General features: G+C 37.6%; 1 protein-coding gene, 2 long non-coding RNA genes and 1 pseudogene across 3 annotated transcripts; 1 reads left to right on the forward strand and 3 right to left on the reverse strand.

The window, feature by feature from the left end:
• Nucleotides 1–7,398: 7,398 nt before the first annotated feature.
• On the reverse strand, nt 7,399–9,570 carry LOC145799248 (uncharacterized). The gene is made up of 4 exons (XM_082888790.1): nt 9,037–9,570; nt 8,544–8,595; nt 7,789–8,444; nt 7,399–7,746 (listed from the first exon to the last, which is right to left on the reverse strand). The coding sequence occupies exons 1-4, from the start codon at nt 9,568–9,570 to the stop codon at nt 7,399–7,401; spliced, it is 1,590 nt and encodes a 529-aa protein (XP_082744916.1).
• Nucleotides 9,571–16,362: 6,792 nt separating this feature from the next.
• LOC114286701 (uncharacterized) lies at nt 16,363–28,318 on the reverse strand (annotated as a pseudogene).
• Nucleotides 28,319–28,763: 445 nt separating this feature from the next.
• Nucleotides 28,764–34,114, reverse strand: LOC145799036 (uncharacterized). The gene is made up of 2 exons (XR_014341027.1): nt 33,753–34,114; nt 28,764–29,544 (listed from the first exon to the last, which is right to left on the reverse strand). It is a non-coding gene; the product is annotated as an uncharacterized LOC145799036 (long non-coding RNA).
• Nucleotides 34,115–52,070: 17,956 nt separating this feature from the next.
• On the forward strand, nt 52,071–52,837 carry LOC114286641 (uncharacterized). The gene is made up of 3 exons (XR_003637613.2): nt 52,071–52,101; nt 52,191–52,261; nt 52,346–52,837. It is a non-coding gene; the product is annotated as an uncharacterized LOC114286641 (long non-coding RNA).
• Nucleotides 52,838–72,089: the final 19,252 nt, after the last annotated feature.

The following is a 72,089-nucleotide window of genomic DNA, read 5'->3' on the forward strand; positions in this document are numbered from 1 at the left end:
TGAGCTCGAGCTTGGCTTGTTTACTTATCAAGCTCGTTTATTGAGCTTGAGCTCGACTCAATAAGGAACTAGGCTCGAGTTCGGCTCGGCTCGGCTTGTTAATTTTAATGAAATTCAAGCTTAGCTCGGCTCGATAATTTTTTTAAATATTATTTATATTATTTAAATATAAATATTTAAATAAAAAATATTATTTATATTATTTAATATATAAAAAATTTATTTATATTATTATTTATATATATTTATATATTTTTAATATATGAATAATATATTTATTATATAATTTAAATAAAGATAAACGAGTCGAGCTTAAAGAGCCGAGCTTATACGAGCTCGAGCACGGCTCGTTTACTAAACGAGCCTAATATTCGAGTTCGAGCTTGACTCGTTTACTAAATGAGCCGAGCCAAGCCGAACCCTTAATTAGCCGTGCCGAGCTTGTCTATGAACATGTCGGTTCATTTACAGCCCTATGTGTAGTGTAGTCGAAATAAAAAGTCAGATCAATACTAGAGGTACAAATAAAGCCAGGCCAATTATTTTTAGGTCTCAAGAGAAGTACAAAACAGAAGCCTTTGTATGTTAACAATTAATTAAAATAACTATGTTTTTATTTTAAAAATAATTATTAATTAGAATTTTACAAAGTTGATAATATTTTTAACCCACTTATTTTTTATAATTAATTTTAAAGAGAAGAAATGTTATAATGTTGAAAGATATTAAATTTATAGCACACTTGTGTCAAATAAATAAAAAAAGGCAGCCATTTTATCTAGAACATTCTAATACATGTGTTATTTATTTATTTGATACAGTAAAAATATTAAAAAAATTCTAACATATGTGCTTTTTATTTATTCGATCCAATATAAATATGAAAGAAAATTAATTTATTTTTCTTCTTTTTTTAAAAAATAAATTAATGTTGTAAGCATCTGAGCCTTTTTTAACGTCACTTTAGGTAGGGTTGGCAATGGCCTGCCCAACCCAGCCCAGCTCAATCCAATATTTTTAGGGCTCGAAAAAAGATCCAAGGGTCGGTTGGGAGGAAATTTTGAATCTATTTAATTTTTGGGTTAGGCTCGAGATAAATGGTATTAGCCCAGCTCATCCAAGCATTCCCATTTATTAAATATTAATTTTAATTTTAATTTTATATTGTTTAGTTACAAAATAAATTAGAAAATAATAAAAGTTGAGAAAATTATATATATACTTTTTAGGATTTAAATTAAAACATTTTTTAAATGATCATATTTATTTGACAATTGAAATTTTTTTAATATTTCAAATTAAAATATTTATTAAAAGAGTATAAATAACTTAATTGCCCTTCAAGAAAGAAAAAAATTAATAGTCCAACTCTATTGGGTTAAGTGTGCATATTTAGAATTTAAAAGTCATTTTAATGCCTATTTTGAGATAGCTAGATTAGATATGATATCATATTTGATTGGCTTAAAATAACAAATATATCCTTACTAAATAGTGGAACCCTGGCCCAATCCGACCTACATATACCCAGTTGACATTGTTTTTTGGACGTCTGACCCAAAGGTTCAAGCCCAACATATCATACCCCATTTAGACCCAAAACAAATTTAATACTCCATTAAGTCCACAAATTAACAATAAGACGAAAATACCCACAATATATCATCCAATTTACACGCGCGCAACCATCTCCCACGTCCCCATCATCTCAGTCCGATCAGTATACTGTCACGTCTCCGCCGCTCGAAATCAACTCCTCAGTCCTCCATCTCTCTTCCGTTCAACTCCATCCCCTCTGAAACCCTAACCCTAACCAGAAAACGTAACCATTCATCTTCATCACCCACAATCATCTCAGTCTGATCAGTACACTGTTACATCTCCGCCGCCCGAAATTGCATTCTCAATCCTCCATCTCTCCTCCGTTCGACTCCATTCCCTCTGAAATCCTACCCTAACCACAAAAACCAAACCGTTCATCTTCAACACAACACCAAGCCGTTCATATTCTCCAATCGACGACTCTCAACAACACGAAGAACCATCACCACTCTAAAGAGATTTCATAGTTCCTGACTTCCGATTCACAAAAATGGGGAAAAAAAGTAACATCTCTCTTCACCTATTCATTATTTTTCATTCACATGTGTACATCATTCTTTCATATTTCGTATATACACATTTTACATACTTCCAAATGTATAAACCCTCTTTTATATATAGTCCCCTGTTTTTCAACATTCTAAACACTGTTTTTACACATAAATCCATGTTTTTACATATTCAACACCTTATTCTTATTCTTGTTGTTCAATATTGGCTTCTCTTATTCTTATTTTTGAATTTTTAATCTTCTTGTTGTTATTGTTGCTTTTTACAAAATACAATGGGCTGTTCCTATTGTTCATACTGTTTCCTTATAAAAACTGCAACATCATAGTGTTTCATTTCATCACTATACAAGTAACATATCTAAATTTATTCAAACTGCAAATGAAACTGCAAAATTACGCAATTTAACCACTACTCAAAACAAATAGCTAACTTATTATAAAGTGCAAATCAAACTGTCAAATTATACAGTTTCGTAACTGTTACCAACAAAATACATATAACTTCATATTAAACTGCATATAAAACTTCAAAATTATACAGTTTTGTCACTATATTACTCATACCCTGCTGTCACTTTCATTTTTTCAAAAATAGCTGTTGGAAGATATTGGAAGAAACAAACCCATATGCCCACAAATCCAATCAGGGATTTAACCATCTCCCTTTTTTGAAAGTCCATCTCCTGTATCCACTAAAATGCCACCACCATCTCCCCATCCACAAAAAACCAAACCACCACACCCAAAAACAACCAATCCCAACAGACCCCACCAAAAAACCCACAAAACAACCACACCACCTACAAGAAAAAGCCCAAGAACTACACCACAGACCTCACCCACCCAACAAACACCAACCACACCTCCAACCACAACAAAAACAAACAAAAGAAAGCCAACAAAAAACCAAGAAGCTCCTCCAACCAAAAAAAGAAAGCTCCAAGAAAGCCAATCAACTCCGGAAACAAAAACCAAGGCATCAAAAGAAAAAAAAGCAGCAGTCCCTGCAAAGAGAGTCCAACAATTTAATTATCGTTCCAACATCGGAACGGTAATCAAACTGTTGAAGGGGGTCAAATTCACAAAAGCCCAACAGACAGAGATGCAAAAAACCCCTTTTTGGCCCCTTATAAATGCTCTCTCCTCAACACAACTGAAGGCCTCTTGGTGCAGATGCTACAATTCCATTGTAGCAGAAATGACAACACTCTACAACAAAAGAAAAAGATCATTTGTACTTGGCAAAAAGGAAATGAAACTCAGAAACAGTGATGTCAAGCTCATTTTTGGTATCGACTGTGGAGAAGACAGCATCACCACCAAATCCTATGCAAGACCAAAGGATTTTGAGCTTCCATTTTACAAACGAAGATGCAAATCAGTCAAGAGATTGGATGGCAAGTCTTTGACCAAAATATTTCAACAAACAAAAAAAGGAAAATCAACCAATGATCGTCAAGATCTTGCAAGGGTAATCACCCTTTACTTGTGCTTGAAACTTTTCATGCCCACAACAGGCCATACACTCAGTTGGAGTTTCCTCAACTATGTTGACAATCTCAACAACATCAAGAAGTACAATTGGGTTGAGGTAATAAAAGACACACTGATGAATTCAATGGTAAATGCAAACAACAACCCAAGGCATGTCACTGGATGCGTCATGTTACTCTTGGTAAACACATTACTCAACTACTTCCCACAAAAATATCAAACATCCACCTATTTCTAACTATCTAACATATTTCAACTTTTTTTTTTTTTTTTTATAGTACTGGTACTGTGAGCACAGTAAACTCCTCCGACCATCCAACAAAGAAGGCTTCCCAAGGTTTATGAAATGGAACCTTGGCAAAATGTACTCCAAGTGGAAACACATCAGCCTTGCTCACTTTGAAAAGGTATTCAAACTCTTCTATACTATCATAGCACAAATCCATTCAACACTCCTTTCATATTCATTGTAGTACAAATCATACTATGAAACTGTGAAAATTTTCAGTTTCAAAGCACACACTTCTTTAACATCACTCATGTTATGAAACTGTAACATTTTTCAGTTTCAAAAAACATATTTCGACACTTAACCCACATTACTCACAGTACAACTCATCTTATGAAACTGACCAAATTTACAGTATTACTGATATATGCCACATTGTTCCAATGCAGGTTAACCAAAGTGCTTTAACCCCAACTGAACAAGAAATACAGTTATTGCATATCAATCAAAGCACATCAACAGACTCTTCAACAAAGAAACAAGACCACAAAAAGGACAATAAGCAAAAAAAGAAAACAAAAGCAACAAAAAAAAGAAGACTTCTAGACAGTGATGAGGATGACTTTCTCGAAGAAGAACATCATTCAGAATCAGAATCACAATCAGAACAAGAAGAACAACAAAAAAAAAAAAGAAAAGAAAGCAAAAACCACAAGAAGAACCAGAAAGTGATGAACAAGAAGAAAAGAGTGATGATGAAAAAAAATCAAGTGACTGGTGAAGAAAAAACTGATGAAGAAGAAACTGAAGAAGAAGAAGAAACTGAAACTGAAGAAGAAGAAGAAGAAGAAGAAGAAGAAGAAGAACAACAACAACAACAACAAGAAAAAGAAGAAGAACCTGATGAACAACAAGACAATGACAAAGCAGAAGAAAGACAACAAACAAAAGGTGATCAACAAGAAGACCTTGATGAAGAAGAAGACCAACAACAAGAACAAGAAGAACAACAAACAAACCAACAAGAATAAGTCAATGAACAAGAATTGACAAACCAACAAGAAGAACTGCAAGAGAAATCTGACATATTTCATGCACAAGGTAAACTATTGTCTAATACTAAAGCATATTGCAAAATTTCATTAAACTAACCAAAACACAATCCAACATTTTTATAGGTCATGACCAACCACAAACACCAACCAAAGAGGACGACAAGGACAAGCTCATATCAGCCATGAGAGCACAAATACAAGAAATGGAACAAAAATTCATGGCTGAATTGCGTAAAAAAGAAGATCAGTTGAAGGAAATGTCCACCAAAAAAACTGGCAGTCCCCAACAAAGATCCATGGTCAAGAGAATCAAACAAAAATCAAGAAAATAAGCACATGACCCAGATTTTGAATACCAACCAATGACCAAACCCAAAGAAGATGCAAGAAATAAGACACCAACTGCTGCTGATGTACCCAAACCAACACAGGGTACCGATGAAGAAAAAGAGAAGAAGAATGACAACAAAAAAGAGGGTGCTCATGAAGCAAAACAACAGCAGAAAGAAAAAATGCATGAACATATTGGCCAAGAGAAAGCAGTTGCTGCTGAAACAAACCCAAAAGAGCATGCCAATCAAAAGAAGACAAAACTTCAAGTATTGGAAAGTGATGGTGATTTCCAGGAAGAATCAATCCCAAACAAGCCACTCGCCATTTCATGCTGTAAAACAAACAAGGTTTGGCATAGTCTATCCAAAAAAGACCAAGACCAAATTCAACTCATCAACAACACACAATCAAGTGCTTGTGTCTGGTCTGGCAGCGAAGATGAAAACTGCGTATACTTTTCAGATATATGCAGATTGACCAACAGGGAACCCTTATATGGGAATGTAGGTCTCCAACTGCACAATTTTACAGTTTCTGTACATATTCAATAACCTATTCCACAAACCTAACACATTCTCATATATAACATGTTTCAGGTCATTGATGCCTTCTCAAAAAAGCAATTGGCACTCCAACCAACCATTTGCAAGCAATCCATATGCAGGAAGATCTTACGTTTTCTCAACACTCATCAATGTAAGCAAAACTTAACATACCTTACAACTGCAAAATTTTCTACTTTCTCAACATGTATTACTACAGAGTTTTATAACATATTTCAAACATATATATAACTTACAGACTCCACTACAAAACCAAGATCAAGCACTGAGAGAAAAACTGATGGACAGCCATTTTCCAGAAGCAATGAAAAACAGATATATCCATTTCCCAATCAACCACGACAACCATTGGACAATTGTGGTCTTTGACAATGCTGATGGAATATGGAGACACTATGACTCTTTGAGGCCAGCAAAAGATTGTCATAACAAGCACTTTGAAATTGCAAAGCAAATTGTAAGTTAAAATAAAATTTCATACTTAGTTCCATTCCTTTACAAACATCTCAACTCATCACTATAACTAACAAAAACACCCACTAACTATTTTGTAGCAACAACATCAACTGAGATGGAATAAAGCATTACTCAGCAAACAGGGAAACATGTTATCATCTCAAGAGTGCGAGACAGAAATTGCATCAATTGAGGAATGCCCACAACAAACCCCACACTCGTAAGATACAAAATCCATAAACTAATCTTCCAATATGCTAAATTTTGCAGTTTCACCTAACTAATTAACTTCATCTCAAACATTGCAGGAATGATTTTGTAATCGCCGTCTGCAATGTTATCAACCAATATCTCAACTGGCAACCTGTGCAGAAAAAACTTCGTCCAACTGAGTGGGTCAAATTTCGAGCACAAATCATCAATCAATTTCTCAATGATGAGAACCGATCCTGGAAACTCGAGCACTACCAAATGTTGACAAAACATACCAAACCATAAAAACAATGAACAAACTTCTTGACAATACAAATATTCAAGGGAACATATCTTTGTACCTTTTTTTATTTTTTTTTATTTTTCTTTTTTAACATGTGACAAGTACTTTATATACTTTTGGGAATGATCTTTTTCTGGTTATTATGGTTATGGTGAAAATGATTGATGTTGTTGTTGCTCTTCTTCTTGTTATTATTGTTGTGGTTCTTCTTTTGATTGTTTGTCTACTTGTTTGTGGTTGCATATATTTTCATACAGTAAAGGTTGTTTCTAATAATTCTTCAAACTGCAAAATTTTACAATTTCATCAGCTTGTTTCTAATAATTTTTAAAACTGCAAAATTATGCGGTTTCATCAGGTTGTTTCTAATAATTCTTAAAACTGCAAAATTATACAGTTTTCTCGCTATGAAATATGAACTGCATTTCCATATTATACTGTTTCAATAAGAAATTTTCAACAACCTTCTCTGCATTCCATAAAAATAAAAAACAAAACCAGACTGTTACAAAACAACTTCAATAAGTAAAGAACACATCAACAAACAAAAAACAATTCAACCAACTTTATTCATTACTTCCATAATACCAAGTATCACATTTTTTATTATCATAATTCCTCAAATTCAAATACAAATCCAAAAGAATAGATTGTGGCCTCAAATAGCAGCCTTGCACGTCTTCTTATTGTGATTCCCATATTTCAAGCACCTCCCACACTTGATTTGCTTCACATTCTCACCCCTAGAAGGTATCTTCTTCTTCTTGTTCCGCCCGGGTTGCTTCTTCGTTATAGGAGGTTTGATAACCGAACTACTGGCACCATCAAAGTCAAATCTCTCAGTTGAAGGCACTGGATAAACAGATTCCTTGTATGACTCTCTAAAACAATCTACATGAAAAAAAGGATCAATGAAACCATACACATCTCTACCACTACTACGCAAAGCATGCACAGCATGACAACAAGGAAAACCATTCAATTGCCATTCATGGCAAGAACAAGTCTGTCTACCAATATCAACATAAAAAGAAATAGAAGAATGAACCTCAAGCACAGTATCACTAGCAACAATCACATCCCCAGACTTAGCTAGCTCCAAAGAGTCCACCAACTTCTTTTCCATAACTGGACATAATTTCGTAGTCCATCTTCTAGATTCAGCTCTTCTATCCGACAATTGAGTCATGATTTGAACCCTAATCATATCAACCATACAAGTAATAGGCAACTCACGGGCCCCACCAATCCAATTATTGTAAAACTCGGCAGCATTAGATGACATCTCACCATATCGTTTCCCTCTAAAAAATGCATTGGTCCACTTATCATTTTGCAAACCATCCAACATACTATCAACTCTACCATTCCTAACAATACGCCTCAATTTCTCCATATAATGTTGGAAAGAAGCAACCGTTGGCGCATAAGCATATTTAACTAATATTTTCACCAAACACAACTTATAGTTAGTACAAAGTCCCACCAATTTGTCAATCAAATTTCTCTTCAAATGATTCAAGCAATAAGCATGATGTGCATTGGGGAAAACCACTGAAAGAGCGTCTAGCAATCCATGTTGACGGTCCAACACAAAAGTCAATCTCCGGCCTGAACCAACAGCCTTCAACAACTGACTTAAGAACCACATCCAATTATCTTGATTTTCAGCGTCAACAATCGCAAAAGCCAAAGGAAACAAACCTGCAAACAAAACCACATGAAACTGCAAAAATTAGCAGACTCACAATACAATAACACACTGACAAACTAAACCAATACTAACTGCAAATAAATACATACCTTGATTACCATCCTTTGATGTTGCTGCAAGCAAATGCCCCTTGTAATGCCCCTTCAAAAATGTACCATCAACAAACAAACAACCTCCGAAAACACCCACTACTTTCATCCACATCTAATTCAAACACACTTCCCGGATTTGTTCTCGTAGCCGTCTCAAGGTACCATCGAAGCTGGTCAAAAGAAGTTGCAAAGTCACCAAACAACCCACCTCTCATGCAACCCGATAAGAAACATCTATACCATATTGCTTCTTCAACTTTTTTTTAACTTCAATAGGACGAGTCAACGGATTATCACTAATATCATTTTGCACAATATCAGACACAAGTCTAGAACCAACCATTTTGCTACAAGATCTACGAGCAACAACCCCACAAGTATGCACATTATCCAACTTCATTATAAAAAAAACTCCAGAATCCATCAACACCCTTCCATGCACAAACCATTTACAACCCGCAGATGACTTCATCATACATTCAGCGGTTACTCTTGTTGCATCGTTCTTCAAATAATTCACTGCAAAATCACACTCAACTGCATACTTAGCCAATGCAATGCGGAACCCCGGCACTCCACCTTCAAATTCTTGACCAACACTATGTATAATCCCCTTCCAACTAGCAGACAACAAAACTCTCTCTGGTTCTGGATAAAAACTACGCAACAAACCACCAACATCATCACAATCATTCACAAAAGAACTCTCACAAGTTACAGAATCAATCCTACAAGAATTACCATCATCAACCTCCACAACTCTCTTATCCCCCATAATAACATCAACAACATGACAACCACTACCACCTACCATTGACAGCATATTCCCCAAATCGTCATCACATTCAACAATACAATTAGAATGTCCAGGAACAGAGAAAAACAAACAAAAGTTACCAACACTCAACTCCTTGAACTTCTCACATATTTTCTCAACAACTTCATCATAATTACATCCCTCACTAATCTTAATAGCAGCACAACAATTACTATATTTGCACATTAACATGAAACACCGCTCCATACTATAAAATCACAAACCAACAAACAATTGTTAACAGATTCCAAACTACAAAATTATATAGTTACAACATATCAATACCAATAGTGCACAATTTACAATTCCAAATTGCAAAATTATACACTTACAACATATCAGTATCAAAACACCAGAATTCACAATTCCAAAATACAACTTCAAAACACATTACACTATACGACAAACAAAATCAACAAAATCAAAATCAAACAAACAAAATTTGCCAAACACAAACCGCATATCACGCAAATTTGCTTATCTATATATACATACATATATATCGACAAATACAAACCACATACACGCACAGACATATATATATATATACATATATATGTATATCTATGTATCGATAGATACATACATACACATACATATATCTATCACCAGAGAGAGAGAGAGAGAGAGAGACAACGTACGCAGATATCGCCTGTACACAGAGATTCAAATCGCACAACCAGATCCACCTCACAGCACAATGAGATCGACCACACAGCACAATGAGATCGCCACAACGAAGAGAAATCGAGATCGCGGAGACGAAAATTTGATTTCCTTTTTTTAAACGGAGCAAAAATTTGATTTTTCACGTATATATAGATCTCAAAACAAAGGGTAATACAGTCATTTAAAAATACGAAAATAAAAAATGGGACCTCTGGGTATAAAACTTAAAAAACTGTGGACCTATTGATCTATTAAAAATAAATTGGGATTAGAAGGGAAATAGATCCCCTACATAGGACTACATGGTAATTTTCCCTTGTTTTTTTTATCGAGGGCAAACTGCTTTCACCACTTGATGAGCCCTTGAAGTGTGATCATGCCCAAAAAAAAAAAAAAAAAAAAAAAACCCTTGGTTTTTAGTATTTTGATTTGTACGAGTTTCAAATTTGAGTTGAACTAATATTTGATCTTTCTAAGACTTCATTTTTCATCTTGAAAATAAAGACATCAAGCCTTAAATATGAATAAAAAAAATTTATTTTATTTTTTTAACTCAATCATATATTAAAATAGAACACGATGCTATTTGAAATTTCAAAAATCATATCTACGATTGACTTTTATTGTAAGGTTAGAGTTAAATTTTATTGTAATTTCTTTTTCCAATGTACAAAATTGATTAAGAGTTTGAGGCAAATAATTTCAATAACAAGTAAGTTTCTTTTGCATGACTGTGTGTCAAACAATTATCATATAAGATAATGTTAGGGATATTAAATTTTCTACCAAATGAATGACCAAATGTCTCATATGGATGTGAGGTCTATAATTTCGTGGACTTCACACCTATGTGAGACATTTAATCATTCATTTGGTAGAAAATTTGGAGCCTATAACATTTTTCTATCATATATAGATGAGTATTGATAGTTTATATGAGTGCTAGTATCCATTAAATCAATAAAATAATGACATATTAGGTGGTATACAAAATGTAATAATATGACATGATTATCATAGTACTATCGGTCCACGAAAATAAGATGAAAAGATGTAAGGGTGTAATTTTGGTCGGCCCAGCCCACTTGGGCTCGGGCCAGGACGGGCCTATGTCGGGCCTTGTGGGCTCCTGCCAAAAAAATTGGGCCGGGCCGGGCCGGTCCATGGGCCAGAAAACTAGGCCTAGGCCCAAGGGTATTCGGGCTTTTGGATGGGCTAGTGGGCCGGGCCTCGGGACGGGCCCATGGGTTTGGGCCTGGGGCTCGGCTTTGGGCAGGCCTAAACAATTTTTTTTAATTTTTCTCACCAAAATTTTATTATTTTCTATTAAAAAAAATGGGCATCGGGTGGGCCGGGCTTTTTGGGCGGGCCTTGAGCAGGCTAATAGGTCGGGCCACGTGCCGAGCCCATGGGCCGGGTCGGGTTTCAAAATGATGGCACAGGCCCTAGCCCAAGGTATCGGGCTGGGCTTGGGCTCGGGCCGCCCGCTGGCCACGGGCCAAAATTACACCCCTAAAAAGATGCTAGAATAAATTACAGTTTTCATCTCTATAGTTTGATTTAAATTTTACTTTGACTTCGATGATTACAATTTGAACAATTTAGTCCATACATTTTAAGTCTAGTTTTTATTAGGTCATTTCGTTCAAATGTTCTTTAAGTATGCTTGTTTATCATAAGAGACTAACAAATATCTCAAAAACATTAAATTTGACCTCTAACTCGAGCAAAATGATCAAATTGAAATTAGAATTAAAGTGTAATTATTTAATTTCAAATAATAGAGACTAAAATGAATTTGAGTCAAACAACAAGGATTAAAAGTGTAATTTCACCTCTATTTTATTTAAAAATGAGGGGCATGGCACCCTATTAGTACCGTCACTGTTAATAAAGAGATGGCTAATAGGTTAATTGGCAAAGTAAAATTTATGTCTCTACATACGCACGCAACTAAAAACTTATTTATCAATGAATTGTCTCTACATCATTCATATATGTTGGTTACATCATTCATGTATCTTAGTGTTTTTTATTTGATTGGCAAAGTAAAATTTATGTCTTGGTAAATAAATAACTTAAATATTAGAAATATTTAGACATGGTTGGTTTGATTTTCATAAACTTGTTTTAAATTTTAAAAAAACTAAAAATTAGATTCTTGAAAAAAATAAAAATAAAAATTGAAAGCACTTATCATTTTTATATAATTTTATCTTTGTGGAGGGAAAAAATAAGTTTTAAAAATATATTTTTGATATTATTTTTGTCAAATTAATTTTTATTTAAAAAAAATCATAAAAAAATTTCAGAGAATGAAACCAAACATGGCCTCAAAGATTTTCAAAAAAAATTGAGCATTGAAGGGCAGGTCAACTCACAAAATCCCAACTATATTGGCACATATCAAAATCAGTCATGATCCAATAGCTACCAAAAATAAAAACACAATGGAGTACTATTTGAAAATATTAGCTTGCTTGAACAAGAAAGATAACCTAAAGTTTTAATAGTTTTAAGTTTTTACATTTTTTATTTTACATTGAAATGATCAAATTGAAGGTCAAGGTTGAATTCCACTTTATTATTTATATATTTTCTATTATCTTGAGACTTTTGCCTACATTATTTTACATTATTTTACCTTATTTTACATTGTCTTGAGGCTTTGACCCTCCACTCCAGGGGGCATAATGACATGGTGAAAATAATTTGATTTTGTTATTATTTATTTATTTTTTTGTTAGCTTAGTCCCTTTCCTAAATTTTAAATTATGGGTTCATTGAAGTCACCCTTTCTTTTTTTTTTGGTAAGCAAGCATGCTTATAGGTTATAATAACCTTCATGAAGAGTTTCACCAGCTTTTATGAATTTCTAATAATGAATTGGGCTCCTTCTACTGATTTTTATTTTGTTGTAAACATTGCCTGCCAAATTTCAAATTTGCAAGCAAGCAAGCACTAATTTATAATTACCGATGTCACACTTTTCTTATTCTTATATAAATTGGGTTAGATAAATCCATATAATAACACACATTATTAAGATCTCGTTTGCTAGTGTTTTTTTTTTTTTTGTTTTCAATTATTTTTATTTTCATTTGTAAAACAGAAAACAATGGACATAAATTGACTCCATATTTGCTTAACAAGTAAATTTAACAAAGTGTTTCCTTTTATTATGTGTATTTTATTGGCTCTTTTTATTATTATTATTTTTTTAATTCTCACTACTTGAGAATTTTATGGATTTAAATGATAGATGGTTCTTATTGTAGAATTTAATAAAATTTAGTAATTAATTTTTTTACCAAATCAAATTAAACATAGTCTGGTGTCTCAAATAGACACAACTCAATAATTTATCTTAATATTTTTCCTTCAGTTAAAATTCTCACTTTTGAATAATATATTAACAATATTAGGTTTAATTTATCTTAATAATTTTCTTTCAATCAAAATTCTCTCTTTTCAACGGCATATTGATAATATAAAGCTTAGAGATATACTTAGCAAGTTCACATGTGTTAACCTAATTGAGATATGTTTTTTCTAGCCATAATACACTTTGCATCTCAATCCTTTTATTTCGATGTTGTCAATCTTGTACATCAGTTGTTCTTGTTTGATTATATCAACAAATCCCTCATTTTTAACCAAAAAAAAAAAAAAAAGAAGTGTAGGAGGGTTCTAGATGACCCCATACTATTAATTCTTGCAGCTGATACCTGGGAAGGTATCATAGAGGATTTGAATATGACTTGCACGTAATTGCCTGCAAGTTAAAAAATTTCAAATAAATATCAGTGTGTTTGGTTTCAGTTTTTTAAATTCAATTTTTTGAAAATTGAGTTTTTTTTTTCATTTTTCTTTTTTTGTTTTTAGTGAATATTTTTAAAATTTTAAGCACTTTTTAAAACTTTTTTAGATACACCTTACTAAGATGTATCTAAAAAGTAAAATATTTGTCAAAAAATCTTTAAAAAATTCACTAAATATTAAAAATACAAAAAAAAATATTTAGTGAATTTTTTAAAGATTTTTTTCACTAAAATTATATTTTTTAAGTGTATTTATGTTAGGTGTGTTTAAAAATTAAAAAAAATGCTTAAAATATTTTTAAAAATTTAGTAAAAACAAAAAAATACGAAAAACAAGAAAATAAAATTTTCTGAAAAGTCTTTTCAAAAAATTGGAAACAAACATAATGAATGGTTTGTGAAACTTATTTTTACAAGGGGGAAGGCTATTTTATTGTACAATTAACTACACGAACTTTTTTTTTTAGTAATTATAGAAAATTTTGAAATCATATTGATCCACTTTATTTTACTATACAATATACAATTCTCTCATGTCGATAAAAAATTAACTTGGGTTTAATTACTAACATAATAAGTATTATATTAAACTGATTACTAGCCTAACAATAACTGGAAAGTCAATATTACCAAGCCCAACAATCACCACAGGCCCAAACTTGGAATGACGTAAACAACTATTACATACAACCCATATTATGCAAGAGAAATAAACACCATAATTATCAAACTCATTTCTATAAAAATTGATCTACAATCTCACATCACAAAGTGGTGCTACACAACCACTTTGTATATTTGCGAGTAGCAGTAATAAGAATATTCTGGATTGTCCAAATATCTCTTGATGTGTTGCATCTTCATGTACCTTTAATTTCATGCTTTTAGTGAAAATTTCATTTTGCTAATAAAAAAATAAAATAGTGCTAAACAATCACTAGATTAAAGACCTGATAAGACTTGATTGCTTCCTTGGTGAGTTCAGTACTCTCGACTTGAATTTTTCCACATCTAGTGATTAATAGTTGCTTGTATGCCTCTGTTTCCTTGTGGAATGTTGTAGGTAGAGAGATGCTAAAATCTAACTTAAGAGGATTAGCCTATATGTAACTAGAAATTTCTGTTTGCACTCGAAAATGTTCATTTTCTTGTAATCATAGAAATAAGTGAAGTTAAAACAAGACAAATTTATCAATCAATAAGAAGACAAATCATCGATTTTCTTATTTCACAAAACATTTGGCACAACACAACTAAAAAACTATTAACAAATTTTTAAAAGCAAGTTGTTTAAGGATACCGATCCCATTGTTTTGTAACTAAAATTTCAAATGTAAATTTTCTTACTTTATGAAGTCATTTGGATAAAATTTATTTGCAAGCTTACAAATATTTTTAATTTTGAAAGACCTAGAACAATTTATATATACCCATTCTTAGAATCTAAAACAAAACTAGGAACATACAACTCCCTCAAAATCTTCTTAAATCGGTTATTTAATTCTTGTAAGGCCTCGTTTGGGAACATGCTATCACTACAAGAAATGTCACTTTTGGCAACCAAAATATTGGTTGCCAAAAGTCAAAAATTTGGTCGCGGAAACGATTTAGCGACTAAAAGGTTTTGTCACCAAGTTCGTCGCCTATACCCTGTCGGCGATAGTATTGGCGACTAAACTTTATTTGGTCGCCGAAAGTGTAACATTTGCCTACTAAACTTCTTTTGGTCGGCAAATGTTAGCTTTTCGCCACTAAAACCAGTAGTTGCCGAATGTGACTTTTGGCTACTAACATTCGTGTGGTCAGGGAAGGTGTTACTTTTTGCTACGAAAGAATTAGTCACCGAAAGTTAACATTTGGCTACGAATCCGTACTTAGTCGGCAAACGTGGCATTTCGGCCACTAATTTTTTAGTCACTAAAAGTTCTACATGAAAATTTTAACCAACTATTAGAGACTAATTATTTTGGTCACCAATAGAATACATTACTTTTTGCCACCAAATGTTTTAGTCACCAAATGATACCCTTTTTTTTCCTTGACTAAAAAATTTAGTGGCCAATAGTTTCTTTCTCTCATTTTGAATTGTTTTAGCTACTAACTATTTAGTCACAAAAAAATTTTTGGTTATGTTTTTGCTACGAAATTATTGGTCGCCAAAACATTTGATTACATATTTGGTTACCAATATATTTGGTGGCCAAATACTTTCTGTGTTTGTTTTTTTTTTTTTTAAAAAAAAAAATTCTAAACAACCTATATCCATTTTTAGTACAACCTGTATCCTGTATAACCACTATAATCCATCAACACTAAATATATTATCAACCATTCATGCATTCAACAACGTGCACACATTTTAGCTCCAACTATCCAAAACATTAATATTGAACGTTCAATTCTATATATAATACAAATTCCATATGAACCAAGTCTAATCCAACGTCAATAATTTCATTTCATACATAATACAGGACTAACTAAAAGATTTACCCTGTATATACAGATTTGAAGAAACTTGGATCCAACTTCAAAATTCCTCAATCAGCTGAGTTTCTAACTTACCCATTAATCTCATATTGGTCATTCCTTTTATACTGACAAGCTAGTGTTCTACTAAACATTTACTGCTAAACCCCGCCCCTTTTCTAAATATCCATCTTCAAAACAATATTATTGATATTATTATCACGCGATTCCTCCTGGGCTACAACTTTGGCTCGATAAGTAGCTGCTGCTGCAGCTGCTACAGCGGTCCTAACCCTTTCTTCTGAGGGAGCTCACAGGCTTCACTGATAGAGCTGAATCTTAGTTCAGCAGGTGGAATGAAACAATCTACTGACATCCTGGAACATTGAATGCCACTTCCTCGATTGCCCATGCCTCTTCCATCCTGGTTTTGGTGTGGCTCATAGCAGTCTTTCCAAACTTGAAAAGGGTTACCACTGGTCATCCCGAGTGAGCAATCATGATCCCTTCAACGGGCCTATAATCATCAAGAAATGAATTGATTGTGGTCTCCCAGTACGCAGCATTCGTGCCATTGCTTTGGATACAAGTCAAATGGGAGTCTTCAAGGTGTACAAGGAGCCCAGTTTTTTGGCTGAAATAGCCAAACAAAACATGCCTTATGATCTCTGCCGGACCTTCACTCCTGGCTTTCAATATATGTGGATCAGCACAAAGCTTGAGGATGAAGCAATCCTCTCCATTGATCTTTTTTTCCCCTATGCATCTAGCATTAGTAAACATGCTTGCAGTGGTCCTTGGGTCAAGACCCTGCAAGTAGAACAGAGGTTAGATCATGAACTTACAAATTTGCCAATTAGTAAACTGAGGCTTCCTTTGGAGATCACTTATTGACCAAAAACAAGCTTACCAAAAAGCTAATGCTCAAAAAACTAGTTTGTTTGAGTTTGTTTGGCACATTCTTAGTTTTTTTGGCTTTTCCAATGGCTTTAGAGTGGTTAAAATGAACATTTTGAGGGAAATTGGATTGCCAAATGAGTAAAGGCTTTTTAAACAAAATTGATTTTTTTAACTAATAAGCTGGCTTGAAAAGCCGCATCCAACCAAAGCCTAAAGAGACAGAGATGATGAGAGTAGGATCACAAACACGGTGGCATTACCTACAGTGCTCGACGTAAGAGTCTAACAGGCCCTTTTGTAACATGTGGACCAAGCCACGGTGTGTGCCTCCAAACAAGCTTGCCGTTACATCCAGCATGAATTTTGCTGCCACCAAGAGCAAGCTCCACATACCACATATCTGGATTCATCTGCCAGAGCACAAACCCACCTGACTCTGCAGCTTTGGAGGAATTCCTACTCTTTATGACCTTTGTGGCTGTCTCGATATCAGAAGCTAACATCCTCACCTTACCCATTGCATAAGCATTGACAACAGCATTCTGAAGCTTTTGTCCTCTGCAAGCTACAGTGTATTTATAGCGATCCCGATTTTCCCTTTTTGTAATTGTTGTGTTCCGGACTTTGGTCCCGTGAAGTTGGTGGTTGTATACCTTGTTGTCATCCTTTAATTCCTTGTGTTGAGTTTTAGGATGTGTTGGGCATGTTTTGAGCAGGTAGGTCAAGCCTTGGTCTAAATCCTTGTCGCCAGGGTTTTGGTCGTTCCGCTCGAACGGGTCGTTGGCGCTCGAGCGGATATTGCACACTCCCAGTATTTCGTGTCCCTGCAAAACTTTTGCAGGTGTGATTTCTACGCTCGAGTGGGTTTGTTGGCGCTCGAGCGAGTAGTACTGTCTTGGTGAAAGTTCTGGGAGAGGGAGATTTGCGCTCGAGCGAATGTACTTTATCCTTGTGTCTTGGCGCTCGAGCGGGCCTTCTTGCACTCGAGCGGACCTAGTTTTTGTTCTTGACGCTCGAGCGTTGTGTTTTCCGCTCGAGCGGGAATGTCGTATATCAGTTGACTGTGGGTCATTTTTAAATCACTTTTTCTCATTCTTTCTCTCTCTTATTTTTTCGAAAAAGCCATTAGAGAGCACCTCACTCTAAAACTCAAACTTCTCTCTAAGTATTGATCTAGTAGGAGTTGTTTCCTCACCTTTGGCCTTTATAAAAGTTGGCTTGATCGTCGAGGGCTACATTTTGATCCGAGAAACTTGTGATTTGGAGAAACTTCGTTTTCGTCATCTTCTTCATTGGGTGTCATCTTTTGAGGTAGGGATTCCTACTCACAACTATGAGTTTTGATCTGGACTTTTGAGCATTTTGTTAAATGGTTTGATTTTGGGATCTAAGGTTTCAAAATGTATAAAAAAGGGGCTTGTTATTTTGATTCTAAAATGTGTATTTTGGGTTTCAAAATAAGGATATTGATGTTGGTTGTTGATATATGGACCATTGGGTTAATATTGGAAAAAGGGGTAGAAAACCCTAATTTGTTGTATAAATTAATTGGTATAATCAATTTGGGAAAAGTGTTGATATTTGGAATTGAGTTGGAAGTAATGAAATTGTCTCATTATATGGTAGAATGGTGGAGTTGGATTTATTAATCGCTCACTTTTGAAAACATTGATATTTTATCTGTTGGAGCTTTTATTATCTGTTTAGAAATAATTGCTTGGGCTACCGGTGGAGGGTAGTTTTGATTGTTGTAGACAATGCATGATGATTAGGCAAACTAAAACTAATCAATCGGATGTGTCATAGAGTATGACGGTTAATAGAATACATTAATGTTATGTATGGATTGATTGTGTATATCACCTATGTGTATATATGCTGTGTGTATGTGAGGAGATAGAGGATGTACTCCACGGTTTAGGGGAAGATGGGGGATGGACTTCTAAACCGGATGTTGTTTGGGAGGAGATAGGGGATGGACTCCACTGATACAGCTCATATGTTTGTCAGATAATGCGTTGATAAAGCTCATATGCTTATCTGTTGAAGTGTGGACACAGCTTGTATGCTTTTCTGTTGAGATGTTGATATAGCTAGTAGGCTTATCTATTGTGTAATGAGAAATGTTTAATATGAGTCACTGTCTCATGAAAATTGTTGGTCAGGTTCTGAGCCGTTGTTGAAAATGGGAAATTGGATAGGAATGGAAAATGAAGTGAAACATGGACATAGTGGTCATGTAATGGAAATGGGTTATGAATTGATTTATGGGAATTAAACATTTATCATTTGCTAGTGTCTTAGTTATTGCTCATATTGTGTTTAGCATATCTCTACTGGGCGTTGGTTCACCCTATATGGGATATTATTTTCAGGTACAGGTAGCATGCCACCTCCAAGGACATATCTTGGATGGATATGGGAGTTGAAGACTCTTTTTGATTATTTTGTTTGTATTACATGTATATCAAGCCAAGGGCTTACTTTGTATAGAGTTAGTACTCTTCTTTTGTGTAACCAAGTGTTGACTTGGAAAGCTGTAAGCCTGTAGGGCATTTGCTTTTGTTGTTAACATGTAATACTGCTGTAAAAACTACTCTGATGAATAGAAATGGTTGATTTCTTTTGTATCAATGCATGTCTAAAGTGATGGATTTTATGTATTATTTTGAGGGCGTTACAGCTTGGTATCAGAGCGTACCGAGTTCGAATACTTTGGGTACGTGGGAAGTGATTAGTATCACAATGGGTTTGTCTCGCTTGATAGAGACTTAGATGTAGTGTCATATGCTATGTGTTTAATTGATAACATGCTTATGTGACTATGTGGGTATGGAATGTAGTTTCTAGGATGTTGATTGGATCCTTGGGTTTCTAGGAGTCTTGTTGGAAAAGCACTTGATCAATGCTGCTTTTAACCGGAACACTAGTAACGCCTCGGGACTATCATTATCTGGAAATGAAATTCGTAATTGCTTACGTGATTATGTGCTTACGTGGAGTGAATTACAGTTGTCCATGCATTAGGACGCGAGTGTTATATCTCCGGCACATTTGCGAATGTGCTAATAGTCTTGATTACCTTTATTAGGATGTCAGGACGAGGACGTGGTAGGCGTGGCTTGCGTGGTAGGCAGGAAACGCCTTTACCGGATGATATTCCGGCACAACAAGAGGGAGTTGGTCAGGCCAATGTGGCTGAGCCAGCGAGTCAGCAGGCTATGGACGCCTTGGCCCAAGAGATAGCGGGAGCTTTGGGTATTCTCAGAGCTGAGAATCAGGTTGTTGAGGCAGGACCTTCTTTCTTGAAGAGGGAGTTCTTTCGGTCTAACCCGGACGAATTTGTTGGGGATCCGAAGGGGCCCCTTAAGACTGATGAGTGGTTGAAACAGATGGAGAAGACGTTCAAGATGCTTGGCATCGAGGACAGAGCTTTAAAGGTGACCTTGGCATCCTTCCAACTGAAGGGAGATGCGGGTCAATGGTGGAAGTACGAGAAGGACTGTGTTGGTAGTGCATGGGAGGCATTTGTGAGTGCTTTCCAGGAGAAGTTCTTGTCTTCAGCTGCTGAGGGAGCAGTTTTGCCAGCTTAAACAGTAGGGTTTGTCAGTGGCTGAGTTTGAGGCTACTTTTACTAGCTTGTCCAGGTTTGTACCTGAACTTGTGGCTTCCGAGGAATGCCGTTACTTTGAGTTTGAGCGGAAATTGAGGCATGGACTCAAGTTGAGGGTTAGAGGGCCGTTTATTTGAGAGTATAGACGTTTGGTGGATGCTGCAGCTCATATGGAAATTATGATACAAGAGGAGGATGAAGGGCAGAGAGGCTCCAAGAGGAGCCAAGATGGTCACGGTGACGGCAGCAGACAGAGGGGTTCTAACCCTCAGTAGTCTCAGGGTGGTTTGGCTAGATCGACCTTCCTAATGCAGAGTGCAGGCTCCGGGAGAGGTAGTCAGGGAGGTTTGACTTGTTTCACATGTGGCCAGCTGGGTCACAAGTCTTCGGTTTGCCCACAGAAGGGAGGGGATCAGCGAGCTGCTTCTTCTTCAGCTAGACCTTAGGGCCAGAGTCAGGGCAGGGGCCAATCTTTGTCTTGCTATCAGTGTGGTCAGCCTGGGCACCTGAAGAGGTTTTGCCCACAGTTGAGTGCCACTTCGGGAGCGTCTGGTTCTAGGCAGACGCAGAGTAATCAACCAGCTCAGTCTATGCAGGCCTCGAGGGCCAATCCGGGAGCTTTGTCGTCCCAGTTAGTGCAGCAGTCTTTTGCTCCTAGAGGTGAGCAGGTAGATCAGGGGCCTACAGGGCGCGTGTATGCTGTTACCGCGCAGGACCTAGTACCGGCTCCATCAGTTGTGAGAGGTACTTTTCTGTTTTGCAACTCGGTTGCTAGTGTATTGATTGATACGGGTGCGTCCCATTCTTTTGTATCTGCTGCATTTGCATCTGTGTTGGAGTTGGAGTTGGCACTATTAGCATCTCCTATATGTGTTGTATCACCTGTTGGGGGTGAATTGATTTTGAAACATGGTTGTAGAGGTTGTGATATAGAGGTCGCCGACCGTAGGCTCCCTTTTCCTTTTGTAGTTATGCCCATGAAGGGTTTTGATATTATTTTGGGTATGGACTGGCTATCGTCATACCGGGCTGTTATTGATTGCTACCGCCAGAGGGTTACAGTTTGTACCCTGAGTGGGGAGTGTTTCCATTTCTTGGGGGATCGGGTAAGTAGTGTACTGCCACCGATGTATGATCCGCGAGGGTGGAGTGAGCTTAGTGGTCTACTTGCTACCTTTTGAGTAGTGAGTGTGATGAGACCCAGACTGTGTTACCGAGAGTGGTTTGTGAGTATTCGGATGTCTTTCCCAAGGACCTCGTTAGTTTACCACCTCACCGAGAGATAGAGTTCTCTATTGATTTAGTGCCGAGCACGGCGCCGATTTCTATGGCACCTTATCATTTTGCCCCAGCCGAGTTGAGTGAGTTGAAGATTCAGCTCCAGGAGTTGTTAGATAAGGGTTTTGTTCACCCTAGTGTTTCACCATGGGGAGCACCGGCCCTCTTTGCTAAAAAGAAAGATGGTGCCTTGAGATTGTGTATCGACTACCGGAAGTTGAATCAGGCTACGGTCAAGAATAAGTACCCTATGCCCCGTATAGATGATTTGTTTGACCAGTTGAAGGGTTCCCGTTGTTTCTCTACGATAGACTTGAGATCGGGTTACCACCAGTTGAGGGTCAGGGAGGAGGATATTCCGAAGACGGCATTTCGTACGCTGTATGGCCATTATGAGTTTCTGGTGATGCCATTTGGGATTACCAATGCACCGGCAGTCTTTATGGACTTGATGAACTGGATCTTTTGGGAATTCTTCGATCGATTTGTAGTCGTTTTCGTGGACGACATTCTTATCTATTCGCCTTCTGAGAAGGAGCACGAGGAACACTTGAGAGTGGTGCTTGAATTGCTTAGAACCCATAGGTTGTATGCCAAGATTGGGAAGTGTGAGTTCTGGCTAAGGGAAGTCAAATTCTTAGGCCATGTGGTATCCGGGGAAGGGGTGTCCGTTGATACATCCAAGGTTGAGGCAGTGCAAGATTGGGCACAGCCTAAGAGTGTTTTTGAGATCCGCAGTTTTCTGGGATTAGTTGGGTATTACCGCCGGTTTGTGAAAGATTTCTCCAGGCTAGCTTCGCCATTGACTAGATTGACGCGGAAAGGGGTCAAGTTTGTGTGGAGTGAGACTTTTGAAAAGTCGTTCCAAGAGTTGAAGGTTAGATTGACCACCACTCCGGTTTTGATTATTCTAGAGAGAGGGTTGGGTTATGCGATTTATTGTGATGCCTCACGAGAGGGTTTGGGTTGTGTGTTGATGCAAGAGGGGAAAGTGGTAGCTTATGGCTCACGTCAATTGAAAATTCACGAGAAGAATTACCCTATACACGACCTTGAGTTAGCGGCCGTGATTTTTGCCTTAAAGATTTGGAGGCACTACCTTTATGGTAAGAGGTTCGAGGTGTTCTCGGACCATAAGAGTTTGAATTACCTATTTACACAGAGGGATTTGAATTTGAGGCAGAGAAGGTGGATGGAGTTCATCGAGGACTATGATTTTGAGTTGCACTATCACCCAAGAAAGGCCAATGTTGTGGCCGATGCCCTTAGTAGGAAATCCATTAGTGATGTAGCTTGTATAGCCATCCGGGAATGGGAAATGTTGGGAGCACTTGGCGAGTTTGATTTGCTTCTGGGCAAATCTGTTGAGGCTGCGGCCTTATTTTCTGTTGTTGCGCAGCCTACACTCGTGGCTCGAGTGTTAGAGACACAGAGAGGTGACCTTGAGGTAGAATCCCTCCGGGAAAAGATCTCCAGTAGGAAGGTTGAGAAGGGTTTGACGGTGTATCCCGACCTGAGTGTGAGATACCGAGACCGTTTGTTTGTGCCGGAGTCTTGTCGAGAGGAAGTACTCCGAGAGTTTTATCATTCACGCCTTGCGGTGCATCCCGGAGGCACTAAGATGTATCGAGATTTGGGTCGCCAGTTTTGGTGGCATGGCATGAAGAGAGATGTGGCTGTTTTCGTATCGAAGTGCCTTACTTGTCAGCAAGTGAAGGCTGAGCATCAGAAGCCAGCGGGTTTGTTGCAACCCTTGCCTATTGCCAAGTGGAAGTGGGAGCATGTCACTATGGACTTCGTTGTAGGTCTTCCAAGGACTCAGCGGGGTAGTGATGCTATTTGGGTGGTTGTAGAACGGTTGACTAAGTCGGCGCATTTTATCCCTATGCGCGTGAGAGATTCGGTAGATCATCTCGCCGACTTGTATATTCGGGACATAGTGAGATTGCACGGGGTCCCAGTGACGATCGTCTCAGATAGAGATCCTCGTTTTACTGCTAGATTGTGGCAGAGTTTGCAGAGTGCCTTGGGCACTAAGTTGTCATTTAGTACGGCTTATCACCCTAAGACTGACGGGCAATCCGAGCGTACTATTCAGATCCTTGAGGATATGCCTCGAGGTTGTGTCCTTGACTTTAGTGGGACATGGGAGAGGCACATGCTCTTGTTGGAGTTTGCCTACAACAACAGTTTTCAGTCGAGTATCGGTATGGCAATATTTGAGGCCTTGTATGGCCGACCGTGTAGGTCTCCAGTTTGTTGGGCCGAGGTGGGTGATGCACCTTTGTTGGGTCCGGAGTTGGTTAGGGAGACGACGGAGAAAGTTGAACTTATCCGTAGGAGGCTTGTTACAGCCCAGAGTCACCAAAAGAGCTATGCCGACCGTAGGAGGAGGCCTTTGGCTTTTGAGATAGGTGACCATGTCTTTCTAAAGATATCGCCTAGGCTAGGTTTGATGAGGTTGGGAAAGAGTGGGAAGTTATCCCCTCGGTTTATCGGCCCCTTTGAGATCCTTGAGAGGATTGGGGAGGTTGCTTATCGTTTAGCTTTGCCACCGCAGTTGTCCGGAGTGCATGACGTGTTTCATGTGAGTATGCTTCGGAAGTATGAGCCGGATCCATCCCATGTGTTAGATTGGACCGACTTAGAGGTAGATGAGGATGACTCGTATGAGGAGAGACCGGTTCGGGTCTTGGATAGGCGGGATCAAGTCTTGCGAGGCAAGACCATTCCCTTGGTGAAGGTTTTGTGGAAGCATCACGGAGTGGAGGAAGCCACTTGGGAACGTGAGGCGGATGTCCGTGAGAATTATCCGGACTTGTTTGTTGATGTGCAATCATGTATTGAAATTCTGTAATATTGTGGAACTTTAAGAGCATTACATATGTCTTAAGTTGTAAAACATGGTATATGTTTTGATTTATGGAAGTATGCTGTAAAACTTGCCTTATGATGGAAGTTGATTTTAACATTGTATATGTTAATGATGTTTAGAAATGCAAAAAAATATATTTTGGCATTGAAAATGAGTTGGAATTGGTAAATTTCAGAGGAATGCATGTTGATAATGCAGGTTGTTATGTATAATGAAAAATGCCTCTTAAAAAGAGAGGGGATTGACCGGTAATGGGTCGGAATGTTCAATATTATGTTGTAATATTGTGGTAAATGAAGAAAACCTGTTTTTGAAAAAAAAAAACTTGTGTTTAATTTCGGGGATGAAATTCCTTAAGGAGGGGAGGTTATAGCGATCCCGGTTTTCCCTTTTTGTAATTGTTGTGTTCCGGACTTTGGTTCCGTGAAGTTGGTGGTTGTATACCTTGTTGTCATCCTTTAATTCCTTGTGTTGAGTTTTAGGATGTGTTGGGCATGTTTCGAGCAGGTAGGTCAAGCCTTGGTCTAAATCCTTGTCGCCAGGTTTTTGGTCGTTCCGCTCGAGCGGGTCGTTTGGTGCTCGAGCGGATATTGCATACTCCCAGTATTTCGAGTCCCTGCAAAACTTCTGCAGGTGTGATTTCTACGCTCGAGCGGGCTTCCTGCGCTCGAGCGGGTCGCGCTCGAGCGGATTTGTTGGCGCTCTAGCGGGTAGTACTATCTTGGTGAAAGTTCTGGGAGTGGGAGATTTGCGCTCGAGCGGACTGGTTTTCTCACTCGAGCGGATGTACTTTATCCTTGTGTCTTGGCGCACGAGCGGGCCTTCTTGCGCTCGAGCGGACCTAGTTTTTGTTCTTGATGCTCGAGCGTTGTGTTTTCCGCTCGAGTGGGAATGTCGTATATCAGTTGACTGTGGGTCATTTTTAAATCACTTTTTCTCATTCTTTCTCTCTCTTACTTTTCTGGAAAAGCCATTAGAGAGCACCTCACTCTAAAACTCAAACTTCTCTCTAAGTATTGATCTAGTAGGAGTTGTTTCCTCACCTTTGGCCTTTGTAAAAGTTGGGTTGATCGTCGAGGGCTACATTTTGATCCGAGAAACTTGTGATTTGGAGCAACTTCGTTTTCGTCATCTTCTTCATTAGATCATCTTTTGAGGTAGGGATTCCTACTCACAACTATGGGTTTTGTCTGGACTTTTGAGCATTTTGTTAAATGGTTTGATTTTGGGATCTAGGGTTTCAAAATGTACAAAAAGGGGGTTTGTTATTTTGATTCTAAAATGTGTATTTTGGGCTTCAAAATAAGGATATTGATGTTGGTTGTTGATATATGGACCATTGGGTTAATATTGGAAAAAGGGGTAGAAAACCCTAATTTGTTGTACAAATTAATTGGTATAATCAATTTGGGAAAAGTGTTGATATTTGGAATTGAGTTGGAAATAATGAAATTGGCTCATTATATGGTAGAATGGTGGAGTTGGATTTATTAATCTCTCACTTTCAAAAACATTGATATTTTATCTGTTGGAGCTTTTATTATCTGTTTAGAAATAATTGCTTGGGCTACCGGTGGAGGGTAGTTTTGATTGTTGTAGACAATGCATGATGATTAGGCAAACTAAAACTAATCAATCGGATGTGTCATAGAGTATGACGGTTAATAGAATACATTAATGTTATGTATGGATTGATTGTGTATATCACCTGTGTATATATGTTGTGTGTGTGGGAGGAGATAGGGGATGCACTCCACGGTTTAGGGAAAGATGGGGGATGGACTTCTAAACCGAATGTTGTTTGGGAGGAGATAGGGGATGGACTCCACTGATACAGCTCATATGCTTGTCAGATAATGTGTTGATATAGCTCATATGCTTATCTATGGAAGTGTTGATATAGCTCATATGCTTATCTGTTGAAGTGTGGATACAGCTTGTATGCTTATCTGTTGAGATGCTGATATAGCTAGTAGGCTTATCTATTGTGTAATGACAAATGTTTAATATGAGTCACTGTCTCATGAAAATTGTTGGTCAGGTTCTGAGCCGTTGTTGTAAATGGGAAATTGGATAGGAATGGAAAATGAAATGAAACATGGACATAGTGGTCATGTAATGGAAATGGGTTATGAATTGATTTATGGGAATTAAACATTTATCATTTGCTAATGTCTTAGTTATTGCTCATATTGTGTTTAGCATATCTCTACTGGGCATTGTCTCACCTTATATGGGACATTATTTTCAGGTACAGGTGGCATGCCACCTCCAAGGACATAGCTTGGATGGATATGGGAGTTGAAGACTCTTTTTGATTATTTTGTTTGTATTACATGTATATCAAGCCAAGGGCTTACTTTGTATAGAGTTAGTACTCTTCTTTTGTGTAACCAAGTGTTGACTTGGAAAGCTGTAAACCTGTAGGGCATTTGCTTTTGTTGTTAACATGTAATACTGCTGTAAGAACTACTCTGATGAATTGAAATGGTTGATTTCTTTTGTATCAATGCATGTATAAAGTGATGGATTTTATGTATGATTTTGAGTGCGTTACAGTATTGCTGCAATATATATTGAGCAGAGGATGATTCCTGCCATCAAAATCCAGCAACATGGTCTCACTTGAGAAAAATTTCAACAAATTAAAAAGTGATGCGAATCATATAGATCAGCACATTGCACTTGCAGATCAACACATTACATACCAAAAAATATATATTTTTTGCTTGCTTCTTGCTTCTTTATATCTTCTTTGATTTATGAAGGAAGTGATTCTCCATAGTCCATTAAAATGCATTCAATTAATCCTCACAAAGTCATAGCATATGGTGCTCTCCACAAATGAGGCCACACAAAAGAGAAAATTGGGGTTGATTTTGTCTCCTACTCAACCATTAAGATACACATTTACTACTCTACTCTAGTTGATTCAGAAGCACCAGTTGATGATCCAAAATTACTGAATAATTAATTACATGATCCAGTACATGACTATTTAAAATTCATACAACTGTAACTGTGCAAGAAATAAAAATAAGCCAAATTAAGAACCCATGATATTCACTAATGCTGTGATTGGTTAGGGATTTGGGAAGGGAAAAAGAAAAGGCAGGTGAAATGTGCCTACATTTTACATAGTTTTACACACTTTTTTCCTTTTCATTTCCAAATACCTTCCCAAATCCCCCTTTCATTTCATACATAATACAGGACTGCATATACCCTGTAATATAGGACTGCATATACCCTGTATTATGTAAATCTGTATATACAGGGTAAATCTTTCAGAACTGCAAAAGCTATATGTTGATTAGCAAAAGCTGCCATCTCTGTTATGTGAAAATCTACATGTTGATTTTCATTTCCAATTATGCTAAAATAAAAATACCCTTTACAAGAAATGCTATTGGTTAAATGTATAAGAAAGAGTTTGATAAAAGTAGGATATGTCTATACTTTTGACAATAATGTTAAACCAATAAATCAATTTCAATCTCCCCTTCAACTATATGCAAGACTTTGTAATGAATGAGATAAAAACCAACAAAAATGGACTACTTACTGAGTATAGAAGTAAAATATTCAAGTTGTATAGAAACTTGGGCAGTCCACAAGATAACCCCAGAAGGAAAACAAGATGTTCAAGTTTTCTCTTAATAAACTATTGGAGAAGACACACAAAATCGATTACAGTGGCAATGCAGTTTGTTGATACATTTCACAACAACATAATGGGTAAAGATTAACACAATCGAGTAATTGAAATCAAGTGTTGACTAAATAAAGTTGAATATACCCTGCATTTTCACCTCAGTATGCAACTGTCACAATTCTTTGAAGCATATATACAAACAGATAATGAGCTTATATGCTTTGCACACATTTTAAGCTAAAGAACCAACATAATTGCCTTAACAGCTATACTTAACACTGCCCACAGTAGATGTAAGGTTCATATATGCAAGTTGAACATTGCCGGCATTTCACCTTACTATGCAACTGGAACAATTCATTGAAGCATATAAACAAACAGATAGTGAGCATAGATTCTTTGCACTCTTTTAACATAAAAAGAGCCAACACCATTGCATTGCCTAACAAGCTAAAATAAACACTACCCACCATAAATATATGCACCATATATAAAGGAAGAGAAAAGGGAGACCTCGAGAGCGCATTTGTTGAAATGGAGCTTCCTTAAGCGGTTGATGGTGTGAAAGACATGGCCTCTGTGAATGGGAAATTCGTCACCCATCCAGCTTTAGAAAGCAGACCCAACAGGCTCTGTTCTTGGGAGCTTCTCAATCCTTCAACACAAACTCTTTGGTTCTTCTTCTTCTTCTTCTGTTCCTCCTTCGTGGGTCGAAACTGAAGTCTCATTCTCAGATGAATAATGATTATGAGGGGGGAGGGTAGAGAAGCTGAAACTTGAAGAATGGAATTGGGTAGTGGCAGAGAGAGAGATTGAAATGGTTCCATGTATTACGACTCTAAAGACCATCCTCCTCTCAAATTCAAACAAAAGGGCCACTGCTTTCATGCTTACCAATCACCTAAACAATAGCCATCATCATGGGACTAATATTAATATGAAGTCAAGTACTACCATTAAAACCATAATAATAAGAAAAACGGTAAATTACATTTATGATGAGTCTAGAGATAATTTCAGAGAGATCATGTCACACCCCAAACCCGCCCCTAAAAGTTTCGGGCATGACTTATTCAGAAACGGACATACGTAATATATGGGGCCTGGACGGAAGCATTAATAAAATTAAATAACATAAAACATCATCCATTGAGCTACCACTACTATGCCAGGACCGCAAACATTACATTAGGTAGATAATACACAGGAAGCATGCACTCAAGCTTTAGTTACAGTCATTCACATTCATACAAAAGTACTAAAGAAGAAAGGGGTTATTTACATTCAACCATAGGCAGACAATCAAAGCATAAACAAAAAACCTAGTTAAAGCTTTACAAAATGCACGGGTTTCGTCTTAAGTGCCTGGACACATTGAGGTTGACAAGAGATAGACAAGTCTCAGGGGTTAGGACTGGCTTTCCAGTTGGTTACCTACAGAAACAGACAAAATACAGAGTGAGTAAAACTTAGTGAATAATAGCATATAAATAATGTAATGGTTAACTTAAATAACAAAGCATATAACTGTGAAGGCATATGATTAATTACATTCTGTAGTCATTTCTAGAACGGCCATGGGCCCAATTTCCTTAACAGAGTGGCTTTAAGCCCAATAATACACAGAACGGCCATCGGCCCAGAAATAACAGAACGGCCTAGCGGCCCAGAGATAACAGAACGGCCTAGCGGCCCAGAAATAACAGAATGGCCTAACGGCCCAGAAATAACAGAACGGCCTATCAGCCAAGAAATAACAGAATGGCCTAGCGGCCCAGAGATAACAGAACAGCCTAACGGCCCATAAATAACAGAACGGCCTAACGGCCCAGACATAACAGAACGGCCTAGCGGCCCAGAAATAAATATGTATGGACTCAAGAGGTGGCTCGTACGGATTCTAAAGGTGGCTCCCACCAAAGTGTAGCACTTAGTTCCGTACAACACTTTGTTCCATACCAGAAATCATCAAAACAGATTAAATTCAGAATCATACAGAAAGTACATACATTCTTCCCATTATTCACATGAATTACCATCGGTAATATAAGTTAACAGAACGTTGCTGATTATTGTTAGCAAAAGGTAACCACATTCCAGAGATACGTAGATACCATAGTTCCATAATGCACATACATCCCATTTGCTTGTCATGAACCAATACCACTAACTTGCAGAAAATGGAATGTCAACATTAACTATCAACAGTAAACAAAACGTATGATCCAACGATGCACTTAGATTTCCTCATGGTTCTTTGTAGGTCGACATACTTGCCTCGTAATTAGCAGAACAAAGCATATAACTGTGAAGGCATATGATTAATTACATTCTGTTGTCATTTCTAAAACGGCCATGGGCCCAATTTCCTTAACAAAGTGGCTTTAAGCCCAATAATACACAGAACGGCCATCAGCCCAAAAATAACAGAACGGCCTAGCGGCCCAGAAATAACAGAACGGCCTAACGGCCCAGAAATAACAGAACAGCCTATCAGCCAAGAAATAACAGAACGGCCTAGCGGCCCAGAGATAACAGAATGGCCTAACGGCCCATAAATAACAGAACAGCCTAATGGCCCAGACATAACAGAACGGCCTAGCGGCCCAGAAATAAATATGTATGGACTCAAGAGGTGGCTCGTACGGATTCTAAAGGTGGCTCCCACCAAAGTGTAGCACTTAGTTCCGTACAGCACTTTGTTCCATACCAGAAATCGTCAAAATAGATTAACTTCAGAATCATACAGAAAGTACATACATTCTTCCCATTATTCACATGAATTACCATCGGTAATATAAGTTAACAGAACGTTGCTGATTATTGTTAGCAAAAGGTAACCACATTCCAAGGATACGTAGATACCATAGTTCCATAATGCACATACATCCCATTTGCTTGTCATGAACCAATACCACTAACTTGCAGAAAATGGAATGTCAACATTAATTATCAACAGTAAACAAAACGTATGATCCAACGATGCACTTAGATTTCCTCATGGTTCTTTGTAGGTCGACATACTTGTCTCGTAATTAGCAGAACATTAATATTAACAATAGTCCGAAGGTAAAGGTACCGTTACATCAATAGGTCCGAACAGTTCATAACATAACATGAATCACGTAACAATGTTATTGATACCCAATTCCTTTCTATTAACCAACTTCACAGTGTTAATAGTTTGTATGCAATTCTTATGCAGAATCATGAGTAATTCATAGGATGGTACATTCACGATAATCATTAGCCATAGCCAGAATACAGCATAGGTTCAGAGTCATACTAATGTTCACAAAAATCTTTCAATGTCCACACTGTTTCCCAATCAACATAATATTAACATAACTACGTCTGAAGCACAGAGCGTTAATAAAAAGAATTATTAACGATAATCAAATGTGCGATTACAGTACTATTACTCACAGTGATCGGTTCCCGGTAGTAATGGTACGATGTCCTCGTCTCAACCTACAAACACAGTGCACAACATATAATATGAGATGAAAACCAATCTATTTTTATTCCTTACTCAATAGATATGGTGGTTCTAGACTCATTAGTCCTCCATAGGTTATAACCCATGCCTTAAAAGATAGGAGGAATCGATAGGAGAAAGGTTCAGACGAAGAAACGGTACAAACTCGGTAAATAGAGAGTGAACAGTCGTCACTAATTTGGGCATAACTATTTCTGTACTTATAATTTTGGGGTAAGACCACCTCCATTGGAAACTAGACTTCCGAGGCTTGATTTTAGGCTCAAGAATCACTCAAAACGGAGTCCGGATGCAAAAGATATGCTTGTTCAAAGTTACAAGGTATAAGTTGAAACAGGGTTGGCCGCTCGTGCGCCCACTTTGGCTGCTTGTGCGGCCCAATTCCGCTCGAGCGGAGAAACTCGGCCGCTCGAGCGCCCAAAAGCAGAATGAAAACCTTCTTTTTTCCTCGATGCTCCGCTCATGTGGTGCCCGTGGCCACTCGTGCGGTCTGGGCAAAAAAAACCAGTTCGAAAATAACTCCTTTGCTCCAACACTTGGTTCTTTCCATTTTAAGCTTGGTTCTAAACATAAATCACTCCAAAACATATAGAATTGACCCATAAGGTGATAAACTATCAACACTCAAGTATAACCCCATCTCAAATAAATCAATCTTTGCCTCAATTTAAAAATTGAAGCCCCATCTTTCTATATAATCAAACTTCCAAAATATAAACTCCAAAATCATAAAAATACATCTTACATATGGTTGATTTTCACACCAAAACTTGTTATTCCACAAATCATTGTTAAGATTGGCCCCAAATCAAAAAAATTTAAGGAAAGAAAAGTTCAATTCCTTGAATTCAACCCATTTCATCCAAAATCCCAAAACACTAGCTCATTTACATTTTAAACTTCCAAGTTAATCCTTGATTTCATGTAGTAATTGAATCATTTACAAAGATAATAGTTAAAACCACATACCTTAACCCAAATTCTTGAATTTCCCCTTTAAAGCTCTTCAATCTCCAAGCTTTCCTTCCTTTCTCTTTGAGTTCTCTCAAGAACTCTCTCTCTCACGTGGCTTCCCCTTTCTCTAGATATGTTGGTTCAAATAGATGAGTTCAACAACTCCTAAGGCATCCATGCATATAATATACACACACACAAGATTAACACAAGGGAGAGCCAAACATGGCCTTACGAATTGTACGAAATTAAATTTCAATTAAACTTTTCAGATGACTCTAAAAGTTACACTGATAATGAATATGCCCTATATTCTGGTTTCTGAAGCCACTAAGGCTTTCAATTTGCAGTACAAATTAACCATCCAAACGTGCATTAACGAGTCAGACGAATTAGATTTTCAATTAATTTTCCCAATTAGTTCTAAAAATTCCCATTAGCCTAACCAAGCACTCAATTTCGATTTATGAACCCATAAAGGTCGGTAATTTCAATTTTAAAGCTGCGACTCAACAAATAATTCCTTAATTCGAACAAATATCGTTAAATTAAAATGTATTAACCCACAAGGACATAAAAGTAATTTCAGATATAGATTTTGGGGTCGTCACAGATCAAATAAGACTAAAGAGAAAGGAAATGGTGGAATCGCATACGCAGATCCTTGGTCGTAGATGTCAATGGAAGCAAAGACACGTTCGACACCGGACTTGAGCCTGGTGAGAGTGGCCTTCTTGTGGGCGACGATAAAAGGGGCGTTTGAGCTCGCCAGTGTCAAGAATAGAGCTGCAAATGGAGGAAGAAAACCCTAGCGGCTGAAATTAGGGGAAGAGAGACTGAAAGATAGAGAGAGGGAAAAATAGAGAGAGGACATGCCTGGGGCAATGCTCCAATGGTGGATTGACGGTGGTGCTCGTGTGCGATGGCAGTGATGCTCCCGTACCCGACGACGATGGAGACAAAGGCAAGAGAGAGAGCTGGAGAAGGGCAGAGGCGTGAGAGAGTGAGAAAGAAAGAGAGAGAGCCACAGAGTTAGAGACAGACAAACGTATGAGAGTCTGAGCGTGTGGAAGTGTATTTGTTAAACCTAGTTTATTTTATTTCCCGACCAATTTTTGTAGTCACCAATAATAAATAAAGATGTTTTCTCGACTAACGACTTTAGTAGCCAATTAATTTTCCCTCTGAAATTTGAAGTCTAATTTTAAAATTTTTCAATTATAATTGCCGACTAAAATTTAGTAGCTAAAAGTAAATTAATACCGGCTAAATTATTTTTAGTAGCTAAAGATTATACATTAGGGACCAAAATTTTTTTAGTCGCCTATTGAGTAACTTTTTAGCTACTAATTGTATTTTAGTCGCCTATTGTGCTATTTTTAGCCACTAACTATTTTTTAGTCGCTGATTGGGTCACTTTTTAGCTACTAATTATATTTTAGTCGCCTATTGGGCTATTTTTAGTGACTAACTATTTTTTAGTCACTGATTGGGTCACTTTTTAGCTACTAATTGTATTTTAGTCGCCTATTGGGCTATTTTTAGTGACTAACTATTTTTTAGTCGCTGATTGGGTCATTTTTTAGCTACTAATTGTGTTTTAGTCGCCAATAAGTAATATACGGCTACTAAAAAATTTTAGTAGCTAAAATATGAGACATTGCCGACCAATTCAAATTTTAGTCGCCAAAGGGCTGACTTTTGGCGACTAAATTAATTTTAGTAGCCAAATTTGGTTGCCAAAAGTGTAATTTCTTATAGTGTATTTTAGTAACTTTTTGACTTTTTGGCTAAAATATGAGGTAAAAAAAACTAGTATGTTTGGGGTGACTTTTTGACTTTTTACGAAAAGACGTGGAAAAAGTAGAAAGAAAGGAAATCTTTGACTTTTTGGTGTAGGTTATAGGCTTTTTGGTTTTTTTAGTAATTTTTTTTTTTGCTTTTTAGCTAAAATGTTAACCTGTCAAACGAGACCTAATTATTACATGTAAAATAAAAATGATGGTCAATGATAATATGATCTCTTTGATGACGAGTGCGACTTCTATTGATTGTAAGTACCAAAAAAAAAATGAAAAAATGAAAAAGAGAAATAAGAAGGGAAAAATTGGAAGTACAAAAAGGTTTTGAAATAAAAATGGAGAAGAGAAAGAAGAAATTGAAAATGGAGATTGAGTTAAAAAGAGAATTGAAACAACAAAAAAAAAAGAAAAAAAATTGAGAAATAATAAGAAGAAGAAGAATAGAAGAGGGACCAAAATAAAAAAGAAAAAACAAGAGGTAGAGTGGGAAATATATATTGAGTTGAAAAGTGAAAACTGAATCTTGAAAATGCAGTCTAAGTTAAATAACTATCAGGAGACACTTATATTAAATTACTGGAAAAAAAAAAACACCTCTTGAAAAGAAGAGTCTATATAATTTATAAATATTCATAACTAATAAAGCACATTACCCTACCTTAAATTTTAGGAGAGAAAAGCATTTTGTTAGATTAGGAAAATGAAAAGAAAATAAATAAGAATAAAGTACATTACCCTACCTTAAATTTTGGAGGAAACAGTATCAGTAATTGATTTGGAATGATAACACAAATAAATAATACTAGACTTATGAAATTTGTCTCACAGATTTGAATATTTTTCGTTTAATATAAAGAAGAAAACAAAACATGACGGAGAAAGTCTGATGCTTCTCTCACTCTGAAAGTGATAGAGAGAGAGGAGAATAAAAATAAATAATTAATAGGTCAACTATAAGATAAAAAACTATAAAATCAAAGAATAAAAAACTAAAAATAAAACCTATACACTACAAGAAAAAGGGGATACAACAACGTTTATTTTGTAGCGTTTTTGAAAACGCTATAAAATATGAAAAATCTAACACACGATTTTGTTTTCTACACGCCGGTCATTGGTAAATGGTAGGACAACGTTTTTGAAACGTTTGGTTATGGTTAAAACGGTGTAGTTTAGTTTAGATAAAACTACTTATTTTTCTTTTAAATTTCTTTTTTGCTTTTAAGAGTCGTGGGAGTCCAAGAGAGAGAGAGAGAGAGGGATCGACACTTGGTGGTTCGATCTGGATCGATTCTTCATCATTTTGATCTTGAAAAGCTGGTTCTGTATTTGATTTGAGCGTTTATCTTAGTTATTGTTTGAATCTCTGTAATTTAAATTTATCTAGGCTCGTTCTTCTTCGTGTTTGGGTGCGGCATGGCTCAAGGTAAGGGATTTGTTGAATTCACCGAAGGAAAACCATTTTCAATTATTTATTTTGCTTTTATCAAACGACCATTATCCGATTTTAACATTCACCGATTTTATGCTAATAAGGACTGAGCGTTTATCAAAATCACATATTTTTTCATCAACTAAAAATTTGATTTCCGTTTTCGGATTATCTTCTTCACAAAAAGTATAGCGACCCCGGTCTTTTCCCATTTGATTATTGTATCCGGACTTAGGTTCCGTAGATTCTGTCATTGTATAATTGTTGTTGTCGTTCTTTATTTTCTCATTTGGAGTTATAGGATGTGTTGGGCAGGTTTGTTTCAGGTTGGTTGGGTTCAGAAACCAAGTGTTGCTGTCCAGTTTTTGGGTTGGTCGCTCGAGCGAGTACTTGGTCGCTCGAGCGAGGGTTGTATTTTGTGTTTGGTGGCTCGAGCCAGATTTTATTAGCTCGAGCGAGCGATTGCGTCTAGTATAGACCTGTAGCTTTGCATTCTTGGCTCGAGCGAGCTTTTCTTCGCTTGAGCGAGGATTTCTTGTGTCTGGTCGCTCGAGCGACCAAGTCTTCGCTCGAGCGAGCCTAACCAGTTTATTTAGACAGCAGCGGGTTTTTAATCAGTTTTTCATCCTCTTTTAGATTCCAAACCCTAAGGTCCGACTTCTCTCTCACCCTGCTCACCTTCTTTCTTAGATTTGATCCACTTAGGGTGTGTTTCTACCCTAGATCCTTCATTAAAAAGAGTGTGTGAGTCGAGGGCTTCGTTTTAATCTGAATTGTTGGTGGTTTGGAGCACTTTGGAGTTTGGGTCTTCATCTCCATCTTCTCTTTTGGGGCTATTTCTTCGAGGTAGGGATTTCCTACTCCATTTTATAAGTTTTGTTCTAAGTTTTGGTATATTGATATGTTGGGGTTACTTTGATAATTTTGGAAAAAACCCTAGTTGTATTAATTAATTAATTTGTATAATTAATTTAAGGGAATTGGGGAATTTGGTTAAATTCATGAAATTTGGGAATTTATTGATTAAATGGTGTAGTTGGATAATTTAAATCATTCGCCTATTGAATTGTTGATATATTTATTTCCAAGTCTAGAAATAACTGTTTTGGGCTATCGGTGGAGGATAGTCGTGATTATTGTAGACACTGCATGTGGATTAGGGATAACTGAAACCAATCATTGATTAAGTCATCAATTTTGACTGTTGAATTAATACAGACATTATGTGTATTGATTGTGTGTTGTATATGTTATGTGTTTACATACATTGTTTTGTGTGGGAGGAGATAGGGGATGTACTCCACGGTTAAGGGGAAGATAGGGGATGGACCTCTAAACCGGATTTTGTTTGGGAGGAGATAGGGGATGGACTCCATTAGCATCACTTTTATGTGTGCTTATTTATATTAAAGTGTTTTTATTGATACAGCACTAAAATGTGTATCAAACTGGAAGTATGAAGTGTTTTGATTTGAGCCTGAGTCTCATTTGTTTGTTGACATTGGAAGAATGTGAATATGATATATATATATAGTTCACTGTTGTAAGTTTGGCCAGGTTCTGAGCCATATTGATAATGTCGGAAAGTAAAACGTGTCTTAGACATTAGTGTCATGAGACTGTATAATGATGTAATTGATTATCTTGGTTAACCATCTATTGAATGCTATAGCTTTATTCAATGCTTATGTTTGGTTTAGTATTTTTCTACTGGGCTGTGGCTCACCCTTTATGGGAACATCATTTTTCAGGTTCAGGTGATAAGCTACCTCCAAGGACTTAGGTTGGAAGGATTTGGCTTTTGGATTTGAAGAAGACTATCTTTAGTTATTTGTTTTTATTTGATAAACATTCAAGCCTAGGGCTTTATTTGTATTTGAGTTAGAACTCATATTTTTGTGTCCAACTGTTGGCTTGGAAAGATGTAAGCCTATAAGGCATTTAATTTGATGTTACATGTAATGTTTTCATATAGTAGTACTCTGATGAATGAGATAATGAATTGCTTTCTTTTAATATTGCATGTCAATGATATATATATTGTAGGTTTATTTTGAGGGTGATACAAAAAGCAAACCAGTCCTTCATTAGCATTTGATTTTATACTTTGTTTTTGGAGATAATCGAAAATCAAGATTTTAAAGCTCCAAGCTGTGGTCTATGCTCTGTTTTACAGGATTTTTTTTTTCTCTCTTTTTTTTTTTTTTTGGGCTTCAATGTTGAATTCGTTTCTTCATTTTGCCAAACACAACACAAGACATTGCTTTTTACTAGTATTTTAAATTTGTTCATTCAACTCTAAGATATGTCTCTCAAGTGTATTGTATGTATATATATATACATATATATATGAAGCTTATTGCTTGTTTTGGTTGTAGAGTTCGCAGAGGGGTCGCCATTAGAGGTAGTTCCATTTTTGCACTATTTTCTTGAGAGTTGCACTAGCATAGGGAAATCAATACTAGGAATTTGTAAGAGATGAGAAGACATGAGATATTTGGAACCTGAGAAAAATTAAGAAATGTTGAGTTTGAGCAAGCCTAGTAGATACTTGAGACCAATTAGAGAGGAATCCATGAATATTTTGCTATTTGCATCATAAACTAATGATGATGATGATGATGTTATTAACTGCTAAGAGAAGAGGGGTTTTCTGGATAAAATTTGCCCCATTTATGTGGTTGCTTTGTTGATGTATTCTGGTTTTCAAAACATTGCTTTGAATGGTAACATCATTACAGCTAGTTTCTTAATTGAAATTTATAAAATTATTATTGCATAACATTAGATGTTATGTTGACTGCAATTTTCTTTGGTAGCCGCACTTGAGCTATAATATGTGCCTTCAAGCTCTATGTATAAGTGAATATAGGCTATAAACTGTTCAATTTTAAAAGGACATCCACTCGCACCCCAAGTGTGCTAAATGTTTAATCATAAATCTACTAATGTTTACTAAAATTTTTAGTTGCATTTGTCACAAACTTCATGTGTTTACTAAATTATGTGAGTATTAGGTAGTATTAAGAGTTGTCTTGCCTGGCCAACTCCCAATTGGCTTTGTATGCATTGTGGAATGCATATTGTCCTATTGACTAATTTGTAGTCCTCATGATTGTCGTTGTATTGAACTGTCAGGCATACATGGCACTTAATGATATAGATGCTGCTGTCGAAAGTTTCAAGAAGGCATTGGAATTGGAGCCAAATGATGGTTTGTGAGAGTTTCTAACCTTGAACTTTTTATAAATATTATGCATTGTCAAAACTTTCAGCACATTATGAATTTCACTCTGATGAAATCCTAAATAGCAAAAGAAAAAAAAAATTAACTTGGCAATAATTACTATAGCGATCCCGGTATTCCCTGTTGTTGTATATCTATAATCTGGACTCAGTTCCGTAGATTTGTTGTTGTCTTATCCTCATTTCTATCCCTTACTCTTTGTTTTAGAGTTTTGGGTTGTGTTGGGCAAGTTGGGAATTAGTTGGTTGTGTTTTAAAGCTTTGAAAATTTTGCCCAGGTTTTGGTCTCTCCGCTCGAGCGGCGGTTTTACGCTCGAGCGGGCTTTTGTTGCTGCCTTTCCGCTCGAGCGGCAGTTTGGACGCTCGAGCGTGATTTTCCATCTCCCAGTACTTTACTCTGCAGTTAGTCCGCTCGAGCGGTAGTTTTTACGCTCGAGCACGATCCTTTGATTTTTGTCCATACGCTCGAGCGGGGAGTTTTACGCTCGAGCGGAGAGCAGACTGCAAAACTTCTGGAAGTGTGCAATCAGCGCTCGAGCGGCTCTTTTCACGCTCGAGCGTGAGTCTGTGTCTTACGCTCGAGCGGGGTTTTCTACGCTCTAGCGGAGAGTCGACTACATCAGTCCGTGATTTCACTTTTTGGATCACTTTTTGACCTATTTTTCCTCTCTTAACTTTTAAAAACCGCCCCTTGAGAGTTTCTCTCTCTACTCTTACCTTCTCTCTAAGTTTTGATCTATTCCCGGTGGTCTTCTACCCTAGTTCCTTTGGAAGAAAGGTAGAGCTTCGCGAGAGCTTTGTTTTAATCTGAGAAACTTGGGATTTGGAGCACATGGGTCTTTGGTCTTCATCTCCGTCTTCTCTATTCGAGGTAGGGATTCTCCTTGTTCTTTTTCAATACTTCGTCTATAGATAGACATGTGGTAATTTTGTATTGCATAAAAATCATATCCATGTTGGATTTGTTTGAAATCATGGGAAGGAACCTAGGGTTGGGTATTTGAAAATGGTTATGTTATCATTGAGAGTTGTTTTGGGCTAATTGGAGTGTAAATTAGCATGTTGTAGTTGATAAAGGAAAAAGGCCTAAATCATATTTTGATTGATAAATTAAAATGGAGAATAATGAACCTAAATTGTAACTCTCTATTGTTGATGTGAGTGGGTGAAGGTGTTAATGCCTAAGGGGTTAACTTTGGCTTTGAAATGGGTTTGAAATGTATGTAGTGTACTAATGTGAGTTATGGCTTCCTTATTGGTAGAAATCGGTTTTTGTAAAATAAAAGGGATGGGTTTGGTTTTGTGACAACTAAAGAGACGGAGTTGGTTTTGTTAAAACAAAGAGGGAAGTGGAACTTGTTTTGTGAAATGGGAAAAGTGTTTTGAAATACGTATGAAAATTGGATTATTGTTTCATGAGTGTTGAACACACACATGTGTGGAATTGTATCTTGAACTACCATGTTAATGTTGTTGTCGGGTTTGTGGTCTCATAGTAATTGAGTCTTTAATAGGTGTACTAAATATTTGCATCTAGAGGTTTTATCCTTGGTCATCGGTGGAGGATGACGTGGTTGTGTTGAATTGCTGTGTATGTAATACACCATTGTTGATTGAACATTATATGTAATGAAATGCTGAATTACATTATATTTGTATACTGGTTTGGGAGAAGAGAGGGGTTGTACTCCAGTGTGTGTGAGAAGATAGGGGATGGACTCCACACACTTATGTGTTCAGCGCTTATAATCAAAGGTATCATACCCTTCCGGCTAGCGCCTGGAGAACTGACGCGCTGATAATCTAAGGTATCATACCCTTCCAGCTAGCGCCTGGTAAACTGGTAGATTGTGGTGAGAAGTGTATCTTTGGCTTACTACGCATATAGCTAGTAGTGCTATAGCGACCCCGGTCTTTTCTCTTTAGATTATTGTATCCGGACTTAGGCTCCGTAGATCCTGTCATTATTTATTGGTTGTTGTTGTCCTTTAATCTCTTTGTATTTGAAGTATAGGTTGTGTTGGACGGGTCTGGTACAGGTTGGTTGAATTTTGATGCCAATAGGTGATGCCCAGATTTTGGCCTTTACGCTCGAGCGGAAGTTTTAACGCTCGAGCGGTCCCTTCGTTGTTGCTTCTACGCTCGAGCGGGAATTTTGACGCTCGAGCGTGATTTTCCATCTCCCAGTATTTTGCTCTGCAGTTCTTCCGCTCGAGCGGTAGTTTTTACGCTCGAGCGTGATCCCTTGTTTTGCTCCTCCGCTCGAGCGGGGAGTTTGACGCTCGAGCGGGTGTCAGCGCCTGCAAAACTTTCTGGAAGGGTGCAATCGACGCTAGAGCGGCTTTCTTCACGCTCGAGCATGATTCTGTGTCTTACGCTCGAGCGGGGCTTTCTATGCTCGAGCGTAGAGTCGATTATATCAGTCCGTGATTTCACTTTTTGGATCACTTTTTGACCTACTTTTCCTTCATAACTTTTAAAAAACCGCCCCTGGAGTGTTTTTATCTCTCTCTCTCCCTCTACACACCTTCTCTCTTTCGATTGATCTACTTAGAGTGAGTTTCTACCTTAGATCCTTTATTAAAAAGTTAGAGTGAGTTGAGGGCTTCATTTTAATCTGAGAAACTTAGGATTTGGAGCACGTTGGTCTTTGGTCTTCATCTCCATCTTCTCCATACGGGTTATTTTCTTCGAGGTAGGGATTTCCTACTCTATTTTATAAGCTTTGTTCTAAGTTTTGGTATTTCAAGATGTTGGGGTTACTTAGATAATTTTTGGAAAAACCCTAGTTGTATTAATTAATTAATTTGTAAAATTAATTTAAGGGAATTGGGGAATTTGGTTAAATTCATGAAATTGATGAATTCTTTGATTAAATGGTGTAGTTGGATGATTTAAATCACTCACCTATTGAATTGTTGATATATTTATTTCCAGTCTAGAAATAACTGTTTTGGGCTATCGGTGGAGAATAGTTGTGATTGTTGTAGACATTGCATGTGGATTAGGAATAACTGAAACTAATCACATTGGTTAAGTCATTAATTTTGACTATTGCATTGATACAGAAAATACGTGTATTGATTGAGCATTGCATTTGCATATTGTTTGGGAGGAGATAGGGGATGTACTCCACGGTTTAGGGGAAGATAGGGGATGGACCTCTAAACCGGATTTTTGTTTGGGAGGAGATAGGGGATGGACTCCATTAGCACCATTTTTATGTGTGCTTATTATATTGAAGTGTTTTTACATGATTATTGATACAGCACTAAAATGTGTATCAAATGGGAAGTATGAAGTGTTTTGATATGAGCATGAGTCTCGTTTGTTTTGTTGATATTGGAAGTAATGTGAATATGAGATACAATTCACTGTTGTAAGTTTGGCCAGGTTCTGAGCCATGTTGATAATAATGGAAAGTGAAATGTGTCTTAGACATTAGTGTCATGAGACTGTTTAATGATAAAATTGATTATCTTAGTTAACCATCTATTGAATGCTATAGCTTTATTCAATGCTTATATTTGGTTTAGTATTTTTCTACTGGGTTGTGGCTCACCCTTTATGGGAACATCATTTTCAGGTTCAGGTGATAAGCTACCTCCACGGACTTAGCCTGGAAGGATTTGATGATTGGGATTTTGAAGACTTGTCTTTAGTTATATGTTTTATTTTGTTATTTTTGAGATTTCATGTAAACATTCAAGCCTAGGGCTTAACTTGTAAATGAGTTAGTACTCATCCTTTTTGTGTCCAAGTGTTAGCTTGGAAAGATGTAAGCCCTTAGGGCATTTATTTTGATGTTGCAGGATGTTACATGTGATGTCTTTCAATAAGAATACTCTGATGAATAACTCAAATGATTCAGTTTCTTGTATAAATGCATGTTAATGTTATGGTTATTATGGGTTTATTTTGAGGGCGTGACAACTTGGTATCAGAGCGTACCGGGTTCGAATACTTTGGGTACGTGGGAAGTGATTAGTATCACAATGGGTTCGTCTCGCTTGATAGAGACTTAGATGTACTGTTATGTGCTTATATGATAGCATGTTTATGTGATTATGTGGGTATGGAACGTAGTTTCTAGGATGTTAATTGGACCCTTGAGTTTCTAGTAGTCTTGTTGGAAAGGCACTTGATCAATGCTGTTTCCAACCGAAACTATAGTAACGCTTCGGGACTATTATTATCCAGGAATGAAATTCGTAGGTGCTTATGTGATTATGTGCTTACGTGGAATGAATTATTTTTGTCCAATGCATTAGGACGCGAGTGTTTAGTTTCGGCACATTTATTAATGTGCTAACGTCTTTGTTTGTTTCCTTTATTAGGATGTCAGGGCGAGGACGAGGACGCGGTAGGCGTGGTAGGCCGGGTAGGCAGGAGGTACCGGTGCCAGAGGAGATTCCGGCAGTTCATGAGGGAATTGGCCAGGCCAATGTGGCCGAGCCAGTAGGCCAGCAGGCTATGGGCGCTTTAGCCCGAGAGATAGCAGGGGCATTCAGGGAGTCAGTAGGCATTCTTAGGGCTGAGAATCAAGCCCAGGTTGTTGTTGCGGATGCAGGACCTTCCTTTCTGAAGAGGGAGTTCTTCCGGTCTAATCCGGATGAATTTGTGGGTGATCCTAAAGAGCCGCTTAAGGCAGACGAATGGCTCGAACAGACAACGAAGACGTTTGAGATGCTTGGCATCGAAGACGAGGGGTTGAAGGTGACCTTGGCATCATTCCAGTTGAAGGGGGATGCGGGTCAGTGGTGGAAGTTCACTAAGGGGCGTATAGGAGGTACATGGGAGGCTTTTGTGAATGCTTTCCAGGAGAAGTTCTTATCTCCAGCAGTTAGGGAGAAGCTGAGAGACCAGTTCTGCCAACTTAAGCAGTCGAGTTCTTCAGTGGCCGAGTTTGAGGCTGCATTTACTAGTTTATCCAGGTTTGCACCTGAATTGGTGGCGTCTGAGGAACGCCGTTGTATTGAGTTTGAGAGGAAGTTGAGGCGTGGCCTCAAGCTGAGAGTTGGGGGAACTATGATTCGGGATTATGGGCGTTTGGTTGATGCTGCAGCCCACATGGAAATCATGATGCAGGAGGAGGAGGAAGGACAGAAGGGCTCCAAGAGGAGTCAGGATGGTCAGAGTGATGGTAGGAGACAGAAGGGTTTTAATCCCCAACAGTCTCAGAGTAGCTTTTCTAGATCGACTTTTCCTGTGCCGAGTGCTAGTTCGGGGAAAGGCAGTCAGGGAGACATTACCTGTTTCAAGTGTGGCCAGCTGGGCCACAAGTCTCCAGTTTGTCCTCAGAGGGGAGGAGTTCAGAGAGCAGCATCATCTTCGGCTCGATCTCAGAGCCAGAGTCAGGGTAGAGGCCAGCCACTCTCGTGTTATCAGTGTGGTCAGCCAGGGCATATGAAGAGGTATTGCCCGCAGTTGGGTGGCACACCTGGTGCATCTGGTTTGAGGCAGATTCAGGGTCAACAGCCAGCTCAGTCGGGTCAGGCCTCGAGGGCCAATCAGGGGGCTTCATCGTCTCAGTCGGTGCAACAATCTTATGCTCCTAGGGGTGAGCAGGTTGATCAGAGGTCATCTGGGCGCGTGTATGCTGTTACCGCGCAGGATCTTGTACCGGCTACATCTGTTGTGAGAGGTACTTTCTTGTTTTGCAACTCGGTTGCTAATGTTTTGATTGATACGGGTGCATCTCATTCCTTTGTGTCTGCTGCATTTGCATCTGTTTTGGAGTTGGAGTTAGCACCGTTAACATCTCCTATTTGTGTAGTGTCGCCTCTTGGGGGTGAATTGATTTTGAAACACGGTGTTAGGGGTTGTGATATAGAGGTTGATTACCATAGAATCCCATTTTCCTTTGTAGTTATGCCTATGAGAGGTTTCGATGTTATTTTGGGTATGGACTGGTTATCGTCATACCGGGCAGTTATTGATTGCTACCGCCAGAGAGTCACTTGTTGTACCGTGAGTGGTGAGTGTTTTCATTTTCTGGGGGACCGTGTTGGTAGTGTTTTGCCACCGGGGTATGTTCCGCGAGGACGGAGTGAGCTTAGTGGTCTACTTGCTAACCTTTCGATTAGTGAGGACGGTGAGACTCAGATTGTGTTGCCAAGGGTGGTGTGCGAGTACTCGGACGTTTTTCCCGAGGATCTTGTTGGTTTGCCACCGCATCGAGAGATTGAATTCTCTATTGACTTAGTGCCCGGCACGGCGCCGATTTCTATGGCACCCTATCGTTTTGCCCCAGCTGAGTTAGTTGAGTTGAAGATCCAACTCCAGGAGTTGCTAGATAAAGGCCTTATACGTCCTAGTGTTTCGCCTTGGGGAGCACCGGCCCTCTTTGTTAAAAAGAAAGGTGGTGCTTTGAGACTTTGTATAGATTACCGGAAATTGAATCGGGCTACGGTTAAGAATAAGTACCCTATGCCCCGTATAGATGATCTGTTCGATCAGTTGAAAGGTTCCCGTTGTTTCTCGAAGATAGACTTGAGATCAGGTTATCATCAGTTGAGAGTCAGGGAGGAGGATATTCCAAAGACGGCATTCCGTACGCGGTATGGCCACTATGAGTTTTTGGTGATGCCATTTGGGCTCACCAATGCACCGGCAGTATTTATGGATTTGATGAACCGGATATTCCGGGAATTTCTAGATCGTTTTGTAGTCGTCTTCGTGGACGACATCCTTATCTATTCACCTTCAGAGGAAGAGCACGAGGAACACTTGAGGGTGGTGCTTGATTTACTTAGAGCCCATCAGCTTTATGCTAAGTTTGGGAAGTGTGAGTTCTGGCTAGAGGAGGTGAAGTTCTTAGGCCATGTAGTTTCTAGGGAAGGGGTGTCTGTTGATACATCCAAGACAGAGGCAGTGCAAGATTGGGTACAGCCTAAGAGTGTGTTTGAGATCCGCAGTTTTCTGGGATTAGCTGGGTATTATCGCCGGTTTGTAAGAGATTTCTCCAGATTAGCTTCGCCATTGACTAGATTGACTCGGAAGGGAGTCAAATTTGCTTGGAGTGAGACTTGTGAAAAGTCGTTCCAGGAGTTGAAAGTTAGACTGACCACTGCTCCAGTCTTGATTATTCCGGAGAGAGGGTTGGGTTATGCAGTCTATTGTGACGCCTCACGAGAGGGTCTTGGTTGTGTGTTGATGCAAGAGGGGAAAGTGGTTGCCTATGGCTCACGTCAGTTGAAAGTTCACGAGAAGAATTACCCTACGCATGATTTAGAGTTAGCAGCTGTGATATTTGCCTTGAAGATTTGGAGACATTATCTTTACGGTGAGAGGTTCGAGGTATTCTCGGATCATAAGAGTCTGAAATATCTGTTCACACAGAAAGACTTGAACTTGAGGCAGAGGAGGTGGATGGAATTTATTGAGGATTATGACTTTGAATTGCATTATCATCCGGGAAAGGCCAATGTGGTGGCCGACGCCCTTAGCAGGAAACCTGTTGGTGACATAGCTGGTATAGCCATCCGAGAGTGGGAGATGTTAGGTGCACTTGGAGAGTTTGATTTGCTTCTGGGCGAATCCGTTGAGGCTGCGGCCTTGTTTTCTGTTGTTGCGCAACCTACACTTGTGACTCGAGTGTTAGAGGCTCAAAGGGGCGACCTTGAGGTAGAATCCCTCCGTGAGAAGATTTCGGGTGGGAAGGTTGAGAAAGGTTTGACGGTGTATCCCGACCTGAGTGTGAGATACCGAGACCGTCTGTTTGTGCCGGAGTCTCATCGAGAGGAGGTACTCCGAGAGTTTCATCATTCACGCCTTGCGGTGCATCCGGGAGGTACTAAGATGTATCGGGATTTGGGTCGCCAGTTTTGGTGGCGTGGTATGAAGAGAGATGTGGCAGCTTTCGTATCTAAGTGCCTTACTTGTCAGCAAGTGAAGGCCGAACATCAGAGGCCAGCGGGTTTGTTGCAACCCTTGCCTGTTGCCGAATGGAAGTGGGAGCATGTCACTATGGACTTCGTTGTAGGTCTTCCGAGGACTCAGCGGGGCAGTGATGCTATTTGGGTGGTTGTAGACCGGTTGACTAAGTCGGCGCACTTCATTCCTATGCGCGTTAGAGATTCAGTAGATCATCTTGCCGACTTGTATATTCGGGACATAGTGAGGTTGCACGGGGTTCCAGTGACGATCGTCTCCGATAGGGACCCTCGTTTTACTGCCAGATTATGGCAGAGCTTGCAGAGCGCCTTAGGTACTAAGTTGACCTTTAGCACAGCTTATCATCCTCAGACTGATGGGCAGTCCGAGCGTACTATTCAGATCCTTGAAGATATGCTTCGGGGTTGTGTTCTTGACTTTAGCGGGTCGTGGGAGAGGCACTTGCCATTAGTGGAGTTTGCCTACAACAACAGCTTCCAGTCTAGTATCGGTATGGCACCGTTTGAGGCCTTATACGGCCGACCGTGTAGGTCTCCTGTTTGTTGGGCCAAGGTGGGTGATGCACCTCTGTTGGGTCCGGAGTTAGTGAGGGAAACGACGGAGAAGGTTGAGCTTATCCGTAAGAGGCTTGTTACAGCCCAGAGTCGTCAGAAATCTTATGCCGACCGTAGGAGGAGACCTTTGGTGTTTGAGGTGAGTGATCATGTCTTTTTGAAGATATCACCAAGACGGGGATTGATGAGGTTTGGGAAGAGCGGGAAGTTGTCCCCTCGATTTATTGGCCCTTTTGAGATCCTTGAGAGGATTGGCGAGGCTGCTTATCGTTTAGCTTTACCACCGCAGTTGTCCGGAGTACATGACGTGTTTCATGTGAGTATGCTTCGGAAGTATGAACCGGATCCATCACATGTATTGGATTGGACCGATTTAGTAGTTGACGAGGATGTCTCGTATGAGGAGAGACCGGTTAGAGTTTTGGATAAGCGGGATCAAGTCTTGCGAGGCAAGACCATTTCTTTGGTTAAAGTTTTGTGGAAACATCATGGTGTGGAGGAAGCCACTTGGGAACGTGAGTTGGAAGTCCGCGAAAAATATCCGGACATGTTTATTGATTTGTAATCTTGTAGTTAGATTTTGTAATATTGTCAAACTTTAAAGCTTTTTATATATGTCTTAAGCTGTAAAACATTTAGAATGTTTTGGTTGATGGAAATATTTTGGAACTTGCCTCGAAATGGAAGTTTAATGGAACATTGTATATGTTGAATATATTGAAAATCCTTGAAATTGAAAGAAAATTGCATAGTGTTAATGCAGGTTGAAATATATGTTTGTTTTGCATACTGTGGCATGCCTCTTAGTTAAGAGATGGAATGGCCGGTGTTGGGTCAAGTTGTTTATTATTGAGTTAACATATTGTTGGAATTTGAGAAAACTTGTTTTTAAAACCTTGTGCTTAATTTCGGGGACGAAATTCTTTTAAGGGGGGGAGGTTATAGCGACCCCGGTCTTTTCTCTTTAGATTATTGTATCCGGACTTAGGCTCCGTAGATCCTGTCATTATTTATTGGTTGTTGTTGTCCTTTAATCTCTTTGTATTTGAAGTATAGGTTGTGTTGGACGGGTCTGGTATAGGTTGGTTGAATTTTGATGCCAATAGGTGATGCCCAGATTTTGGCCTTTACGCTCGAGCGGAAGTTTTAACGCTCGAGCGGTCCCTTCGTTGTTGCTTCTACGCTCGAGCGGGAATTTTGACGCTCGAGCGTGATTTTCCATCTCCCAGTATTTTGCTCTGCAGTTCTTCCGCTCGAGCGGTAGTTTTTACGCTCGAGCGTGATCCCTTGTTTTGCTCCTCCGCTCGAGCGGGGAGTTTGACGCTCGAGCGGGTGTCAGCGCCTGCAAAACTTCTGGAAGGGTGCAATCGACGCTAGAGCGGCTTTCTTCACGCTCGAGCATGATTCTGTGTCTTACGCTCGAGCGGGGCTTTCTACGCTCGAGCGTAGAGTCGATTATATCAGTCCGTGATTTCACTTTTTGGATCACTTTTTGACCTACTTTTCCTTCATAACTTTTAAAAAACCGCCCCTGGAGTGTTTTTATCTCTCTCTCTCCCTCTACACACCTTCTCTCTTTCGATTGATCTACTTAGAGTGAGTTTCTACCTTAGATCCTTTATTAAAAAGTTAGAGTGAGTTGAGGGCTTCATTTTAATCTGAGAAACTTAGGATTTGGAGCACGTTGGTCTTTGGTCTTCATCTCCATCTTCTCCATACGGGTTATTTTCTTCGAGGTAGGGATTTCCTACTCTATTTTATAAGCTTTGTTCTAAGTTTTGGTATTTCAAGATGTTGGGGTTACTTAGATAATTTTTGGAAAAACCCTAGTTGTATTAATTAATTAATTTGTAAAATTAATTTAAGGGAATTGGGGAATTTGGTTAAATTCATGAAATTGATGAATTCTTTGATTAAATGGTGTAGTTGGATGATTTAAATCACTCACCTATTGAATTGTTGATATATTTATTTCCAGTCTAGAAATAACTGTTTTGGGCTATCGGTGGAGAATAGTTGTGATTGTTGTAGACATTGCATGTGGATTAGGAATAACTGAAACTAATCACATTGGTTAAGTCATTAATTTTGACTATTGCATTGATACAGAAAATACGTGTATTGATTGAGCATTGCATTTGCATATTGTTTGGGAGGAGATAGGGGATGTACTCCACGGTTTAGGGGAAGATAGGGGATGGACCTCTAAACCGGATTTTTGTTTGGGAGGAGATAGGGGATGGACTCCATTAGCACCATTTTTATGTGTGCTTATTATATTGAAGTGTTTTTACATGATTATTGATACAGCACTAAAATGTGTATCAAATGGGAAGTATGAAGTGTTTTGATATGAGCATGAGTCTCGTTTGTTTTGTTGATATTGGAAGTAATGTGAATATGAGATACAATTCACTGTTGTAAGTTTGGCCAGGTTCTGAGCCATGTTGATAATAATGGAAAGTGAAATGTGTCTTAGACATTAGTGTCATGAGACTGTTTAATGATAAAATTGATTATCTTAGTTAACCATCTATTGAATGCTATAGCTTTATTCAATGCTTATATTTGGTTTAGTATTTTTCTACTGGGTTGTGGCTCACCCTTTATGGGAACATCATTTTCAGGTTCAGGTGATAAGCTACCTCCACGGACTTAGCCTGGAAGGATTTGATGATTGGGATTTTGAAGACTTGTCTTTAGTTATATGTTTTATTTTGTTATTTTTGAGATTTCATGTAAACATTCAAGCCTAGGGCTTAACTTGTAAATGAGTTAGTACTCATCCTTTTTGTGTCCAAGTGTTAGCTTGGAAAGATGTAAGCCCTTAGGGCATTTATTTTGATGTTGCAAGATGTTACATGTGATGTCTTTCAATAAGAATACTCTGATGAATAACTCAAATGATTCAGTTTCTTGTATAAATGCATGTTAATGTTATGGTTATTATGGGTTTATTTTGAGGGCGTGACAAGTGCAGTGTTGTTTTGTTATTGTTTCAGTGTACCTGGAAACATTGTGGATTGTATTTGTTACAGTGTTGGAGGGACGAGTTGACTCATTGATTGATTTTATGTATGTAGTTGAGTTGTTATCTTTTTTATAGAGGTGTGCATGGATAATTATGATATAATTGGAATTGCATTGAAATGCCAAATATGTTTTGAAAAGGCACATCTGTTGTATGTGTGGCAAATGGAAGAGTAATGGGCTTAGTGAATCTATGTTTCTAAGTAGTTGTTAATGTTATAAAAGATTGGGAACGGGGGTTAATGAAAGGAAAAAGGGAGGATAAATCGCTTATAGCGGTGAATTAAATGATTGTTTTCAAGAAAAGTTCATATATATATTTATATATATATTTTGTATAAACTGTCACATTATTATTCTAGTATGAGAATGGGTGTTCATGATCATAGCTATCTGTAATGTTGTTATTGTTAAGGAGCATGTTGAGTTCCCTACTGGACTATATGTTCATCCCACGTTGTTGAATCTTTTTCAGGTGTTTAGCAGGGTGTGCTACAAGATTTGGATCTTCTTATATGTTGGCCACGGGGCCTTAGTTATGTTGGCGGAATGCCATTGTTGTAAAGGGTTACATCCTTCTTCTTGTACTTTTAATGATGTAAGCCCAAGGGCAATTTATTAAGTTAGTTCATGTAATGTTTACTTTGCATACGAATGAGAGTATTGTTAATCATTTCTACGGATTGAATGTATGAGTTTATTTCCGCATGTTATCTCTGAAATTGGATTAAGTTAAAAGAATTTGGTAATGACTCCGAGTAATAAAAAGTGGGACGTGACAATTACCTCCTCTATGGGCTACAAGTTTTATTTTTTATGGGTTTTTTGTATTCTACCATAACATTAATCTATTTTGGGAGATGGCTGAGGTCTTACTGAAAGTCATTTTGAAATTTGAATGACTGTTTTCAAGTACCAAATTAGATACTTAATAGTTTGGAGTTCATAATTTTCATAGAGTTGAGGTTTGAAACGTGATAACTGACTTGGTTTCTAGCATCTTTCAGCTGGAATAAAAAAGGAGCTGGCTGCTGCAAAGAAGAAGGTTAGTATGATTGCATAAAATCTGAAACATTTTTTATGGCATTAAATGCTTATTAGCTACTGGGGTTTGAATTGTTGGAATTGGAACAGATTTCGGATAGACGAGATCTGGAGAGAAAAGCATATTCTAAGATGTTCCAATAGCAGTTGGTGGTTGCATGGTATGTTGGACCCCTTTTAAGAACTATTTCTCTAATTCTTTTTCCTTGAAAGTGTGGCTTTCTCATTTGGTTCTGGAATACCAGGCTACCATTGTCTCTTAGGAACAATATACAGTTAGTTACTGTGCTGATTCAATGTTGAATTGAGTGAACTTGTTCAGGCTTTTTCATACATTCAGGTAATGTTGCTTTTTCTTTTCAGTCAAGTCCGGGTGACTTTTGTGTATGTCTACCAGTTTGCATCAATTCAAGAAATTTTCACTTAAGTTGTGGAGATTTCTTTGGCTGATCCATCTTATGATGATTTGACCTTAATTTGTTTCGGGTTATAAAATAGGGTTAGCTACACTAAGACTCCCTCAACTGAACGAATATCGGTTTACTCCCCCCATCTATGAACCGGTACAGTCTAACCCCTCAACTATAAAACCGTGTAAATTCCTCTCTTGGAAGAAAAAAATTCACTACAATGGTGATAGCATGCCATCACCGACTTTATAAATTACCATGTAAGTATGATTAGTCCTGCTATGCAGTAGTTACAAAATTATGTTGGAATGGGTTACTACATTTGAATAGTGGGGTTCACCATCCCATATGTAGTTTTATTATTGGTTGGTGATACTACATGTCAATGTTGACATAGTATAAAGGAGGCAAACATATGGTCTTCTTTAATAGTTGAGGAGGTATCGGTGTGATTAACCCTATAATTTTTTGGTAATGACAATTTTTTTTGGGGATCCATTTTATTGGTTTTCTGGAAGAAGATAAATAATTGTTTTGTGGTGTTAGGGAGTTTTCTTTGCATTTGTTATGCTTTTTCTGATGGATTTTCTTTTCTTTAATTTGACTCCCAGGTTTTCATTTGAGGGTGAAGCACATGAGCATATATCCAAAACCGGCAAAACAACTATACAAATTTCAGGCCAGAGCTAAATTTTAACAACTAGATTAATCTATTTTTATTTATTTATTTCTGAGTTGTTGTAGCTACCTGATCCAATGTCCATATTTCTCAAGGAACAACTACGTGTCTGGAGAGCATTAAATGGAGATATTTGCTTGACTAACCTTTTTTTTTTTTTATCACTATTGGTTTTCGGTGTATTGTCTTAAAATTATATGGGTCCATGATAATAACATGTGCTGTATTGGCTTTTACACTCAAGGGTTACTTTCTCTTGAGTATTCATGATAATAACATGATAATAATATTTTATTTGCTACTAATTTCATTTTTTTTTGTTACATTTATTCTTTTCTTAGTATTTTAAATTTTGAGATGATGATGGAGTATATGAATTTGGTTGTGATTTTTGTAATTTCAATTTTGATGTGTTTGGTTGAATATATGTATTTTTTGAAACAGGGTTTGGAGAATTCTAACTAGTAGCAAATAAAATATTTATTGCCGAATGGTTAAAATTTCATTAGGTTGCATTCCCCCCCCCCTCCAAAAAAAAGAAAAAGAAAAAAAGTGCTTTTAGTGGCGTTTTTGTAAAAAACGCCGCTATAGGGTCTATATGACGTCATCTCGCCGGAAGGAATCACAGCCGGTGATTGGAGCATGACGTTTTCTAAAACGTCGCAATAAGGTCTACAACGGCGTTTTTTAAATGTCACAAACATATAACGACGGCCGTATCTGCGGCGTATACTAAAAACGTCACCAAAGGTTTTAGCGGAGTTTTTGAGATAATTAGCGGCGTTTTACAAACGCCACTAAAATCTGTATTTTTTGTAGTGATACTCAATATAAATGGTCCAGTCAAGTCACCTGTATAAAGTGAAAATAACACTCAAATTAGTATCTTAATTTTTGGACTTATCACGTTCATGTTTTTTGTTATTTTAAACAATAAAACAAGTATCTAAAAGTTTGAAATTTTATAATACATAGTCCATTTTAAAATATCTTTCATATGTTTTAGTTATGACTGTATTAGTTATAATTTGATTATGATTTATTTTGATATTAGTTATAATTCTGGTTATGATCTATTGTGATTATGATTTTGGTTATGGTCCAAAAAGTCTTCACTATAAATTGTGTGGTGTTTGGTTATGACTCATTATTATTTCTTTTAGTTATGATTGAAAAAGGATTTAATTATGAAATTTGTGGTAATCAACCCCGCAAATGTCATAGTTACCACAAATGTCATAATAATTTACATATGAATAAGGTTAAATGATGTGATATCGTTTGAGAATTGACTATTTTAGTTGATTTTTTGACTTTGGCAAATGCTAACAAGTACTTCCGTGACACTTGTTAATATTGGAAAAGTAAGTAAAAGTGTATTGAAAAAGTGTAAAAGCATTATAAAGTATTTTAAAATTTATAAAAAAGTGTATGGAATTTAATAATAAATGTCTCGAGAGTGATATATCTTTTGTCTTTTTCTCGTACCCTAGGAGCATTTGTTAGTAAGGCCGTTGGGTTTTTATGAAAGAATATGTAAAAAAGTAAAGAAAGTGATGTGAAAACTTATAATAATTTTTAATTTTTTAGCTAAAAACTCTACTCCCCAAATAGGTTAAAATAGGGGTGTGGGGTAACTACGCTTCTAGTTTCATGCAAAAAACATAGAAAAATATAATTACAAAAGCAGTTACTTATAATTAAAATTCTTATTTTCTTACAAAATTTTCATCATAATCAAATTTATACGAGAAAATATACTTTCTTTCTTTTTCTTTTTTTTCACTTTACTTTCTACCATTTTCACTTCCATAATTTATTTCTTTCCAATCAAACAGAGCATATACGTTTGATTTTAAGGGTGAGTTTTACTTAGACTGTGTTTGGTTGAGAGATTTAGGAAGGGATTTGGAAAGAAAAAAAAAATGTGTGAAATTAAGTAAAATATATATATTTTTTTTTTGGATCAACAACAAAGGAAAACTTTATTGATGAAATGAAACCTTACAATGAAGGAAAAAGACATCAACAAAGAGGGGGAAGGGGGGGATGATGCAGAGGCCATCAAACCAAGTAATTGTTAGTGAGAGACCAACAGATACACAAAACACTACAATAGAGGTAGCAGCACAAAACCAGAGACAGCAGAGTTAACAACACAGCTTTAGAAGAAACCAGAGACAGCAGAGTTGTAACTAAAATATAAGTATATTTTATTCATATTTCATCTACTTTTATTTTTTTCTTTCTAAATTTCTTCTCAAATGTCACAACCAAACACAGCCTTAGGAATTCGTATCATTTGGCAAAGCTAGCCACCACTGCTGAGATGTTGAATATTGATAGCAGAGCTAGACATCAATCCCATATCAGTTAAACATAGTCCAACCGATATTTCGAACAAAATCTTTTTATGTATTAAAATTATATTTAGTTAATGGGATTTTTTTTGATTTCTTGATTCCATAAACAAAAATAATAATATGATTATATTTTTTTATGATAATTTATTTATCACTTTATGTGTTAAAATTATATTTGTTTAATATGTCTTACAACTAATGTTTGTTATCAAAGAGTAATAATATGAAAATAGCGTCATGTTACAAGTACACTTTTTTTACAACATTTTTTATCGCCTACTCATATTGGGAGTGAACCCCACAACCATGGATGTAATATGACTCACAAAAATATGATGATCATAAATATTGTTGTTCTATAAAACTTGGAGGTAGTATAAAATCATCCATTTCCAATAATGTAAAGAAAAATAATTTTGTCTACGCCATGGTGGACTAAATCAATGAATTAACTTGTAATTGCTATACTAACAATAAAATTTTGATAATGAGATTTTTTTTTTCTTTGCTTATTACCACCCAAACAAAATCTTCTATGAAAGAGATTGTCCATTTAACATTTGTTTTTAGTTGCCAAATTATACAACTCCGATGTAAAAAAATTGTGAATCCAATACAAGGTGTAAAAATATCATTTATAATATGTTGAAATTGACTTGAATTATTTGTTAGATTAAAGGGCATAACATTCCATTTACAATGTCTAGGAATGTAAAAATTGTTTTGTAACGGTCTTCATTTGTAAGCTGTAAAAACTGTCTCTTTCAAGCTCAACATTTTCTATTACAAACAATGCAACACAAAACCAAGAAAATAAATTGATTGTATTAAATTTTTTATTTTTTATTTTTATATCTAATTAGCACTTGGATTTCTTTTTTGCAATATTCTAAGGTTGCCTTATCCATTTGATCAAGATGAGCTTTTTCATTTGTAACGCCCTCAAAATTAGCCCATTATATATCATTGACATGCATTATTTAAAGAAGACAATTTATTAATTCATTCATCAGAGTATTACTAAATAAAGCATTACATGTAACATCGAATAAAATGCCCTACAGGCTTACATCTTTCCAAGCCAACACTTGGATTCAAAAATATGAGTTCTAATCTCAATACAAGAAAAGCCCTAGGCTTGAATGTTTACATGTACTAATAAATAAAAACTATTAACTAAAGGTAGTCTTCTTCAATCCAGAAGCCAAACCCTCCCAAGCTAAGTCCTTGGAGGTAGTTTATCACCTGAACCTGAAAATGATGTTCCCATAAAGGGTGAGCCACAGCCCAGTAGAAATATACTAAACCACATATAAGCAATGAATAAAGCAATAGCATTCAACAGATGGTTAACCAAAATAATCAATTACTTCATTTTACAGTCTCATGACACTATTGCCAAAGATACGTTTTACTTTCCAATTTTATCAACATGGCTCAGAACCTGGCCAAACTTATAACAGTGAATCACATATATCATATTCACATCCTTCCAATATCAACAAACAAATGAGACTCAAGCTCAAATCAAACACTTCATACTTCCAGATTGATACACATTTTAGTGCTGTATCAATAAAACACTTCTATATAAATAAGCACACATAAAAGTGATGCTAATGGAGTCCATCCTCTATCTCCTCCCAAACAAAATCCGGTTTAGAGGTCCATCCCCTATCTTCCCCTAAACCGTGGAGTACATCCCCTATCTCCTCCCACACACAAAACAATGTATGCAAATGCAATGCTCAATCAATACACGTATTTTCTGTATCAATGCCATAGTCAAAATTAATGACTTAACCAATGTGATTAGTTTTAGTTATTCCTAATCCACATGCAATGTCTACAACAATCACGACTATCCTCCACCGATAGCCCAAAACAGTTATTTCTAAACTGAAAATAACTATGTCAACAATTCAATAGACAAATGATTCCAATTACCCAATTACGCTTTTTAACCAATGAATTCCCCAATTCCATGAATTTAACCATCTTTTCCCAATTCCATGAATTACTTATACAAATTAATTCAATAATACAACTAGGGTTTTTCCCAAAATTTACCAAAGTATCCCCAACATATCAAATTACCAAAGCTTAGAACAAAACCTATAAAATGGAGTAGGAAATCCCTACCTCGAAGAAAACAACACAAATGGTGAAGACAAAGATGAGTGCCCAAATACCAAAGTGCTCCAAATCGCCAAATGTTCAGATTAAATGAAAGCCCTCGACTCCCTCTATCTTTTTAAAGAAGGATCTAGGGTAGAAACACACCCTAAGTGGATCAAATCTATGGAAGAAGGTGAGTAGGGAGAGAGAGAAGTCGGACCTAGGGTTTGGAATCAAAAGAAAATGAAAAAGACTGATTAAAACCCGCTGCTGTGTATATAAACTGGACAGGCTCGCTCGAGCGAAGACATGGTCGCTCGAGCGACCAGACACAGAAAAGCAACGCTCGAGCCAAGGAAGCCTTACTCGAGCCAACAACCCAAAAGCTCGCTCGAGCGAAAGAAAACTCGATCGAGCGAAGAACTCAAACCCACAGGTCTGTAACCTGACACACGCTCGAGCGAAGGAACTATTGCTCGAGCGAAGAACAAACTAACTCGCTCGAGCGAAGAAAATCTCGCTCGAGCCAAGAATGCACAGCTACAGGTCCAAATCAAACGCAACCTCTCGCTCGAGCGAACAACTCCTCGCTCGAGCGAAGAACCAAAAACCTGGACAGCAACACTTGGTTTCTAAACCCAACCAACCTGAAACAAACCTGCCCAACACATCCTATAATTCCAAATGAGAAAATAAGGGACAACAACAACAATTATACAATGACAGAATCTACGGAACCTAAGTCCGGATACAATAATCAAATGGGAAAAGACCGGGGTCGCTATATCATTGAAATATTTATTTTAAATAATTTTTGGAATTACTTATTTGCATTTGGATAAAATGAATTTGTAATTACTATTTGTTTTAAAGTATTCTTTTTATATATTAATACAAGTTAGCATATTTTTTATTTTATTTATTTTATCATCACACGATTTGCATAAGTGTACTGCTAGTATGATAGAAGCTTTAATAGATTTGGTAAAAGTCTATTTTATAATATTTTTTCCATTTTACCTTTTTGTATTTTTTGTTGAAATTTTAAAATAGCATTGCTTTCATTTCAGTTTTTATATTTAATAATTGTTTTTATAAAATTTTTTGGATTTCACTTTTCAAGATTTTTCAAACAACACTTGTGTTGAATATAAAATTTATTAAATTCTTACTATGTGCAGATAATTAACTTTAACTGTGGGAATATAAATGTTGATAAAAAAAAATGATATTTCAAAAAAATTTCTCACTTTTTCCAATCCATTACTCTCTGTGCCTGTAAGAACCCACATTTTTATCTTAATCATGTTCATGAGCATTTGTAAGATTATGACTTGTTTAGCTTGCATGTGTATGTTGTGATTTGTTTCGCTTGAGCTAATGCGATCCATGTCTTGATTTGAAGCCTTGTGATTTGTCTAAGTGTAGTGTGCTTGTCTTGTTTCTCCCTTAATGCGAAACCTAGGTTACGCCTTGCTTGAGTTATACTAGCCGATGTTATTCCAATGCCGAGGTCATCCTTAGTCTAGTATTAGTATCTTGAAACCCCTTGTTGACCTCAGTCCTTGCCTTGACCACGTTAGCCGAGATGTCACCTTGCACCCCAGTGATCTCGTCCTGGAGCGGTATGACCTAGGCCGAGGTGTGGCGCATCTAGGCCAAGATGTGGCACAGCTTAGTCAAGCGTTGTCCTTCCTAACCGAGGTCATTGTCACCTTAGTTGCCGAAGTCCTTTGTTAGCTGATGTCACCCCTTGCCGGAGTGCCTTTCTGTGTAGCTTGTTAGATACGCCTTGTTGTTAGCCGATGTCCTTGCCCTGGCAGAGAGCCCATACCGCCTTGCTTGTTGAACACCCTTCCACCATGCTTTGTCTGGTCTGTCAGTCGCCTTTTCAGGTAGAACCCAATCAGTCGCCGCCACGTGCCTCAGCAGAGGGTTAACCCCAGAACCGGGTATAGAAAACTATCATTTTAGTATCATAAACTTGCCTTGTAGAGAGAGAAGCTCTAGGAGGAAGAAAGAGTTTTAGAGTGAGGAAGTAGATCCTCAAGCTTGATTCCTAGAGATCCAACCGTTAAATCCGCGTTCTAAGGTTAGATTCTTGATCTGCTCATGACGTTCTTTATGTTTATGTTATTGCATTGCATGATTGAAAATGATTTGTAAGCCATGCATCGTTTTGAAGCTCGATTTTAGAAAGAGAAAATGGCATTCATGTGTTCTTCAAGAAAGTCTTGTTTGATCCGAAAGCTTGCATAAAGAATCATGATTTTGTGTTTATTTCCGCAAGGATTTCAAGTACGGGTACCCAGGTCCATGTTTTCAAACTCATAGCACGAAAATCCCAGATTTGTGATGGCAGATTATGATCAAGCATTCGTATTTTTCATGTTTTCACACTCATGTTCTTCATGTTCATCAACAGAGGGAAACCCAGAGTTTCCCCGACCACTTTTCCTTGCATGTGGCCCTCGGGAACACACCTCGGCAAGGAGGTGTGGAACCTCGGCCTAGACCTGGTTGGTGCCCAGCATGTTTCCGAAAACATTTGTGTACATGAGAGACTCGTTTGAAAGCGCATTCAATAGGCTTTGCCATGTGTTGTAGGACTTGGGCTTGTCTCGACCCCGACGTGTGAAGAAACGATGTGAGTGGTATTTCTAATAAAGCTATGTTACACTTGTTTTGATAAATCTTGTTTTGCCTTGTTTTGAAAAGTACTTGATCTAGCATGAATGACTATCCCTATTTTGTATATCAAATGCTATCTTGTTTTGATGACTCGTCTTGACAGTCCTTAGTGCTAGAGGACTCTAAACTTTCGCAGCACAGCTTGTCTTGACAGTCCTTAGTGCTAGAGGACTCTAAACTTTCGCAGCACAGCTTGTCTTGACAGTCCTTAGTGCTAGAGGACTCTAAACTTTCGCAGCACAGCTTGTCTTGACAGTCCTTAGTGCTAGAGGACTCTAAACTTTCGCAGCACAGCTTGACTTGAAAGTCCTTAGTTGCAGGGGACTATAATGCAACTGCACTCTTGTCTTGGGAATGTCATCACCCTCTTGTATTAAGTAGATGTAATAACATCCAAAGAACTTGAAAGGCCGGCAATGAACTTGATTTCCCTCTTGATTGTAAAGTATGTTATGTATTGTTTTGTAAGAAATCTTGGATATCAATCATGCAAAACCTTTATTTCTAATATCATTCACTGAGTATCCAAGCTCACCCTCTCTATATATATGTAGGTGATGAACAAGAAGGCATTGAGGCCTAGACGTGATTGCCGATGTGTTTTGGGTGCTTGCCGACATGTTTTGGATTTGCGTTTTGCATCGTCTTGAAGATTATGCTTCTCGGCTTATGTTTTCTTTGTTTGTTTTGGCATATGTCGGCTTGAGAAGCCTTTTGGTCAGGATGTGTTTTGTGTCTCATTCTTGTTGTATCTAAATTGTAAGGCTTGTAAAGATGTTTGATGTATGACATTCCATTGGACTTATGCACGGCTCTCATGGACTATTTAGATTTTGTATATGTATATATATATATATATTGCTTCCGCACTTGTAAGCCCCATATTTTATACTCTGAATGTGTGTGATTTTTGTAAGACGGCCTTCGGTAACCTCGGGTTACTGGCCATCACGGCACCAAACTACTAGGGGCGGTTTGGGGGCATGACAGATTGGTATCAGAGCACAAGATCCTTGTAGTACGTTAATCACACACCTTGAGTCCTAGAGAGCCTAGGATTTCCCCTAGAATGATGTTAGGAATTGCATCATATTGCTTGCTACTTGACTATGTGTGCATCATTTTGGCCTAGACGCTCGTTACTTGCGTATGTGTTATTTGTTTAGTTGTTTTAAAGTCTCATCTTGCATTCCCCCTAGCATCATGAGGAGAGGTAGACCCCCGGTTGGCCGAGATCGATCGGAAGACAGGTTGGAGAGATTGGAAAGGTTAGTCGAAGGCTTGGTTCGTGAGCAGAGACAACCTAGGCCGCAGGATACTGGTACCACTTCTATGCATGCCGAACAGACGAATGGCCGATATGCAGCTCCACCCCCTCCAGTGCCACAAGTGCCTATGCAGCAAGCTTTGTATGGGAACGACACGATAACTCTAATCAGAGAGTTCAAGAAGATGAAACCGCCGAGATTTCAGGGAGGCATAGAACCAATGAAAGCCGAGGCATGGGTTTTAGAGATGGAGAAGTTGTTTGAAGTTTTCCCCAGTACAGACGCCCAGAAGGTATCTCTGGCGGCATTCACATTAGACGACGATGCTCGTAGGTGGTGGATGATGGTCCGAGAAAGCAATCCGGGTTTGACTTGGGCAAAATTTTTGGAGTTGTTCTACAACAAGCATTTTCCCCTCAGCGTCCGAGACCGAAAGACCACGGAGTTTCAGAATCTGATCCAAGGGAACAAGACGGTCGCAGAATACGATCGTGCCTTTACTGAATTAGCGAGATATGCGCCTCATATGGTTGACGACGAGTACCGAAAGGCGAGGAAGTTCGAAAGTGGGTTGCGGGGACCGATACAAGATCGGGTCAATATGCTCAATATGCCGACGTACGCCGGAGTACTGGACAAGGCCATCCTGGCTGAAGCTAACTTGAACCGATACCAGAGTTCAGGTGAGGGTCAGAGGAAGAGACAGAGTTATGATAATCGCCGAGTTCCGTTCAATGCCAAGAAGAAGACGAGTACGGACAATTCCAGCAACTCCAATCGAGAGGGTAACGTTAAGCCGATGTGCGCGAGTTGTGGAAAGCTACATTTCGGGGTTTGTCGTTGGGCAACAGGAGCTTGTTATGAGTGCGGCGAGATAGGCCATCGCGTGAAGGACTGCCCGAAAGCAAGGACCGATGATGGGAGGAGGAATGGAAGCACCTCAGGCTCTGCACAGAAGAATAACGTCGGGGGAATACAGGCGAGGCAAGGCAGAGTTTTTGCATTAGTACCAGGAGACGCTCAGAATGCCGAGGCGGTAGTGTCAGGTACCCTCTCAATTTGTTCTCGAGATGCATACGTATTGATTGATTCGGGTTCTACGCATTCATTTGTGTCCACTATATTCGCCGAGGAGTTGGATAGAGAATTAGAACCCCTTGATTATGTATTATCTGTGTCTACTCCATCTGGGAGAAATATGATTGTTACATCCATTTATAGGGCGTGTATTGCTATGATTGAGAGTGTAGAATTGTTAGTTGATTTGATGCCATTAAACATGACTCACTTCGATGTTATATTGGGAATGGATTGGTTAGTGGCGAATCATGCATCCATTAATTGTGTTACTAAGAACGTCACATTGAAGACCCCAAGTGAAGCCGAGGTCATTTTCCAGGGTAAAGGAGTAGTACCCCCACCTTACTTAATCTCATCCATGAAGGCCTACAAGTTGATCCAAAAAGGAAGTAAGGGTTATTTATGCAGTATACTAAGTGATCTGAATGGAAATGTTGAGTTAGCCGACATACCCGTTGTTGAGGAATTCCCCGACGTCTTTCCGAATGAGTTGCCTGGCCACCTTGTCGATAGAGAAATAGAGTTTACTGTGGACGTCTTGCCAGGAACACAACCTATCTCCAAAACACCCTACAGAATGGCTCCAGCCGAACTTAGAGAACTGAAATCGCAATTACAGGAATTGTTGGATAAGGGATTCGTCAGGCCGAGCACTTCACCGTGGGGAGCACCCGTTCTATTTGTTAAGAAAAAGGACGGCACCCTTCGTCTTTGCATCGACTATAGAGAACTTAATAAGGTGACCATTAAGAACAAATACCCATTGCCAAGAATCGATGATTTGCTTGATCAACTACGAGGAGCACGAGTCTTTTCCAAGATTGACCTTAGGTCAGGCTACCACCAGTTGAAGGTTAAAGCCGAGGACATTGAGAAAACCGCTTTTCGGACAAGATATGGCCACTACGAATTTTTGGTAATGCCCTTCGGAGTAACCAATGCCCCAGCAGCATTCATGGACTTGATGAACAGAGTCTTTAAGCCGTACCTAGATGAGTTCGTCATTATTTTTATCGACGACATATTGATCTATTCCGAGAGTGCGAGCGAGCACGAGAACCATCTGAGACTTGCCCTGCAGACCTTGAGAAATAAGAAGTTGTACGCCAAGTTAAGTAAATGCGAGTTTTGGCTTTCCAGCATTTCATTTCTAGGACATGTGATTAATGAAGACGGTATATCAGTTGACCCCAGTAAGATTGAAGCCGTTGTGAATTGGCCGACGCCGACCAACGTGTCCGAGGTTCGTAGTTTCCTGGGTTTGGCAGGTTATTACAGAAAGTTTGTGAAGGATTTCTCGAGGATTGCAGTGCCATTGACACAATTAACGAAGAAGGGAGCAGCTTATGAATGGACCGACGAAAGAGAATCAGCTTTCCAGGAGCTGAAGACGAGGTTAGTTACAGCACCAGTTCTGGTACTACCATCAGCTAATGAAGAATTTCAGATTTACAGCGATGCTTCACACAAAGGTTTGGGTTGCGTTTTAATGCAAAAAGGTAAAGTTATAGCGTACGCGTCTCGTCAGTTGAAGCCCAATGAAAAGAATTATCCTACCCATGACCTGGAGTTAGCTGCCGTGGTTTTTGCTCTAAAGATCTGGCGTCATTACCTGTACGGAACATCTTGCCAAGTTTTCACCGACCACAAGAGTCTGAAATACTTGTTCACCCAGAAAGAGTTAAATATGAGGCAAAGAAGATGGCTCGAGCTGTTGAAGGACTACGACATGCAGATTCAGTATCACCCAGGTAAGGCAAACTCCGTAGCCGACGCATTAAGCAGGAAACTAGTCGGAAGTTTGGCGTGTCTGGCAACGGTCTCAGCGGAACCGACAATCATTGAGGAAGTGAAGAACAGACAGATGGAAGATAAGTTCCTAAAAAGGGTAATTGATGAATTCATCTCCAAGCCGAGGCCAAGTTACACAGTGGAAAATCAGGTGCTTAGGTTCGAAGGAAGATTGTGTGTAGCTGACGTACCAGAGTTAAAAAGGAAGATTTTGCAAGAGGCTCATAGTTCCAAGTTTGCCATTCATCCAGGGAGCACCAAGATGTATCGGGACGTAAAGCGGACCTTTTGGTGGCCAAACATGAAAAGAGAGATAGCCGAGTTTGTATCTCAGTGTCTGTGTTGTCAGCAAGTGAAGGCAGAACACCAGAGACCAGCAGGACTTCTTCAACCCTTGTCAATTCCTGAGTGGAAATGGGAGCACATCTCCATGGATTTCGTAGTGGGCTTGCCGAGGACGCAAAGAGGTATGGATTCCATTTGGGTTATAGTCGACAGGTTTACTAAGTCAGCTCACTTTTTGCCAGTCAAGACCACATTCAATGCCAACCGACTTGCCGAATTGTACATGAATGAGATCGTTAGGCTTCATGGTGTGCCGATGTCCATTGTGTCAGACCGAGACCCGAAGTTCGTTTCTAGATTTTGGCAGAGTCTACAAGGAGCCTTGGGAACAGAGTTGAGATTTAGCACAGCCTTTCACCCCCAGACCGACGGACAGACAGAAAGAATGATTCAGACACTCGAAGACATGCTTAGACTGTGCGTGTTGGATTTCCAGGGTAGTTGGGAGTCACATTTGCCATTAGTAGAGTTCGCGTACAACAACAGTTACCAAGCCAGCATAGGCATGGCACCGTATGAAGCTCTGTATGGAAGAGAGTGCAGATCGCCGATATGTTGGACTGAAGTAGGAGACAAAGCTCTAATTGGCCCCGAGTTGGTTCAGATGACAACTGAAAAGATCAAACTCATTCAGCAGAGGATTAAAACCGCACAGAGTCGACAGAAGAGTTATGCCGACCAAAGAAGGAGGGAGTTAGAATTTGAAATTGGGGATCATGTGTTTTTGAAAGTTTCGCCAATGACAGGAGTTTCGAGATTTGGGAAGAAGGGTAAACTTGCACCCCGATATATTGGGCCATTTGAAATTCTTGAGAGGGTCAACACCGTTGCTTACAGACTTGCTTTGCCACCAGATTTGAGTCGAGTCCACAGTGTGTTTCATGTTTCGATGTTGAGGAAATATATCCGAGACCCACTACATGTAATAGATTATTCCGGAGTTGTGGTTAATGAAGACTTGGGCTACGAAGAGAAGCTGATGAGAATTATCGACAGACAAGTGAGACAATTGAGAAACAAGTCGATATCAATGGTGAAAATCGAATGGGAGAAGCATTATGGCGGGGAGGCCACATGGGAAAAGGAAGAGGAGATGAAAATCTGCTACCCGGAGTTATTCGTAGGTCAAGGTAACTTAAGTTTGGGGACCAAACTTCCTTAAGGAGGGTAGACTGTAAGAACCCACATTTTTATCTTAATCATGTTCATGAGCATTTGTAAGATTATGACTTGTTTAGCTTGCATGTGTATGTTGTGATTTGTTTCGCTTGAGCTAATGCGATCCATGTCTTGATTTGAAGCCTTGTGATTTGTCTAAGTGTAGTGTGCTTGTCTTGTTTCTCCCTTAATGCGAAACCTAGGTTACGCCTTGCTTGAGTTATACTAGCCGATGTTATTCCAATGCCGAGGTCATCCTTAGTCTAGTATTAGTATCTTGAAACCCCTTGTTGACCTCAGTCCTTGCCTTGACCACGTTAGCCGAGATGTCACCTTGCACCCCAGTGATCTCGTCCTGGAGCGGTATGACCTAGGCCGAGGTGTGGCGCATCTAGGCCAAGATGTGGCACAGCTTAGTCAAGCGTTGTCCTTCCTAACCGAGGTCATTGTCACCTTAGTTGCCGAAGTCCTTTGTTAGCTGATGTCACCCCTTGCCGGAGTGCCTTTCTGTGTAGCTTGTTAGATACGCCTTGTTGTTAGCCGATGTCCTTGCCCTGGCAGAGAGCCCATACCGCCTTGCTTGTTGAACACCCTTCCACCATGCTTTGTCTGGTCTGTCAGTCGCCTTTTCAGGTAGAACCCAATCAGTCGCCGCCACGTGCCTCAGCAGAGGGTTAACCCCAGAACCGGGTATAGAAAACTATCATTTTAGTATCATAAACTTGCCTTGTAGAGAGAGAAGCTCTAGGAGGAAGAAAGAGTTTTAGAGTGAGGAAGTAGATCCTCAAGCTTGATTCCTAGAGATCCAACCGTTAAATCCGCGTTCTAAGGTTAGATTCTTGATCTGCTCATGACGTTCTTTATGTTTATGTTATTGCATTGCATGATTGAAAATGATTTGTAAGCCATGCATCGTTTTGAAGCTCGATTTTAGAAAGAGAAAATGGCATTCATGTGTTCTTCAAGAAAGTCTTGTTTGATCCGAAAGCTTGCATAAAGAATCATGATTTTGTGTTTATTTCCGCAAGGATTTCAAGTACGGGTACCCAGGTCCATGTTTTCAAACTCATAGCACGAAAATCCCAGATTTGTGATGGCAGATTATGATCAAGCATTCGTATTTTTCATGTTTTCACACTCATGTTCTTCATGTTCATCAACAGAGGGAAACCCAGAGTTTCCCCGACCACTTTTCCTTGCATGTGGCCCTCGGGAACACACCTCGGCAAGGAGGTGTGGAACCTCGGCCTAGACCTGGTTGGTGCCCAGCATGTTTCCGAAAACATTTGTGTACATGAGAGACTCGTTTGAAAGCGCATTCAATAGGCTTTGCCATGTGTTGTAGGACTTGGGCTTGTCTCGACCCCGACGTGTGAAGAAACGATGTGAGTGGTATTTCTAATAAAGCTATGTTACACTTGTTTTGATAAATCTTGTTTTGCCTTGTTTTGAAAAGTACTTGATCTAGCATGAATGACTATCCCTATTTTGTATATCAAATGCTATCTTGTTTTGATGACTCGTCTTGACAGTCCTTAGTGCTAGAGGACTCTAAACTTTCGCAGCACAGCTTGTCTTGACAGTCCTTAGTGCTAGAGGACTCTAAACTTTCGCAGCACAGCTTGTCTTGACAGTCCTTAGTGCTAGAGGACTCTAAACTTTCGCAGCACAGCTTGTCTTGACAGTCCTTAGTGCTAGAGGACTCTAAACTTTCGCAGCACAGCTTGACTTGAAAGTCCTTAGTTGCAGGGGACTATAATGCAACTGCACTCTTGTCTTGGGAATGTCATCACCCTCTTGTATTAAGTAGATGTAATAACATCCAAAGAACTTGAAAGGCCGGCAATGAACTTGATTTCCCTCTTGATTGTAAAGTATGTTATGTATTGTTTTGTAAGAAATCTTGGATATCAATCATGCAAAACCTTTATTTCTAATATCATTCACTGAGTATCCAAGCTCACCCTCTCTATATATATGTAGGTGATGAACAAGAAGGCATTGAGGCCTAGACGTGATTGCCGATGTGTTTTGGGTGCTTGCCGACATGTTTTGGATTTGCGTTTTGCATCGTCTTGAAGATTATGCTTCTCGGCTTATGTTTTCTTTGTTTGTTTTGGCATATGTCGGCTTGAGAAGCCTTTTGGTCAGGATGTGTTTTGTGTCTCATTCTTGTTGTATCTAAATTGTAAGGCTTGTAAAGATGTTTGATGTATGACATTCCATTGGACTTATGCACGGCTCTCATGGACTATTTAGATTTTGTATATGTATATATATATATATATATTGCTTCCGCACTTGTAAGCCCCATATTTTATACTCTGAATGTGTGTGATTTTTGTAAGACGGCCTTCGGTAACCTCGGGTTACTGGCCATCACGGCACCAAACTACTAGGGGCGGTTTGGGGGCGTGACAGTGCCTTAAATTATTTGTCCATTTTTACTATTTCATATATTCTAAAAAATCATCTATATTTTTAGTTTATTATTTTTCTCTTATTCTTCTTCTTATTCCCATGCTTACAACTTACAAATATATTAGCCATATATTTACCTGAAAATTAACAATATGAAATATAAAAAAAATGAGTTACGACAATACAATACAATACAATACAATTCAAACTTAAATTCTAATCCTTCAAACACACAATAAATTGCAGCCATTTTTGAATTGCATTTTTACAACACCTAGCCCTAGCCAGTGGCGTAGCCAGGAATTTGATGGAGAGGGGGCACAAATTAATAATAACATCAGTGTATTTGGTTTGAGTTTTTTGGATTAAATTTTTTTAAAATTGAGTTTTTTGGTTTTCGTGTTTTTTGGTTTTTAGTGAATATTTTGAAAATTTTAAAAATATTTTTTTACTTTTTTAGATGAATTTTACTTAGATGTATTTAAAACATTTGTGAAAAAATATTTAAAAAAATTAATAAATACATAAAAATACAAATAATGTACAGAATTTTCATATATATATTTTTTGTATTTTTGATATTTAGCGAATTTTTAAAAGGTTTTTTTCACAATTTTTTTACTTTTTAGGTATATTAATGTTAGATATGTCTAAAAATTTTAAAAATTGCTTAAAATATTAAAAAAATTCAGTAAAAATAAATAAAAAATCCGAAAAACAAGAAAGTAGAATTTTCTGAAAAGTATTTTTGGAAAACTCTAGCCAAGCAAATTTTTTATTTATTTATTTTTATAATAAACAACAATGAGATATTACTAAACTTAAATATTAAGAGTCCATTTGGATAAATGTGAAATTTAAATTATAGGATTTGAGATTAAATTTTATATAAATGTTGGGGAGTAACTATTTATAGGTAGATTGAAAAATTAAAAAAGAAGATAAGTTGAGATAGAAATAATATATTTTAGTAGAGAAATTCTATAAAACACACCATAAAAAAAAGTGTCTATCATATGTCGTAATTATGATTTTCGTGGTCTTTAGTTATGACACATTATAGTCTTAGATATAATTTAGTTATAACTTCTTGTGGCTGTTATTTTGGCTATTACTATATATCAAGTAATAGTTAGTTATGACTCATTTTGATATTAGTTATGATCAATTGTAATTTTTTTTTTATAATTGAAGATGTGTTACTTGATTATAATTTATATAGTGGTCATTTTAGTTATGAATGGAAAAAAACGTATGGAGGACAAACTCTACATGTCAAATGTACATAACAATCCAATAAATTTCATATATCTTCATTGAGGTTAATTATGTTTGCATGTCAATAATTATAGGCAACACCATTATATTGAAATTTTTATAAATAATAATATAACTTATCATAGTCTCTTTACTTTCAATCAAAATAATAATTATTGTTATCATAATTTTAAAAATGTCATTGACATTTCACTTTAAATAATATTTTTATAAATTTTTTTTGTTTAAAATATTTTCTTTATATTAAAAAAAAAATCCAAAATCCCAGGGGGCACGTGACCCCCCTCGCCCTTGAGTGCCTTCGCCCCTGGTCCTAGCTTCTAGCTAGGATGGTGGAAGAAACATGAGCTTAGTTTTTTTTTTTTTTTTTTTTTTTTTTTTTTTGATGGCATAAAAAAAATAACTTATGGGACCAAAATCAGCACCAAAAACACCAACAATTACTCTGGCACACAAACACAAGCTTAGGCTTCATTTGGCAATATCACTTTTTAGTCTAAAGGTAAAAAATTACTAAAAAAATAAAAAAACTAACAAGCTATACCAAAAAGTTAAGGATTTTCTTTTTTTTTTCCACTTTTTGCACATCTTTTCATAAAAAACTAAAAAATTATCTCAAACATATTAGTTTTTTGGGTAAATTACAAATATACCCCCCGAGATTTGCTTAAAATACAGATTGCTCCCTGTGGTTTGAAAAATTACAAATATCCCCTTATTAGAATTTTTTACTTAACAGAATTAACTAAAAAAATGAAATTCATAATTGTTTTCCTATATAATAATAAAATTACCTAAATTATTAATTGAAACATATTTTTAATATCATTAAAAATTGTTAATTGACTTAATGATTTATTAATAAAATGAGCGATTTGTTATGAAATTAAAAATCTCAGGGGGTGGAATGTAATTTTCAAAATCACATGAGACGATTCGTATTTTAATCAAATTTCAGGGGGTGTATTTGTAATTTATCCTAATTTTTTTACATCTTATTCTAGCTAAAAAGCCAAAAAATTATTAAAAAAACCTACTTTCAAACGAGACCTTAGTTCACAACAACAATTACTCTGGCACACATAGTGAAAAGGTAGGACATGATTTTCCTTTGTGTTCAATTATTAGAAGGAAATTATGTTGAAGAATTGAGTTCCTAAAATGACTAATTGGATCAGATATCTTAACAAGTTAAAAAACTGTATTGAGACATATACCTTTATTAAAATTGGATATTTTTTCATAAATTCTTTTTTACCTACTTATATTCTATTTAGTCTACATTATTTACTTATATTCCAATAAGTCTAATGAGTGACATAGTTACCAAAATATCCCTAATAATATTCACATTTACAATGTGAATGCTCCGTGATCTGAATGTTCACACCATCAATGTGAATATTCACACGTCAATGTAAATATTTACATTGTAAAATATGAATGTTCACATCACCAAATTGTTAACCGTTCAAAAAATATTTGTAAGGGTAGAAATGTCCATAAAATATTTTAACTATGAGAATTAGGATTTGGTAGATTAAATGTTCAAATAATAAGACTTATTGAAATACAAGAATATCTTATGGGCTAATTAAGTTACAAATATTTGAAAAAGAATTTTCTAATAAATCTCCCTATTAAAATTTGAGTATGAGGTGATTTATATTGTGCTTGCACCTTTTGTTAACATATGAAGTGGAAGAGAAAGGGACTAGCCCTTTGCCTTGTTGTTGTTTTACCTTTTGAACTCTTGCTTTCTTGTTTCTCTTATTTCATATGAATCTAAAAAAAAAAAAAATCAGGAAATAAAAATTATAAATTAATAAAAAAATTTATAATATTGATAATTAGTTTTTATAATATTTTTCACTTGTTGGTAAATAAGTTTCACTTAACATGTCAAATAATTGTAAATCAAATTATACATATATTTTTTTTTCTACAGATTTCATACAATTTTCTTGAATAATATTGTAATTAAATGAGATAACATTGGGTATTGCCTAGTTTAGATTACTCAGTCAAAAAATTCAACAGAGATGGAATATTTTTCCTTGGGTCCAAAGTGGAAAAACAAAATATTTTGAAAGACCCAAAATGAAAAATTTTAATTAAAAAAAACAAAAACCAAAGTTGAAAAGTTTAATTTTTTTAAATTTCCAAATCTAACTTTGAATTGGACAGCCCTAGGCTTACCATATGCCTATATAAACCACACTTCCAAGCCTTCTCAAACACACCACCTGTGGGGATATATTTTCTGAGTACCAACACGTGGCAAGGTGACGCCGACGTGTCAGCCGAAGTGCCACCTGTCGTGGTAGTTACGCCGAGGTGATCTCGGAGTTGCCGAGGTTATCTCCGAAGATATCGGAATCCGAGAT

Source organism: Camellia sinensis, chromosome 9 (assembly GCF_055761805.1).
Source record: "Camellia sinensis isolate YWXY chromosome 9, ASM5576180v1, whole genome shotgun sequence".
In the NCBI taxonomy this organism is placed as follows: Eukaryota; Viridiplantae; Streptophyta; class Magnoliopsida; order Ericales; family Theaceae; genus Camellia; species Camellia sinensis.

What these genes read in the sequence shown, in the direction of transcription:
- LOC145799248 (XM_082888790.1), bottom strand. Translation starts at nt 9,570, where the DNA reads ATGGAGCGGTGTTTCATGTTAATGTGCAAATATAGTAATTGTTGTGCT. An exon ending in TGAAGAACGATGCAACAAGA is followed by an intron (nt 8,596 to 9,036) that starts GTAACCGCTGAA and finishes ACATTTTTGAAG; the next exon opens with GGGCATTACAAGGGGCATTT. An exon ending in CTAGTGATACTGTGCTTGAG is followed by an intron (nt 7,747 to 7,788) that starts GTTCATTCTTCT and finishes ATTGGTAGACAG; the next exon opens with ACTTGTTCTTGCCATGAATG.